A 72089-nucleotide genomic window follows, 5' to 3' on the forward strand; every position below is an offset into this window, starting at 1 on the left:
CTTCTTTTATCAATGCATAAATCCCTCCAAACAACATAAACCATGAACCCATATCAAAGGCTTAAGATAACTTAGAAAGAAAACGGAACAACAATAACACATTGTCAAACAAAATTGCATGGTGGATCTGCAAATACATGGGAAATCTTGAAGCTCAATCCCAAGCTAAAGGTACCTAGAACGTTACCCTAGAGCAAAGTTACCTGAGCGCCATCTAGAACACTACCACCACTCTATTCAATGATACCTCTTTAAGTTCCGATATGTAATCTCTTTCCTGTTGCTTCCAAAAAATCAACACGTACACTATATTTTTCATAGTCAGATTCATCGCTCTATTAGGAAAAAGAATAGTGCAAGTTTTCTTAGCAATGACTTTATAAGCATAGTGTACGTGTTTCGTTTTTCGGAAGTAAGTTTTCTTAGCGAGGACTTTATTTCTAGTCAGATCCACCACTCTATTAGAATAGAGTGTCCTCACCACAAAGGACGACTCCCAAATTCCAACATATTACGTTAAGCTATTGATCATCTCTGCATTGTTCAGCATGGCCATCACAGAGGTTGCGGCAGCGTGGATTCAAAATGATCAAGCTGTCGAGCATGGAAACCAAGAGAATTGTGAATGCTACGCAATCAAGTGTCGCATTCAAGTTTTTGTAGAAGGTTTCGCCAAAAAAGCAAGCAGCCAACTATGATGAGGGTGGCCAGATATCGTCGTAACAAGTGAATATGACTCCCAAGTGATACAACAATGGCAAAAGGCTAATGTCATGTTTAGCCAGGAACTCTACAAGCATTGTCACAAAAGCACCATTACTTTCATTAATATTTGTTGAACCAAGCATGTGCTTTCAGGATCCCCACATCTGATCCGCGCACTAGAGGCATCTGTAGAACTACGGGGAAGTTGTCAGGTAATCCCAGCACCAACTCGAAGGGACGCAACTGAGCACAAGCATACATGAATTTAGCATTGTGCAAGATACACATGCACACACACATGCGCACGCGCACACTAGCAATCTTGGGATAAACATAACATTTTTATATTATAGCCCAATAGTCTCGTTTTCACAGATGTATTGCAAGCAATAATGCTGACATAAATCCAGTGAGCATCTCTTTGCAAGTAACAAAACTATGAGCAACAGAACGTATGGAGGTCACAGATTTTTGAAAAACGTGCCCCCAACACAATAGCTTGCTAAATTTACTTGGTTTTCTTTGTGAGGTATGCTTCAAATATCTCCACCACTAGTTTTGGGTCACGGTTCACAAGTTCTTGATACTGATCCTTGGTGGTAAGTTCATGAATATTCTCCAAAATGATGCTAAGAGTCGCCTCTTTTAAAGCCTTGGCTCCATGTTGACAAGCATACTCATAGCTGAGCAATGCATTCTCACTGTGTACCTTTGATATCATGAAACGTTCGCATAGACTTTTCAGATGCTTGACATTATATTTTTCAGCCAAAGCCAATAGATCATATGCACATTCCTCCAAAGACTCAGGGTACAGCTCAGCTGTATATAGATAATGTACAAAAAGCCTCAAAACCTCGTAGGAAAAATCTGTAATTTTGATAATCCTGCTCTGATTTTCTTCCATTTCACTGTCTAACATGGCCTTGAACACACAAGATCTGCTTACCTGCTTACAAACAACTTGCTATTAGAGGGCCATAGCTCAAGAAGCTGGTACACTCTACACACATTTTTTTAAAATAATCCAGAAAAATATGACTACAAGTGCAAACAAAGACAAACTCAATGGTTTTTTTTTTTTAATTTACACCATTCACCTCTCTATGGCTCCCCCATCCCCTTTTTTATTTTAAAATCCAGAAAAACATGACAAAGACAGTACATAAGTTCCAAACACTCAATGGCAAAAAAAAATTTACACCATCCACCTCTCTATGGCTCCCCCACCCCTTATTGAGGGGAAAAGCAATCTTTGAATATAGTGAGCAGCACGGTGACTAGTATGAATTTTAGCCAGCACTCTTTAAGGTGGATACACATGTAGCAAGCCAGCCAGATAATGAAAAGTCAGTTGGCTACCAGTAGTACTGGTGACAGTAATTGGTTACAAACCAAAAACAAATTGTAGACTTCAGATTAAACTGATCATTGCCTGAAAGATACCTAGGCCTCAAGTTGAAAGATCAATGAAGTGTTGGACCTCAACAAAGGCGATGATGGCAATTCTCTTAGTGGAACCCCCATCAAGCATGACATGTAAAAAGATTGGATAGCCATCGTAGAAGAGAACTCGGATCTCTAAAGAACACACAATCTTGCATAAGAGAACAATGCCGTCTACTGTTAAAGTTAGACTGACAATTGGAGTAAATATGATGCACAAGGGTAAAAACTGTCCCATATGAAGAGAATCACACAACTCATGGAACAGCATAGCTTCTGGTCCTTAGACATCCAGATCTAAGCCCATATTGAAAATGGCTTTGTGGCAGATTGGCTTTCTGGAGCAACTAAGGTGGCAGCAGAATGGCATGACAGACTAGTGTTAATGTGGCATGTGTACCCTGGTAGGTCCAAGTGCTGCTCAGCCCACCATACAGCCTAGAAGCACCTGCTAGGTCAGCTCAATTGGTAGAAACAAGGATGACCCTCAGTTCCACTTTCCCCACTCATAGAGTGTTGCCTGTGCACTCTCTCTCTAGGCTGTAAGATAAACCCCTTGCAATTGATGGGGATTGCTCAGGAATCAGGCCTTACATGTCCTTGGCAGAGGCATGCCTGGACTCTCCAGTGTATCTTAACAAGAGCAACCGAAACGCTATAACTTGAACAGAACCTGCCCCCTTTTTTGAAGGCAACTAGGACTCATGCTCAAGCGTAATTGAAGTGCCCAGGCTCAAGTTTAGCTGATCTAGTACTACTAACTGAAAGATACAGCTACCCTTGTGTTGAGCTAAAATCTTATGCTCTGAAAGATCACTATATATGCTTATATATGCTTGATAGTGGGACTTTTCTATGCCTTGGCTATTGTATGTTACTAGGGGACCTTGCTACTCCACAAAATAAGGCCCATGAATATGAAGGATATGCTGCATACAAGAAAACAAGTTTTAGATGATACTGGTTGTATCAGTTGTGAAATAATTTATAAATATAAAGAATTCTATCATACTAAATAAAAAGTGATGTCCATGTCTCCCCGTCTGCACGAAAAAGATTTCTAATTGAGTGTTTGTTCTCTTTTGCATGAGCATGTGATGCTTTCTATTGCCTAAGAAAATTTAGGAAGATGTCAAGGTACCTCCAAACATCCCGTCTAAGAGTCACAACTCATGGTATGTGGCTATCTATAAATAGACAAGCCTTGTTTCGTCAAGTGAATGTAGGATAACAATAGGTGACAAAGCATGCAAAGCACTAAACATTTAAGACTTGAGAACAAGAGCATCAGCAATAGAAGCTTTCCTTGAAAATCCTATGCTACCGAAATATCAAGAATTTCAAGGCAACAACATCAAGAACATCAACAATAGAAGCTTTCCTTGAAAATCCTATGCTACCGAAACATCAAGACTATCCAGGAAATAAGATCATCTTAGAGCCTCAAATGCTTGACAAAGATATCGGCAATTCATCAACAACAAGGTCCCGATTTCTTCAACCAAGATATACCTCAGCTGCAACATACAATGGTTGATTTCCATGCCCCATACGGAGGATATCTCAATTCAAGTTGTTGTACACTATTATTTGCTGTTGGCGCCTGTTTCCCAGCCCTCCACATCAGCTGGTGACCTGGTTCAACTTGTGTTTACTGCCTGATCTTCATCTACTGCTGTTGTTCGGACCCTACTAGCTGTTATCAGCCTACCATGTTGTCATGTAGTTACAGGTTTACTAATGGAAAACCATAGGAAAGACCATATACCCGGCTATTTCATCTATGCATATGGGATATTACTTGTCCTAATTTTATGAGGTTACAGGTCCAAAGAATGAAAGTCGTAAGAATGTCCATCTACACCAAGACTTTATTAACCACATATGGGATATTATTTGTCTTATCTACATGAAGAGATGAGATAATGCAGAGATATGATATGATGGTATTGACAAATGTCCTACATGCCCAAAAGGCAAGAAGTCTCACTGAAGAGTATATGCAAGATTTAGAAGAACCCAACCTTAGGAATCTAAGAGCCACTTTACATGAGTTTATGGTATAGTTTCCATACCTTAGAACTGGCCTGTTTTGAACTGGATGTATGCAAAGAATCATTACTGAATACTCTTCAGAACAAGGCAGCATTGTTGTAATTCACTTTTACCTACAGTTGTATGATCATAGAAAGCTTGCTTGAAGAATAATCATAGACTGTTTTGATGTCTACATGTATGTATGCTATCATTAAGGTTTATGCAGAGAATTGAAGGGATTTTGTGGGCTGATTTCACTCCAGAACAGGGTAGATTGAAAGTACAGGGGCCATTCTACTTTAGGACTATTCTAAGGTTAGAATTTTTGCACATAGGAGCATTGTTTCCTATTAACATATAACCACCCTGATAAGTATGGATTCCAGGAAGTTTTATGCTGTATCCATGATGAAAAACGGTTATGTATAAGCAATCACGTCTGGATCATGAATTTTGAAAGCTCTTATTTCTTTGAGTCGAATGCCTTGAACCTCTAAAATATACCTACACACCCCATCTCCGTACCCTAAAATTCCTTCCCCATCTGCTAGACTTTCTATTTAGGGACTTTGTGCCTCCTGGCTGTACATGCTTTATCCTACATCTTTGGTGAACCGAACGTGAAAGCGCCAAAGATAAGTTCTATAATATGGGGGATGCTACAGGTTCCGATTCTACAGCATCATTTGAGGAAGTTAGGCAATGATTGCAAATCTTTAACACATATTTGTGACAGATGCAGTAGTCTTTTGCAAAGCATGAGTCCATTGTGACTAAGGCATTACAAGCTATTGAGAGCCAGGTTAAATTGTTTGATGGCCCAAATGTTTCCAATTACCTAAAGATATATACACAAACGCTGGATTTCTTTGGTATCCCTACTTACAAGATGATTTCCTATTTTATGTGACTTGCAATCCATGAGTTAAAGCCACGTATAAACCAAATTTATGTAAAAGGGGCTGCATGGGACGGACTTAAGAAAGCTTTGAAGGAGGCATATGCACCCCCCATGGATACTGTTCAAGTTGACTTTTGTAATGAGTGTCAGTTTGAAAAGTAAATAAAAATTTCCTTTTACTCTGGTGCCTCTCGTAAGTCCAATGTCTTGGACTTAGAGCATTCTGATGTATGTAGTATGCCCGTGAAATCGTTGGACGGTGTTGCATATTTTATCTCCTTTATTGATGATTGTTCCAAAAAGATTTGGGTGTACATGTTGAAAAAGAAAAGTGAAGTGTTTGCTGTTTTTAAAAATTTTCATGCATTTGTGACTACTCAGACAGGTAGAAAGCTGAAATGCTTGAGAATTGATAATGGGGGTGAGTTCACATCAACTGAATACAAGTCCTTTTGTGACTTGCATGGAATTAAGAGGGAGCTTACAGCTCCTTACAGCCCTTCTTCAAATGGGGTGGCTGAAAGATATAATAGGACTTTATGTGAAAGAGTGCGATGCATGCTGTCCACTGCTAATCTCCCTCATGAATTTTGGGGAGAGGCAATCGAAACCGCAATTCACATTTGCAACTGCTCTCCAAACAAGTCCTTAAATAATGGCATCCCTGAGGAGGTTTGGTCTGGCAAATTGGCCTCATATGACCATTCACGCATATTTGGTTGTGATGCTTTTGTGCATGTTAGAGATGAGCTGAGGAATAAACTTGACCCAAAATCTACCAAAGGCATTTTCATGGGCTATGGTGATGAGGGTGAATTTGGCTACAGAGTGTGGTTACCTCAGTCCAAGAAAATTATTCGCAACCGTAATGTTGTGTTTAATGAGGCAAAATTGTTGAAAGGTACTTTAGCCTCTAATGAAGATATGAAAAAGGTCAAAATTCAGAATTCGCAGCCACTTATTACTTCAGATAATGAGCCTCATGGTACTGTACCACAGGCTAAAACTAATGATCAACCGGTTATTTATGAGCCAAATGATGATGGACAGCAAATAGAAGCACAAGGAGGTCATGGACAGCAAAATAGACTTGCTGGTAATGAAAATGAAGGTTCTGTACAGCATGAACAGCATGCTGAAAATGGCTTACAGCAGCCAATAAATGCTGAAGATGCCATACCTCGAGATATAGACCCAGTTCTTGAAAATATTGATCATTGGGTATACAGGCCTACACGCATAAGAAGGCAACCACACAAGTTTGACCCCTCCTTGCATTATGTGATGCTTACAGATGAGGGTGAGCCTCTTACATACAAAGAGGCCAAGTCATGCCAATTCAGCAGTAAGTGTGAGCTAGCTATGCAAGAAGAGATTAAATCTCTTTATGCTAATGATACTCGGGATCTTGTGTCGTTGCCCAAAGGAAGGAAGCCTCTTCCAAACAAATGGGTTTACAAAGTAAAGACAGTTGATGGGAAACCCAAGTACAAGGCAAGACTAGTTGCTAAAGGGTATGCACAGAAGGAAGGGATTGACTTCCAAGAGATCTTCTCGCTGGTTGTGAAGATGACCACACTACGTGTGCTTTTTGCTCTCACTGCTGTATTGGACTTAGAGTTTGTACCAAATGGATGTAAAAACAACTTTCCTACGTGGTGACATTGATGAGGAAATTTACATAAAACAGCCTGAGGGTTTTGTAGTTCCTGGAAAAGAGCAGATGGTATGTAAACTAAAACGCAGTCTGTATGGGCTGAAGCAAGCACCACAGCAATGGTACAAAAAGCTTGACACTTTTATGCTATCTTATGGGTTTACACACAGCCATGCAAATCATTGTTTGTACATGAAAAAGGATACAAATGGCAGCCCCATCATAGTTGTTTTGTATGTGGATGATATATTGCTAGCTGAGAAAAGAAAGACTAGCTTGGATGCTCTCAAAAATCAACCTTATGTATGCTATGATTGCTACTCGTCCAAACATTGCTCATGCAGTGGGAGTTGTTAGTAGGTTTATGTTAAATCCTGGCAAAACACATTGGGAGGTTAAGTGTATTCTTCGATACCTAAAGGATACACAAAGAAAGTGTATTTGCTATGGGCAGGGTGCACTTAGTTTATAGGGTTATTGTGATGCAGACATGGCAAGTAACTTGGACACTCGTAGGTCCACGGTCCACCAGCGGATATGTCTTTACAGTTGGTGGTGGGGCCGTTTCTTCGTGTTCCAAGTTGCAAGAACATCGTCGCACTAAGTACTACTGAAGCTAAACACATATCAGCTATTGAAGCTTCTAAGGAAGTTATATGGTTGAGTAGACTTGCAGAGAATCTCAGCATGTCTATGGGTACTGCACTTTTGGGATGTGATAGCTAGAGTGCTATGTATATGGCTAAAAATGTCATGTATCATTCACGCACAAAGCATATAGATGTGCGATATTACTTTATCAGACAGATTCTAAAAGATGGTCTAATCACATTGACTAAGATCAAAACACAGGACAACCCTGCAGATGTTCTCACTAAAAATCTAAGCAAAGCTCAGCATGAGCATTGCATACGACAAGTGGGAGTTGGTTAGAGGTTCACTTCGGACCTTTAAGTGGGAGATTGTTGGGATAAAGGCCCATTTGACCTCCGTGTATAGTACACACACACACTATTCAGTTGTACATGTGAATGCATCCTTATATGCCCTAAGTATAAATACATTTTATTCTTTGTGTACCAACACATTTTATTGGTACACTCAAATCTAATTGTACTTCACTCTTCCTCTCTAACTAGTCGTCACTCTCACTCTTGAACTCCTACACATTCCCGCCTGAGCTCCAACAAGGATACTGTCCAAGAGGCATGCCGCACATGTCGCATGAGCATTTCACAACATATAGCATCCTCATTGTGTAGAGCATGACTAGACAAATCCTAAGTTGTTTCCACTAGCGGTTTCTACACCAGTGACCACACCATGTCTGTTTTGTGATGGATCCTAAGTATCCCTTCTCATTCTCCCATATGATACAATTAATCGATCAACTGCAAACCATCTCTCAAAATACCTTTTAAGAGGGAAAAACAAAGTTCATTGTGGTTGCATCTGTAAGCGCAGGAAAGAACGTGAGAATGACAATACTTTGAACTTAACCAACTCAATCAATTATCACCATGAAAATTAGAAAAAAGATAGAGAGAAAAAGAGAGAGAGAGAGATGGAGAGAGAGAGAGAAAGGAGTTGACACCACCTTGTCATGCCACTACGCGGGCACAGTGTGAAAAACTCTGGAGTGCATCATCATCCGACTTTCTTATTAATCAAGAGAGTCAATATGATTTGAGTCATTAGAGCTAGTACAAGTGGCATGAATGGTCCAAAAATACTAGATTTTTGAATAATTTTAACCTATTTTTAATCATATTTATTGTAAAAATCCGAAAAAGTTAGAAAAGCTTCTAGATTAGGATGGCATGCAAAAAGCAAGTTGCTTTTTCAGTCAATTATGGGATTTTTCATAAAAGAAAAAAGAAATATTGGCGAAATTACGCGCATCGCGATCACTGTTGACAAGCTGAAAACTGCACTTGGAACGGAAAGAAGAAGAAGGAGTGAACTAGGAGATTCCGGACCAAGTGTCCTTGAGTTTTACTCCCCTTCCAAAGCCAACAGAGCCATCAGATTTGGGTTCCGAGCAGCAGAGAATGAGCTATTATTTTGATGTACGTTTTTGGTCTACGAAGCAGCTTCAGGAGATCTAATGCCTGGAGATTGCTTCTGAGTAGTGTCAAACAAAGGATTTCATGTTCTGTCAATACATATTGATTCAATTCATTGTGCTTTGTCTTTATTGCGTTTACCTCCTGTCTATTCTTTTTCTTCTCTTCCATCTCCTATCTCTACTTCCTTCTATCTCTGATCCCCGATGGATTCGACCTTTCAACAAAAACCCCTCCAACATTGGTGAACTCGACGTGAAAGGTCGTCAAAAGAAGGAAAGACAAGATGGAAGAACCTTCGAACACAATCTCCAGTGATGTTTTGCAACAATTGGTGCAAAATATGAATATGCTTATACAGGGACAACAAAAACAGGTGATGCAGGCTTCTGCTCAGATGCATACTCAGTGTGCATATTTAGCAAAGGTACAAAACACAGATATACTTGTGGAAGAGAAATGAAAACGAGATGAAGATAATGCAGGGACATTTAAAAGAATGGCAAGAAGAGGTGTGGATCAGCCTAAAGCTACAAATCAACCACCTCCCGAGCATATTATGAAAGAGGTCAATCAGGAGTAAAACAAGATAGCAAACAAGAGGACAAAAAGAAGGGCAAGCAGCCAGGATATAAGTTGCAGTCTGACATTGAGATAGCCACAAATCTTAAGAAGGTTCTTGAAGAACAGATCTTAAACAGCCGGGTGGAATTCACCTTGGAAGAGATGCTTAGCATTGCCAAGCGAAAATTTCATGATGAGATCGTTGACATAATTAAGAGGAAGCATCAGTTTCTTAGTGATACCACTAGTGCATTGCTGCAATTTGAAGAGGAAACAAGTTTATTGGGTATTTGGGCTGAATATGAGCATGAAGTAAGTTCTAGATTATCTATGCAAGATGCAACTAATCAATGGACAACATGTGAAAAAGATAAAAAAGTGGCTGAAAATGCATTGTCTTATAGCAATATGCATGATGGAGTAAGGCAGATGCAACAATATGGGAAAGAGACTCTAGGATTTATTCCTTGAAGTCATTACACAAGAAATAATTGAGCCAGGGATTACTGAAACGATAGTGAAAATAGGGGAGCATGAAACTCCTTGTGTTGCTTTACTTGACCATGGGTCTGAGATAAATATCATTGAGCGTGGATTGTATGAAAATGGTGCATGGCCTGTAGACACCGATCATGGTTAGCATATGAGGGCTGCAAATAATTCTTCGAGAGAGCTCTATGTTGCATATCCTAATGTAAAAGTGACGATTGGTGATGTACAAGAAAAGCAACACTTCTTTGTGCAAGATAATTCCTCATGAGTCATATGCAGTGATTTTGGGACAGCCCTATATTACAGGAGTGCGTATGGAAACAAAGTGTTGGGAATAAAGGGCCATCGTGCCTTTTATATGTGTACGGGTGTGAACACACCCTTAGTACATTGTACTTTCATACATATATCTATCTAAAAACCTAAAGTGATATACTCGTCATTGTACCGAAAAATGTGTTCACTCTCTACTCTGCTCTCTCGCACTCTCTATCTCTCTCATTGCGCGTAATGACTGTCTGCCTCGATCTCCGTGCCTAACCTTTCCCTACAAACTGGTATCAGAGCTGGCAAGAGACAGCCAAGGTGCTGCAGGAGTTCGATGAGTAGCAATTGAGAGGCAGTCAACAAGAGCAACCGGCAGGTTGCAGGCAGGCTCGTGTGTTACAGGAGTCCGACGAGTAGCAGTCGAGAGGCAATCGACAGGAGCAATAGGCAGTGACAGTCGACTGCAGCAAGCGTGGACCAAGCGTGCAACAGGTGACAGCTGCACGCGACGGGACGACTGCAAGGCGACCAGCTGACGAGGCGTGAGGAACCTGCGATAGGCGCCGTATCCAGCAGGGAGACCAGTGCGTAACGGCAAATAGGTGGGTGTCATAGCGCACGACTGACGGGTCAACGGACCCATCAGAAATTTTTTTCAAAAATTCAATCTTTTTTTAAATTTCTTTCACCCACTGACGGGGTTTCGCGCGCGTAAGCACAAAATCTCAGATCTGTGCAAAATCAGCTCAAAATTTTGGGCCTTTTCTCAAATTTGGGGATCTCAACACAGAATTGGACAATCTGACTCAAAAATTGCAAAGTCGGTGCACATTTGCCCAGCAATTTTGGGGCTTTTCACATTTTAGTGAAATTCTTTCAATTTCACTAAAATTAATGCATGCAGGACTTGGAAATTTTGGGGATTTGTCCAAATTTGGTGTGAGCAAGATGCAACAGTGATATCTATCTCAAAAATTGCAAGAATTTATGACATTTTGTCCTTGACATTTAGGGCTTTTCATGTACATGCACAAATTGGGCTGAGATTGACCCAATTTCTTGACATTGAGGCACATTGGACCCCGTGCAATTTGGGGCTTTTGCAGTTTGGGCAAAATTTGTGCAGCATTTGGTCATTTTACGTACATGATGGTTGAATTCCACGCAATTTGGACATCAGCACTTCGTAAAATTTGGGGGTTTTGCTGAAATTGCTTTATTTTGGCAAAATTGGATAGTCCTATGCATGACAGAGGAAACGCAGATATGTGTTTGACGCTTTGAGCACAAAAATTTGGGGCTTTTGACCGTTCGTGTAAAATTTTATGCCCGTGGGTACATGTACAACAGAAATTGCAGCTGAAATTTTGGGATTTCTCATGTAATGTGATGCACATGCCCTTTGGAACAGCTGTAATCAGTTGGATAATGCTGTAGAACTTGGTTTGGTGCTTCTGAAAACTTAATTACAGATCTGAAATCTGTACTTCTGCGTGGTCATTTATTGCTGATTGGTACTTGTTTGTACCTTGGTTACTTGGGTGACCGTTTGGGCCTGCATTTGCTGGTTTTTTGGTCACATTTGGGCTGAAAACCATGGCTGGCAACAATGATAGCAGAAATTTGATGCATATAAAGAAGCTTGAAGGCACACATAATTTTGCCGTGTGGCAAAAACAGTGCTACAATATCCTGTTACAAAAGAAGCAGGCAAAGCTAAACAAAACTAAAGGGGCAAAGCCTGCGGACATGGATCAGGACGATTGGGATGAGTTGAATGAGCTTGCATGCTCAACTATAGAGCTATCGATTTCTGATGCCCTCCTCTTCAACATTGAAGGTTTGGATTCTGCATATGCTATATGGACTAGACTGGAAGAACTGTATGCACAGAAGAGTGCTGCAAGCAAAGTGTATTGGCTGAAAAATCTTATGGATTTGCATATGAAAGAAGGTACAGCAATGTCTACTCACTTGAGTGAGTTTAACTCCATTTTCAGCCAACTGGTTGCCTTGAAGTTCATGATTGATGAGGAATTTAAGGCTACTTTCTTGCTTTGCACTCTACCAGAGAGTTGGGATACATTCAAGACTGCTATGAGCAATTCTAATGTGATCCTTTTGTATGCTAATGTAGAGAGTGCTCTACTTATGGAAGAGATGAATCGGCAGAACAATGCATCCAGTAAGTCTTCCAATGCTTTGCATACTAGGGGCAGATCACGGCAAAAGGGCAAATATGATGGCAAGGGACGCAGTAAATCACATAGCAAAGATGTTGAATGCCATCATTGTGGCAAGAAGGGTCACTTTAAACGCGACTGCTACAAATGGAAGAAAGAGAAAGGAAAAGGCAAGAAGACAGATGATTGCAAGAAAGAGAAGAAGGACAGTCAGCCTAAGAAGAGCAGTGTAAAAATTGAAGAGGTGAATGTGGTCACTCATGACAGTGACAGTGGGAGTGATGTACTCTTTGTCTCTTCACATTTTGGTGCACAGATGATGACATGCATACCTGGATTCTTGATTCAGGTACTTCCTTTCATGTCACCCCTCATCGTGAGTGGTTTTCCACCTATACAAGGGGTCAACATGGTGTTGCCCATCTTGGGGACAATTATGCATGTGAGATTGCAGGTATTGGCAGTGTGCAGTTACAGTTTCAGCATGGCTCTGTCTTTACACTTCAGTGTGTACGGCATGTACCTCAGCTCAAGAAGAGCTTGATTAGCACAGGGCAGCTAGATGATGATGGTTTTCATACCACCTTTGATGATGGAAAATGGAAGATCTGTAAGGGATCTAGGGTTATTGCCAGAGGTTGCAAGAGTGATACGTTGTATCCACTTCATGTATCTAATGTGCGTCACCATGTTGTTCCCGTGACTGAGCAGCCAAGTGTTTCTTTGTGGCATGGCCGGTTGGGACACATGAGTCAAACAAGAATGAAAGTGATTTCTCGTTTGGGTTACTTACCTTGTCTTCGTTATGCTGATTTTGAGCATTGTGATCATTGCATTCATGGCAAACATGCACAAACGTCTCACAAAAAGTCCCTTTCTTTGAAATCTTCTCCTCTAGAGTTAGTGCATTCGGATGTATGTCAAATGCCAGGATTATCTTTAGGGGGGAAAGAAATATTTTGTCACCTTTGTCGATGATGCTACACGGAAAGTATGGGTTTACCCTATTCGTAGCAAGGATGAAGTGCTTGACAAGTTTAAAAAATTCTTGGCATTGGCTGAAAATCAAACAAATAAGACACTTAAGTGTCTTCGCTCTGACAATGGTGGGGAATATGTGTCCAAAGCCTTTCAGGCATTTTGTGACAGCAAAGGGATAAAGAGGGAGCTCACTACCCCTCATAATCCAACCCAAAATGGAGTTGCAGAGCGTATGAATCGGACCATACAGGATAAGGTCCGTACGATGCTATCTCATGCTGTATTACCCCATGGTTTTTGGGCAGAGGCTGTTATAACAGCCGTTCACTTGATTAATCGGTCACCAAACAGGTCTTTTGGGGGGGGGGGGTGGTTTATTCCCCAAGAAGCGTGGTCGGGCAAGCCACCTTCATATACTCATCTAAAAGTATTTGGCTGCGAGGCTTTTGTGCACATTCATAAAGAAAAACACAGCAAACTTGAGCCAAAGTCCTGTAAATGCATTTTCCTAGGATATGGTGACGAGTAAAATGGGGTATAAATTGTGGGATTCCGAGAAAAAGAAAGTAGTACGCAACAATGACATTATCTTCCGAGAAGATCGCATGCACAAACAGCCCGAAAAGACTGAGGAGGTCCATAGGGTTGTATTCTAGGAAGAAATACCTTTTGGACAGCAAAATGTGTCCGTTGTACAACAACAAATACCTGCTGTAAATGAACCTGTAAATGCAGGAAATTATCAGCCAGCTATTGCCCATGAAAATGAGCCATTACATGTGCAGGAACAGCCAGGACACCAAGCTGTTAATGCTGATTTGCAGGCTGAAATGCCAGGACAGCATGCTGAAAATGGAAATTTGCAGGAACAGCCAACAAACAATGACCATTGGGTTAGGAGATCATCTAGGGCTACTAGACAACCTGACAGGTTTGTTCCTGGTGCAATTAATGTGGCTGATTATGTCAAGCTAATAGACTGTGGTGAACCATCTTGCTTCAAGGAAGCAATGGACAGACAGGACAGCAAGAAATGGTAAAAAGCAATGCTGTCAGAGATGGAATCTCTTGAAAAAAAATGGCACTTGGGACTTGGTACAGTTGCCTAAAGGGCAAAAAATCCTTCCAAGTAAATGGGCTTACAAGATGGTCACTTCTCGTTCCTCACCCAAGTACAAAGCAAGATTGGTTGCAAAGGGGTACAAGCAGGAGCATGGAATTGATTTTGATGAGATTTTCTCTCCTGTAGTCAAGATGACTACATTGAGAACCATTTTGGGCTTGGTTGCATTTGAAGATATGGAAATGGATGTAAAGACTGCATTTTTACATGGTGATTTGCATGAAGACATATACATGCAGCAACCTGAAGGGTTTGTTGAACAAGGGAAAGAAAAAATGGTATGTAAACTCAAAAGGAGTTTGTATGGGCTGAAACAAGCACCAAGAGAATGGTATCATAAGTTTGATACATTCATGCAATCCCAAGGCTTTCATAGAAGTCAAGTGGATCACTGCTTGTACACCAAGAAGGCAGCAGATGGTAGCCTGATTATCTTGGTTTTATATGTTGATGACATGCTGATTGCTGGCAGGGATACTCATGACTTGGATTCATTGAAGCAAAGTCTTCATGGCAGCTTTGACATGAAGGATCTGGGTGATGCAAATCACATTCTTGGCATGCGATGTCACAACGCTATAAAAACAGAATTTGTATCCTTTTTCATTAATTTGTCTATATAATGATTTATTAAATTTATTTCCTTTGCACTAATTAGATATAAAGAAAAGTGCATTGGAGCTAGCCACTGATGAGTGGTCACAGGTTATGGTGGACCCACGCGGTGGGTTAGAGAAAAGATAGTTCACACTTCCACCTATATGGCCCGATTGGGCGCCTGTGACTAGAACTCACGCATATCAGGGTTAGACTCGCACACAGAAAGGATTGATGCCTTGAAGTATGGGCTAGATCCACCAGAACAGACAATTACAATCAACAAGATGGCATGATCATGAAATGCTTGTATAATGTGCATGTGTGGGCTGAAAGCTTGAAATGCACATTTCTTTGCATAGGAAAGTCACATGAAGATTCTGATACCGTTGTTGCAATGTACACAGAAAAAGCTTTCATATGACACCCATATTGGGGGGGTCCCTAAATTTTAGGAGATCCCTAAATTTTAGGAGGTCCCTAAATTTTAGGAGCCTCGAATTAGCCTAAAAATGCTAGTCCTAAAAAATAGGGATGTCATTCTAAAAATAGTAAGTTTTATACTCTGACTGTGCTTATTAAATTTGGTTGTTTCTATTCTTGACAGTATTCAACCCAAAAAGGAAGGCCATAGAGAAGAGACAAGTGTCAAGACACTTGTCACACAAGTTTCTAAGTGTCCCACCACTTGTCACATCTCATGACATGTGGCTCGACACTTCGTCTTGTGCTACTCCACTTTCCCCTTTTGTACTAGCTCTCCCCTCTCCTATAAATAAGAGCTCGTTTTTCTTCATTCAACATCATTTTTCTTTGTTGTAAACTCATGTACAACACCCACAGATAGCCAGAAACTGGCCCCATCCATCCCCATCATCATCCCCTACTTCTCCATTATCAAACTCCTCCATATTCTCTCTTCTATCACTGCTGTTTTACAGGACAGTAAGCTTGTACATTTATTACAGCACCTCCTTTTCAAGCTCTTTCTTCCATTTTAGCAACAAGAAGCAAGCCCTATCCATGTACTACTGTTCAACGATGGAGAAGGCTGATTTCCCCTTTTTCTTCTCTCATACTGTAAAGAAATCAGTCCTTATCATTGCATAATAGATAATGCATGTGTGTCTGTACATCTTTGCATGATCTTGTGAGAGTGAGAATTACTTCTTCTTACTCTCAGGTTGATTATAACTGAGCTCTTCCCTAAGGGACTTGGGTTGAGCAGAAATACATTCCTTTGGGGGGGGGGGAGGGGTTGCCCATCTTCAACCCTCAATCTTATCTCCATTACTTTTACATTTTCATGGCTGTAATTTTGTGAGTAATTTTCATTTTCAGCTTTAAGTGTTCATTCTCTTTTATATTAAATCTTGAAAACAAGCGAATATCATAATTGTTAAGCATACTACATTGTTCGGGGCGTTTACAGTGGTATCAGAGCTTTGGCTCGGTCCTCACCCCAACACTGGTAGTGCTTACAATTATAAGTTTGTTTGTTTTTAGCCCTTGCATTGAGTGCTTGAGCATATTTTTTTAAAAAATATTTAAGAGTCTCAATGGATCAATCGAGTGCTATCCTTCAAGCCATTCAAAGTCTTAGAGAGGAGAATCAGCAAATTCGTGAGCAACTTCTCAAACTAGAAAAAGTTGAGAATCCCAAAGAATTCAAGGAAAGAAGCCCATCTACTTCAAGGAGACAAAGCCATACCAATGAAAGGAGCCGATCAAGAAGTCCAACTACTTCTAAGAGGCAGTCCCATTCTACTTCAAGACAAAGAAAGAGATCGCGTCGAAGCTCATCCTCTTCTTCAAAGTCATCTGGCGCCTATTCTGATGGATCCTCTTCTAGTAACGAAGAGTCACACCCTTCTCGTGGAAGACCTCATCATCGTCAAAGGCATCGACATTCTTCACCCTCGTCTCCATCTTCATCCCCATCAAGCACTTCATCATCTTCAACCTCAAGATTCAAGCATGGACGAAGGCATAAGAAGAAGAAGAAGACTAAGTCACTATCTCAACTTAAAAAGAAGATCAAGTTCAGTATGTATGATGGTTCCCGAAATCCTGATCTTCTTCTGAAGTTTATTCGTCAATTTCAAATTTTGTATGGTCGTGACAAGTATAAAGAAAAAGAAAAGATTAAGTTTGCAGCTTTACATTTAACCGACTTAGTCCATACTTGGTGGACGGGGTTGGAATATGATCATGCTGCCCCAAAATCATGGCGGTCCTTTGTTCGCATGATACAAAGCCAATTTCTTCCTGTTCATTTCAAAAGAGATGTAAAAATGGAATGGGATCGGCTTTGGCAAAGGAAAAATGAGTCACTTGGTGACTATACCAAGAGATTTTGGGAGCTACTTTTATTGGCCAACATTACGAAGAGATACACATAACTTCATTGAGGCTTGTCTGGTATGCCAAAAATCCAAATATGATAGATAGAAGATTCCAAGATTGTTGCAACCTATTCCAGTGCCCAAAGATCCATGGGAATCTATCACAATGGATTTCATCTCAAGTATTCCAAGAACACCTCAAGGTCATGATATGATTTGGGTCATAATTGATAGATTCAGCAAACAATCACATTTTATTCCATGTCATAAAACATTGAAATCCGCACAAGCTGCAAGACTTTTCATTCAGCATATCTTCAGATTACATGGTATGCCTTCTGAGATCATTTCAGATAGAGACTCCAAATTCACAAGTAACTTTTGGCGTGCTTTATGTGAGAATTTGGGAACCACTTTAAAGTTCTCCTCAGCTTTTCATCCTCAAACTGACGGCCAAACAGAGGTGATGAATCTCACTCTTTTGGATATGTTGAAAGCTTATGTTAGTGAACATAAGTCACAATGGGAGAAATATCTTCCATTATTGGAGTTTGCTTACAACAATACAGTGCACTCATCCACAGGGAAAGCTCCAAATGAAATAGTACAGGGTAAAGTGATTCCTCCTCCAATTATTCGCACTAAAGATAAGATTTTTGATGCTGATGAGTTTGCTTCAGATTTAAAAACAACAATGGATCAAGTTCGAGCCACTATCAAAGTTGCCCAAGAGCGACAAAAGAAGCAAGTAGATAAACGAAGAAGACCTTTGGCTTTTGAAAAAGGTCAATATATCTTGCTAAAGTTTGATAAAAGCAGGCTCAAACAAGGTTCTGGTCAAAATTCATCTTTTCCAAAGCTCTCCAGTAGATACTTTGGACTCTTCAAAGTGATTGAGAAAATAAATGAAGTTTCTTATCGACTTGAGCTTCCTGCTCATTGGAAAATACACAACGCTTTTCATGTAAGTTTGCTAAAACCTTACATAGGACTAGAACCAAAGGAACCCATTACTGAAGATCCCCCAGAAGTTGAAAAAACAGAGCAACTCTTGGAACCTGAAAAGATTTTGTTTCTCAAGGATCGAGCCACGAGAAGTGGCCTTGTGACACGAAAATTCTTACTAAAATTCAAGAATCTACCCACAATAGATGCACAGTGGGTAGATGGAAAATTCATGAAGGATTACCCAAATATTCTTCGGTCATATCAAGAAGCTTTTCAACTGAGGACAGCTGAATAAAAACCAGAGGGCTGTCACAACGCTATAGAAACAAAATTTGTATCCTTTTTTATTAATTTGTCTATATAATGATTTATTAAATTTATTTCCTTTGTACTAATTAGATATAAAGAAAAGTGCATTGGAGCTAGCCACTGATGAGTGGTCACAGGTTATGGTGGACCCACGCGGTGGGTTAGAGAAAAGATAGTTCACACTTCCACCTATATGGCCCGATTGGGCGCCTGTGACTAGAACTCACGCATATCAGGGTTAGACTCGCACACAGAAAGGATTGATGCCTTGAAGTATGGGCTAGATCCACCAGAACAGACAATTACAATCAACAAGATGGCATGATCATGAAATGCTTGTATAATGTGCATGTGTGGGCTGAAAGCTTGAAATGCACATTTCTTTGCATAGGAAAGTCACATGAAGATTCTGATACCGTTGTTGCGATGTACACGGAAAAAGCTTTCATATGACACCCATATTGAGGAGATCCCTAAATTTTAGGAGATCCCTAAATTTTAGGAGGTCCCTAAATTTTAGGAGCCTCGAATTAGCCTAAAAATGCTAGTCCTAAAAAATAGGGATGTCATTCTAAAAATAGTAAGTTCTGTACTCTGACTGTGCTTACTAAATTTGGTTGTTTCTATTCTTGACAGTATTCAACCCAAAAAGGAAGGCCATAGAGAAGAGACAAGTGTCAAGACACTTGTCACACAAGTTTCCAAGTGTCCCACCACTTGTCACATCTCATGACATGTGGCTCGACACTTCGTCTTGTGCTACTCCACTTTCCCCTTTTGTACTAGCTCTCCCCTCTCCTATAAATAAGAGCTCGTTTTTCTTCATTCAACATCATTTTTCTTTGCTGTAAACTCATGTACAACACCCACAGATAGCCAGAAACTGGCCCCATCCATCCCCATCATCATCCCCTACTTCTCCATTATCAAATTCCTCCATATTCTCTCTTCTATCACTGCTGTTTTACAGGACAGCAAGCTTGTACATTTATTACAGCACCTCCTTTTCAAGCTCTTTCTTCCATTTTAGCAACAAGAAGCAAGCCCTATCCATGTACTACTGTTCAACGATGGAGAAGGCTGATTTTCCCTTTTTCTTCTCTCATACTGTAAAGAAATCAGTCCTTATCATTGCATAATAGATAATGCATGTGTGTTTGTACATCTTTGCATGATCTTGTGAGAGTGAGAATTACTTCTTCTCACTCTCAGGTTGATTATAACTGAGCTCTTCCCTAAGGGACTTGGGTTGAGCAGAAATACATTCCTTCGGGGGGGGGAGGGGTTGCCCATCTTCAACCCTCAATCTTGTCTCCATTACTTTTACATTTTCATGGCTGTAATTTTGTGAGTAATGTTCATTTTCAGCTTTAAGTGTTCATTCTCTTTTATATTAAATCTCGAAAACAAGCGAATATCATAATTGTTAAGCATACTACGTTGTTCGGGGCGTTTACATGCGAATACTCAGAGATAGATCTAAAGGCTTACTCTATCTATCTTAGTAGGAGTATATCTCCAAAGTTTTGCAGCGTTTCAATATGGAGGGGGGGAAAACAATTGGGGTTCCATTGCCTCCATATGTGAAACTCGGTGCAAAGGACAGCCCTACATCTAATGATGAGAAGGCTGAAATGGCCAAGATACCATATGCTTCAGCTGTTGGCAGTTTAATGTATGCTATGGTTGCTACACGTCCTGACATTGCTTTTGCGGTGGGAGTGGCTAGCAGATACATGGCAACCCCTGGCAATAAGCATTGGGATGCAGTGAAAGGTATTATGAAATACCTCAAAGGCACAAAGAAGTTCTGCATGTGCTTTGGAAAGCAAGTGTGAGATGGAAGGATCGAGGTGTAGCTGAGATTCAGTAGACAGTGTGAGAGTGAGAGACAGAGTGAAGCACGACACCCAAGAGAATAGACTGAAAGAGTGTAACCAAAAAGTACAAAGTACAACCCTTAAACCTTAGGGTTGTAGGGGGTGTTCACACCCGACACACACTAAGTGCCCATAAGTGTGTAACATAAGCACATAAGCACATACAACAATAAGACTATAAGTCTGGGGGAAAAAACCTCTCCTACCGAGAGTAAAAAGTGCCCCAGTGTCCTACTGATCACCGACGCTCCCATATGAGCGTAGGCGTAAGTGAGGCGTGAGTCAAATACCCAACAAACCCCCCTGGAGTGAAGAGTGATCAAGAGTACAAGGATCATCCGCCATCAAAGGATATCAAATTTAAAGCATCGCGAAATGCTTCAAATTTGTCACGAGGAAGAGCTTTGGTGAAGATGTCTGCCACATTACTGGTAGTAGGATAATAGACAAGGCTGATATCACCTGCATGTAGCCTCTCTCTGACAAAGTGATAATGGATCTCAATGTGTTTCGTGCGAGCATGAAACACTGGGTTCCGTGCCACTACAATGGCACTCTGACTGTCAGTGAACAAAGGAGTAGGCTCCGTAACAGATACATCCAAATCAGCTAGCAAGCGTCTAAGCCATACGCATTCAACTGTGGTAGTGAAAGCTGCCTTGTATTCAGCTTCACATGACGATGTGGCAATAGTGGATTGTTTCTTGCTAAAGCCAAGAAATGCAAGAAGAGCCAAGAAAGAAACAATTGCCACTAGTGAAGTGACGTGTATCATAATCACCAGCCCAATCAGAATCACTGTAAGCATGTAACTGCAGTGGTCCCCCCTTGGCATAAAGCAACCCAAGAGATCGAGTACCCTGCAAGTAACGAAAAACATGCTTGACAGCTTGCCAATGTGACATACGTGGTTGATGCATATACCTGCTCAAAGCTGAAACTGCAAACTGTATGTCCGGCCTAGTGTTGCATAGATAGATAAGACATCCAGCTGTAGAAGCATATGTATGTATATCAAACAAATCACTGTCATCATGTAATGACAGTTTCAGTCCAGGTTCCATGGGAGTACAAACTGGCTTGCAATCCTGTAAGCCAAACTTTTCAAGAAGCTGCCCAATATACCTTGACTGTGATAGCCCAATACCTCGAGCATCATGTATGAACTGGATGCCCAAGTAGTAATGCAAAACTCCCAAGTCAGACATGTCAAAAGTTTGCTGCAAATTTTGTTTGAATGCTGAAATCAGATCAGCATGTGTTCCAATGAGCAAAAGGTCATTAACATAAAGACATATAATCAGCATAGATCCCCCTTCTTTACATACGTAAAGGGTAGACTCAGATGAGCTGTTTAGAAACCCCTGACCAAGCAAGAAAGCATCTATTTTTGCATACCAAGCTCTAGGAGCTTGTTTCAAACCATATAGTGCCTTTTTGAGCTTGCATACCAAATGTTCTGAGCCTTCAACTGCAAAACCAATGGGCTGCTGTACATAAACTTCCTCCTGAAGTTCCCCATGTAAAAATGCAGTCTTGATATCTAGCTGATGCACCGTCCAACCATAATGTGCAGCCAAAGCAATCATAGACCTGATGGTCGTCATACGGGAAGTAGGAGCAAATGTCTCCTCATAATCAATGCCCTTTTTCTGTGCCTAGCCTTTAGCTACAAGCCGTGCCTTGTATTTATCAATGGATCCATCTGCTTTCCTTTTCAGTTTGTAGACCCATTTCGTTCCAATGGCTTTCTTCCCAAATGGCAAGGACACCAAATCCCAAGTTTGATTCTTAGTAATAGAATCTAATTCAGATTGCATTGCTGCCATCCAATGCACACTGTGTTGTGCATCCTCATAACATTCAGGCTCTTCATTATCAAAAGTACTTGCTGCCATAATAAACTCCATGGTATGTGTTGAATCATGCAAACGAGTTTGCCTTCTAGTACGACCAGCCATGGGTGCATCCAAAGGACTATCTTGCATAGTCTGCAAATACCATCTAGGTAACTGTCTAGCTTCCTGACTGTGTGCAAGCTCTTGCTGAATTTCAGTTTCAGCATGATGCTGAATATTCCGATCAGCCAATGGCTGAATTTCTGCACTTTCCATAGGAGCAGCTGGCTGAACATTGGGTTCATTTTCTGAAGCACATCACGGGCAGCCTGATATGTGTCCAAACCAGCCAAGGATAATTCTGATTTTTCATCAAAAACAACATCCCTGCTGACAAAAACCTTCTTTGTAACGGGATCATAGAGTCTATAGCCTTTGCTCTCATTGCTATATCCCATAAAAATGCACTTAACAGCCTTGTTGTCCAACTTTTTTCTCAGTACCTATGAAATATGGGCATAGGCAAGACACCCAAAGGTACGAAAGTGACCAACAGAAGGTTTATGGCTGTTCCAAGCCTCAAAAGGTGTGATGGTCTTCAAGGCTTTGGTAGGGCATCTATTCAAAATATGGCAAGCACACATGACTGCTTCCATCCAAAAACTATGAGGCAAGCTTTTTGCCTTCAGCATACATCTGGCCATCTCCATGAGTGACCGATTCTTCCTCTCTGCTACCCCATTCTGCTATGGAGTATAGGCAATAGTATATTGATGGACTATGCCCTTCTGCTGCAAAAAGGAATTCAGCATAGAGGACATGTATTCCCCCCCTCGGTCCGAACCGAGAGTTTTAATTTTGCATCCAGATTGATTTTCAATAAGTGCACTGAAAGCCAAAAATGCATCATACACTTCTGACTTCTTTTTCAAACAGTAGACCCAGCAAAAACATGTAAAGTCATCAATGAATGTCACAAAATAATAACAACCGCCCAATGACATGGTTTGCATAGGCCCACAAACATCTGAATGCACCAACTGCAATCTGGTTGTTGCTCTGAAAGCAACATCACGAGGAAATGAGAAACGATGCATTTTTCCTAAAATGCATCTCTCGCATAAGTGCTCAGGAGGTCTCTCCAAGAGAGGTAAGCCATCCAGCATCTGAGTACGCTGCAAAAGCATCAAGCTGCCAAAGTTTACATGCCCCAAACGAGCATGCCATAACTCCACCTGTATCATAGCAGGAGTAAGAGTGGATGTCAAGTATGCTGTCTGATCTACTGAAAGAGCATCCAACTCATATAAACCATGACACAAAGATCCTGTCAAGACCAAAGTCATGCGTTCTTTATCTCTGACCATGCAACGCTCATCATCAAATGTGACCTGCAAACCACAACGTGCCAAAGAAGAAATAGAAAGCAAATTCTTTTTGATTCCAAGCACAAATAAAGCATCCTGCAGGCGGAGAATAGAGCCATCAATGGCTGTGAGCTGAATCTCCCCAATACCACGAACAGGGTATGATGCATTATTGGCACACTGTACCGATTTCCCAACGGGAGGTGCACTAACTAAAGCAAACAAATCTCTGCGAGATGTAATGTGTCTAGAAGCACCACTCTCAAAGAACCAAATGTCAGCATCCTCTATAGAGCTAAGTGCTCTATCGGCCCAAGAGATGTCATAACTGCAAGTGTAAAAACAATAGTCCCTGTCCACAACAAAGACGCGGACTCACTAGCAGTGGAAGGAGTAGTAGAAACAGACATTCCTGACTCCTTCTTCCTGCACTCAGTGATATAGTGGCCGGGCTTCTTACAATAATGAGATTTTCCTTTTTTAGCTTGCGTCCCCCCTTGTGTCTGATTCTGCGATGTGCCCGAAGTGCCAGAACTCTGTGGAGCATTTTTCACCTTGCTGTTTTTGCCTTTCTGTCTTGCCACAAAAGCTTGCTCAGAGACTACAGCATCCACACCACTATTTTTCTTTGTTTGCTCCTCCTCTAGAAGCAAACTAACCAGCTGAATAAAAGTGAGTGGGTGCTCAGCAATCCTCATGGTGAGGTTCAATGCAGTATGAAAAGACAAGTACAAAGGAGGTAAGGAATTCAAGGTGGTGGATATCAACTGTGCATCCAAAAAATACTCATCTACATTCATGAGCTACTCCCTCAAGTCCTGAATCTTATTTAAGTGATCCTGCATAGAATCACCCTCATTCATCTTCAAAGTTTCCAACTCTTTCTTCAAGAAAGAGATCCGAGTCTCATTCTTTCCTGCAAACATATGCTCCAAAGTCAACCATGCATCTCGTGAAGAAGATGCTGAACGAATGTGAGAGATGATGGACCGCTGAACTGCCGAGCAATCAGTGACAAGGCCTGTGCATCACGTGTATCCCAAGCTTTTAGAGCTGCAGTTCTTGGAGGAAGTGGCTGAGGTGGAGCGGGCTGAGGTTCCCGTTGTCCACGTGGGCCATGGGGAGGAGGAGTAACGGGAGCTACAACTCCCGGTCGAGTTTCCTCTCCACTGACATAATCCCATAAATTCTTGGCCACTAATACATTCTTCATCATGAATGACCATAGCGAATAATGGTTTCCGTCCAATCTGTCTTCCTTGGATACATACGTAAAGACATCACCTCCCTGATTTTCCATGATGACAAATTTCCAAAGACAAATGAGCAATGTCAAAGCAGTATGGACTGGAAATCTGCAAATTTTCAGAAATTGCAGCAAACACACTTCTGCAATTAATGTGCAAGGGCATACTCTGTCAAAAACTGTCTTTTAATGCACGCTTCCCAAGGTGCAAACAGTGCTTAGCAACACTGTTATATCAAAATTCCCAAAATTTTTGCCAAAATGTCTGTCAAAGCAGTCTTTCTGTGACTGTAACAGCAATTCATATGCAACTGTCCTCAAAATACACAAAAGCCCCAAAATTTCTGATGAACCAGTCCAAAAATTTGCATCAAATTTATTGCACACCTATATCCTGTGTTGTGCCTGCCGCGCATGAACCTCCTCTTCCAGAACTTTGTTCTGGACTAAAAATAAAAAATTTTGTTTAAAAAAAATACCTGACGTGGACTGCAGGCTGACGTGCTGGACAGGCGTAATGGCGTTGGCGTCGCTTCAGACAGACGAATGGGCTTCAAGTAGGTGGCGCAGGAAACGGGTGGCCTTGGAGACAGGTTGCGCTCGTGACAGGAGGCGTAAAAGTGACGTGTCGTGGCGTCTGAAGGCTGACGGCTGACGTGGCGTCTGACGGCGAGCAGGAGGCTAGCGTCTGACGGCGAGCAAGAGGCTGGCGATTGACGAGCGGAAGGCTGGCATAGTGCTAGCGTCTAACGAGCGGGAGGCTGAAGACGAGCAGGCACGCTAGCTGCACGCTGGCGACTGGAGGCTGAAGACGAGAAGGCTTGCTGGCTACACGCTGGCGACTGGAGGCTGAAGACGAGCAAGCTTGCTGGCGACTGACGAGTGCCCTGTGCACGCTGAGCAGAGGCAGGGCTGAGAACACGCTTGGCTAAGATGGCGGCTCCTGCAAGTGCAATGGAAGCACGCATGTACAGGGCGAAACTGACAGGGGCTGCAGACAGTGGAAGCTTCAGTCTACAGACTGCAGACTGCTCTGATACCAAATGTGAGATGGAAGGATCGAGGTGCAGCTGAGATTCAGTAGACAATGTGAGAGTGAGAGACAGAGTGAAGCACGACACCCAAGAGAATAGATTGAAAGAGTGTAACCAGAAAGTACAAAGTACAACCCTTAAACCTTAGGGTTGTAGGGGTTGTTCACACCCGACACACACTAAGTGCCCATAAGTGTGTAACATAAGCACATAAGCACATACAACAATAAGACTATAAGTCTGGGGCAAAAAACCTCTCCTACCAAGAGTAAAAAGTGCCCCAGTGTCCTACTGATCACCGACACTCCCATGTGAGCGTAGGCATAAGTGAGGCGTGAGTCAAATACCCAACAGAAGGCATCTGTTGTTGGCTTTACGATGCAGACTATGCTGGTCATGCGGACTGCAGGAAGTCCACTTCTGGGTATGTGTTTACTTTCACAGGAGGAGCAGTCTCTTGGATCTCCAGGCTACAAAAGTGTGTTACATTGTCTACTACAGAGGCAAAGTATGTAGCTGCCACTGAGGCATGCAAGGAGGCTTTATGGCTTTCACATCTAGTGGGAGAGCTTGGCATCAAGAGTTACCTGTTCTCCATTGTGATAGTCAGAGTGCTATCATGCTAGCACGGAATCCTATTTTTCATGCAAAGACAAAGCACATACAGGTGAAGTACCACTTCATTAGAGATATACTTGACAGCAAGAGCATTGAGCTTGTCAAAGTGCATACAGATGATAATCCTGCAGACCTTCTCACGAAGGGTCTTCCAGCAGAGCGGTTTGCTCATTGCCAACAGATAATGGGAGTTGGATAGATATATTTATTTCAGCTTTGTACATACCTAGACTTAGCTGATTCTTTTCTCCTCTTAAGGCACATTGCCTTTAGGTGGAAGGTTGTTGGGAATAAAGGGCCATCGTGCCTTTTATATGTGCACAGGTGTGAACACACCCTTAGCACATTGTACTTTCATACATATATCTATCTAAAAACCTGAAGTGGTACACTCGTCATTGTACCGAAAAACGTGTTCACTCTCTACTCTGCTCTCTCGCACTCTCTCTGTCTCTCTCACTGCGTGTAATGACTGTCTGTCTCGATCTCCGTGCCTAACCTTTCCCTACACAAAGGTACTTGATGATGGTTCTGCTTATCCAAGAGTCAGAAACAAGGATTAGAGGAAAGCAATCCAATTTCTTTCTGTCTATGTTAATCATCCTAGAAATCGAGATACGCTTCGAGAGTCTCCTTTGCCTCCAAATGAAGGAAATTCAAAGACTTGGATTTTCATTAAGCATTGTTGTAATGCGAGGCTATAGTAGTGCTATTCAGAAAATGTACTCGCCTCTTGATAGATTGAAGCATGTATTTATTATTGGTTATTCTCAGTTTACAGCAAATAGTTCATATTGGTTTAAGCCTATGAAAGCTTTGTGCAAGGCTGAACGCATATCTATGAAATGGGCTACTAAGAAACTGAGAGCATTGGGATTGTTAGCTGAAAATGAAGACATTTCAGGCATCTTTTATGGGTTGAATATTAATGACACTATGATTGAAATTTCAGCAACTATACATGCAGAAAATGAGGCTGAAAACAAAGTGTTGTCAATATGTTCTTTGGACATATATGATGTTACAGCATTGTTTGCTTAGCAGGAAGGATTACAATGGACTGAAGCACTTGTGGAGACAAAGTATAAGACAATTGGCAAAAAGGTGAAACCAATTGCTTTGCCGCTTCCACCAAAAAGTGAGGGTCTATACGAAAAAGTGTTAAGGCAGCCAAGCTTACGGGATCCTAAAGATATAGGTCATCAGTTTACATTTGAAACATTACAAGAATTAAAAGTTAGTGCAGAAGGGTTTTGCCTGCTGAAAGAGACTATTTTATGCACATGTTAGCTAGGCGAGAAAAGGCATTTGCATTTCAGCCAATTGAAATAAGTTGTGTGGACCCAAATATTGTCTCTCCTATGGTAATATTTATTGCCTATTCCAGTGCCTAAAACTTACTTGCCAAAGCTGATGGATTTGTTAAATCAAAAGATTTGCATGAAGATCTTGGAGCCCTCTTCAGCCCCGTACTCAAATCGTTGGTTTACTGTGCCCAAAAAGAAATGGTGCTTTGAGATTTATTCAAGACATGCAACCGGTCAATAAAGTGACCATAAGAAATGTGGGTGCAAGTCCTGTGGTTGATGAATTTGCAGAAGCTTTTGCAGGCAGAGCGATCTATTCTTTGGGTGATCTTTACTCGGCGGGGTATGATCAGTTTCAACTTACAATTGAGAGCAAGGATATCACAACCATGAAGACTCCCTTGGGGTTAGTACGGATGTGTACTCCTGCACCAATTTGTTATAGACCATATTGTGGATTGTGAGAGGATTTTGACGTGTCTAGAAGAGGTGCATTTAACTCTTTCTGGACAAAAGTCTGTCTTTGGAGTTGAAGAGGTTTTGATTGTTGGGCATATGTGTGGGCCCTATGGGTAAAGAACATCACCAACAAAAATAGATGGGATTGATAGAATGCAAGATGTATGCACGAATGTATCAGAGGTGCGTAGATTCTTGGGAGCATGTGTGTTTTATTTGATATGGATTCCTCACTTTGCACATGTAGCCAATGCTCTATATCAACTTCTGAGGAAAGGCCTGAGATTTCATTGAGAAAGGAAGCATCAGAAAGCAATGAAAAAATTGAAGCAACTCTTAAAATCTGCTCCTACATTGAGAAAGGTTGACTACTCACATGGAAAGCCTATCATTATTACTATTGATACAAGCCCAATCAGAATTGGATGGGCAATTGGGCAAGATGATGAGAAAGGGTAAAGAAATGCAATACACTTTGGTGCTAAAGTATTGACTGAACGGCAGAGAAGGTATCCACAAGTTAAAAGAGAATTATAGGGAATTATGACAGTCCTTAAATGTGATAAGGAATATTTTGTGGGTGCTCATGTAGTCATTGAGACCGATTGTTTGTCGGTATTGGGTATGATTACTAGTTGTACTACCCCGGACATTGCTATGCTCCGGTGGATTGCATACATCGAATCTTTGAACCCTGAATTTCAGCATATTGCAGGAAGAGATAACCCAGTGGCAAACATGTTATCTCGGGCAGAATGAAGATGGGATGATGGATGAGGAGGAAGAATATACTTTCTTGCAGCTGAAAAAAACGTTGTAAGAGTGAATTTAGCAATGTAAGGTGTTGCTACAACATTAACAAGAGCTTGGACAACAAAGAGAAGACACTTTAGATGTTTTGTATCTTGTGTAGAAGTGTTTCTGGAAGACAAATATGCAGGAGAGTGGCTGAGATTTGGTCAATACCTCAATACATTAACAAAGAGAGATGAATGGTTAGATGAGGAGTTTAAGAAGATCAAGAGGAAAGCCTATGGGTTTTTCTTAAAAGATTGATACTTATGGAAACATGCTAAAAAGAAACAAGGTATGCCATTGCAAGTTTTGGGTGATAGAGCTTCACAAGTAAATGTTATGCAAGAATTTCATGAAAGCTTGTGGGCTGGCCATAGAGGTGTTTGGGATACTTTTGCAAAGATCAAAGAAAGATATTGGTGGCAGGGTATGTATGAGGATGTTGCTCACTTTGTGGAAACATGTACGACATGTCAAATGTATTCATCTGTGAGACATCGGGATGGATTGCAACCCACATATCCATTGTCTCTTCATTTTAAGTGGGTAGTGGATTTAGTCACAATGCCTACAGGTCTTTGGCAAATGAGATATCTTGTGCTTGCCCGTGAAGACTTGACTAATCAAGTGGAAGAAGAGCTCTATGTACTAAGACAACAAATGCAGTGTGTACTTTTCTCTTAGAAGAGATCTTTTGTCGATATGGCTGTGGGGGAAAAATTGCAGCAAATAGGGGTGAGCTAGATGCAGGTGAAGCTCATGATTTCTTTGCACGGTTGGGGATAAAGCTTGCTTTAACTTCATTCTATAACCCTGAAGAAAATTGCAAAAGTAAAAGAGGTCATCCACCTATTGTGAAGGCATTGGCAAAAGCATATGGAGAGAAGGTAAAAGAGTGGCCACGATTGCTCCCTTATGCCTTGTAGGCTGACAGAACAACTCATAGTGCTATTACAGGATATATGCCTACAGAATTTATGTATGGTCAAAAACCTATCATGCCGATAGAAGAGATGACAACCACATGGAGTGTGCTACCTTGGGAGGAGGAGTTGAATCAAGAGGAGTTGTTGGCCTTACGCATTAGACAGTTGGAAAGAAAGTCAGAAGACATAGAGGCAGCAATTGCAAAGTTAAGGGCAGCAAGGATACAGAACAAGAAATGGTTTGACAAAAGACATAGATTGAGATTAAGAACCATACAAGATGGGGATTGGGTATTGGTTTATGATAGCAGTTTAGACAACCAGCATAGTGCCATACGTAAAGTTTCCAAAAGATGGTTTGGACCATATGTGGTAAGACAGGTGTTTGATAATGCTACTTATGCATTAAATAAACTGGATAGGACAGCCAAAAACTTCCGGTAGCAGGAAAAAGAATCAAATTATTCAAGAGGAGGGAATCTAATGCCTATAAGTTGCCAAAATTGGAAGAAAATAGTGGCCATGATACAAGGGGAAGCCAGGAAGATATGGAAAATGAGGAAGACTTTCTTATTAATCAAGAGAGTCAATGTGATTTGAGTCATTAGAACTAGTATGAGTGGCATGAATGGTCCGAAAATACTAGATTTTTGAATAATTTTAACCTATTTTTAATAATATTTATTGTTAAAATCCGAAAGAGTTAGAAAAGCTTCTAGATTAAGATAGCATGCAAAAAGCAAGTTGTTTTTTCAGTCAATTATGGGATTTTTCATAAAAGAAAAAAGAAAGATTGGCGAAATCGCGCGCATTGCGATCGCTGTTGATAGGCTGAAAACTGCACTTGGAACGGGAAGAAGAAGAAGGAGTGAACTAGGAGATTCCTGACCAGGTGTCCTTGAGTTTTACCCCCCTTCCGAAGCCAACAAAGCCATCAGATTTGGGTTCCAAGCAGCAGAGAAGGAGCTGTTATTTTGATGCACGTTTTTGGTCTACGAAGCAGCTTCAAGAGATCTAATGCCTGGAGATTGCTTCTGAGTAGTGTCAAACAAAGGATTTCATGTTCTGTCAATACATATTGATTCAATTCATTGTGCTTTGTCTTTATTGCGTTTACCTCCCATCTATTCTTTTTCTTCTCTTCCATCTCCTATCTCTATTTTCTTCTATCTCTGATCCCCGGTGAATTTGACCTTTCGATAAAAACCCCTCCAACAACGTTGACAGGGGAACCAGTCCCTCCCCCTTTACAAGAGTTTATTAAAACAAAACCACGGGCACCAAGTATCTGAACCATATACAAAAGGGCAAATTTGTTGCAATTCTAAAAATTAGGGCTTTGAAACCCTAATTTTTGCAAACTCGTGCAGCGAGCTGATTTTCTTCTTTAGTGCTTGGATTAGATCAAGCTAAGTGGAAAGTGCTTCTTTAGTGCTTCAATTCATTGTGCTTTGTCTTTATTGCGTTTACCTCCTGTCTATTCTTTTTCTTCTCTTCCATCTCCTATCTCTACTTTCTTCTATCTCTGATCCCCGGTGAATTCGACCTTTCGACACAAACCCCTCCAACAACGTTGACAGGGGAACCAGTCTCTCCCCCTTTACAAGAGTTTATTGAAACAAAACCACGGGCACCAAGTATCTGAACCATATACAAAAGGGCAAATTTGCTGCAATTCTAAAAATTAGGGCTTTGAAACCCTAATTTTTGCAAACTCGTGCAGCAAGCTGATTTTCTTTAGTGCTTGGATTAGATCAAGCTAAGTGGAAAGTGCTTCTTGGATAAGAGATAGATAGCAGAATGCAAAGCATGTGGCTGAAATTTCAGCATGAGAGCTTATTTCAAATGAAGAGAGAGATCTCCAATATATAGGTGTGAGGCTTGGATGCTCAAAAGTGAAAAGTGGAAGCTATAAATGACAAGTGTTTGCTGGAAATGACAAGTGTTTGGATACTTGTCTCTTCAAAATGAAACATGTTCTCTGCTAGTTGCCACATGTCACTTTTCTAGAAAAATAAGATTCCAAACCTTCTACTCTGAAAAGCTCTCAAATGGTTAAGAATTTGAGATACTAAAGTCAAAATTGTTCCTTGCGAAATTCTCGAGCCTTTGACGTGAAAAGAATTCCATTCGAGCAACTTCCAAAAATAGTAACCTCCTAGAATTTAGGAGTCGCTAAATTTAGATTCTGAAGAGCTTCATTATATAGGTTCACCAGTACATGGTTTCTTTCTTCGATCATGAGCATCTAGTTTCACTTTCTAAAACCACTCATTATATGGGCTTCTAGTCAATGTGACTATCTGAGTCTAAAACTCTTAGTCATCTAAGCTTTCTGCTCAATCTAACCACCCGAATAAACTTTTAATTTTTCTTAAACATCTCGTCAATGACAACCCAAGTATAATTATAGAGTGCTCTCACCATTGGCCACCCTTAAATAGAAAGATGATCATTTAATCATATTTTGAAACACTTAAATAATACAAATCGCCTTTCACGATACATGAGCATCAAATTAATTTGGAATCATTGAGCCAATATATCTTGGTAACAATTGATGTACAAAAGGTTTGTTACACCATTCACCTTTACAAGACTTGGTAGGCCACTGGGCAAACAAGCACCCTTTGTCCAATGCCCTATCCTCTCTAGGGTGCCTACTTCGACTCCCTTGGTAAGATAACCATCACCTTGTTAGAGATTGGTCATCCCCTAGACTAGCATTCCTCAAGTTACCATTGGTGCAGCCAGTTCTTGCAAAGGTACTCTTGGAGGGCATTATTCATTATTCCTATCAATCAGTGGGCATTTTCAACAGAGACAGTATACGAACAATTCGTTAGGCAAGCGATGCCACATAGCAGCTGGAGGATCAATCGTTGATTATTTTATTCATTATGCTGTAGTCAGCAGATTTTTTATCAAATCGGTCAATTTTGCTGGGTGCCTACATTATTTTCTTCTACTTAGACCCAAGTGGCAGCATGCCCTCCTCACTTGCTTTTCAGGTCTTTGTGGAAAAGAGATGGCTCGAGGAGATATGTCTACAATCCCTATATATCTGCGCTCTTCATTTTAGCATTCATTGACTGCAGATTCCTGCGTTTTTCAGTCTCTTTTCTCTCTCCCTTTCTCTCATATTCGTTTTTCTTTCAGTCTTGTCCATGCGCTTCCGCATTCGCTGCACTCTAACATGGTATCAGAGCAGTATAGAATATACTTCAGAGGTACTTTATGTGCCATGCTTGGGTTACCATTTGCTTTTAGTACACAAGATTTGTACCCTCGGCCTCTTGGTTGAGTTTGACGAGGATTCCTTTTTAATTCTTGATCGTGGATCAAGACAGGTGCTTACCTTTGATTACACAAAGAATGGAGTATATAGGCCAAGGTCTCCTTTTGCCTTGAGCTCTCTTCTTCTTACCTCTCAGACACAATCCGAGCTTTGGCATACTCGGTTTGGCCATCTAAATTCTGATTACCTTCAAAAGGCTTCTAGGGGATAGGTTATTCGAGGCATGTTGGACATTGTGGTAAGCCAACAGCTGTGTATATCTTACATTCGTAGGAAACAGCATCATTATGCTATTCCCATCAAGGCTTCAAGGCAGTCTTCTGCACCCTTGGAGCTTATTTCTACAGATCTGTGTGAGCCTATGAGGACGAAGTCCCTAAAGGGGAGCTTGTATTTCATGTTGATTATGGACAATTTTAGCAAGATGACATGAGCTTACTTTTTGCAACTGAAGTTGCAGACTTTCTCCCAATTCAAGGATTGGTTACTCTTTCGAAAACCGATCTGACCGAAAACTAAAGACATTACGATGAGGATAATGTGAGAGCACGCAACGGAAGAAGGAACACAAACACACACACACACACACACACACACACACACACAGAGCAAAAAATAAAGGAAGAAATACTGCACCGACTAAAATGAATGATGAATACAAGCACGTGGGCTGATCAGTCTCTGCACACATCCGAAAGCGTCAGTAAGGGCACCAGATCAAGCTGAGATGAACGGCAACACCGATGTCAAAGAGGGACAGGAGATAGAGTGCTGAAATCTGTAGAAGAAGAATGCAGTGAGTGATTGGGAGACTGCTATATATAGCCCTCGCCCCCCAAATTTGGCCAACCTGCAGGCGGCCAGTCAAAACTAGCAAACTAGCCTTATAATCTGGCCGGCCTGCAATAAATGCCCTAAAATGGGCCGACTTGCCACCTAGAAAAGAAATGCCTACACACACAAGTGCTGAATGAACTAACGGAGCTCCTCTATCTCCTGCCAAACTCTGACACGAGCTCACAAGTAGGAGATGACATATTGACATGCGAAAATAGGCACGCTAACATCCCCTCTCAAATCCTGGGAGAGTCTGAGACCCAACAACCACATATGATGAAGCAAAGAAACCTTGGGTAAAGGCTTCATGAAGAGATCAATCGCATTGTCCATCATGGGACAATAGGCCACCCCCAGTTCCGAATCCACAATCCGCTCTCGAACATAGTGGTACTCAACCTCAATGTGCTCCATGTGAGCATGAAACATGGGGTTCTTGGCCAGAGCTAGGGCACTCTGGTTGTCCACCCGTAGCTCCATAGGTCGTGCTCTGGAAAGCCATCTCCGCCAACATACGACGGAGCCAAACTACCTCCATAGCAATCGAACATAAGGCCTGATACTCAACTTCTGTAGAAGAAAGGGCCACAGTAGGCTACTTCTTACTGCTCTAAGAGATAGCACCCGATCCAAGGGAGAAGGCATATCTTGCAATGGATTGCCTCGAATCCACATCACTTGCCCAATCCAAGTGACTCCATCCAAAAAGAGTGACCCCCTCTCCATACATGATCCCATAGGATCAAGTCCCCTATAAATACCAAAGAACACACAAGGCGGCCCTCCAGTGATCCTGTGTAGTTGTCATGAAATAAGACAACAAAGCCACCACAAAATAAATATCCGGCCGTGTATGGATAAGCCAGATAAGAGAGCCAACAAGACACTTGTAACGGGTAGCATCTGTACGGGGAACTCCATCTACCACAAGCTTGGACTTAGGGTCCTTGGGGCAAGAAATAGGCCAACACTCGGCCATACGAAACTCCAAAAGGAGCTGGGAGAGGTACTTGTGTTGGGAAATGAAAATGCCCTCTGCTATCTAATAGATCTCCCATCCAAGAAAGAAGTGTAGGATCCCAAGATCCGTCATGTCAAACTCTTGTTGCAAAATGGCCCAAGTATGATCCATCTCTTGAGTTTTACTCCTTGTAATGATAATATCATCAACATACAAAATAACCAAAACACATCGGCCACCCTCAACCTTGTAGTATAGATTGGGGTCATGAACAGAGAGATGGAAACCACTCTACACAAAGAAGCGGTCAATCCTCTAGTACCAAGCTCTAGGAGTTTGCTTCAGGCCATAAAGGGCCTTCCGTAGTCTATAGACATGGTCCTCTTCCCCTACACAAGAAAACCTGGAGGTTGGGAGACAGAGATCTCCTCCTCAAGGACACCATTCAAGAAGGCCGACTTGACGTCCATCTGATAAACAAGCTAGCGGTGGTGGGTTGCAAGTGCCAAAATAGCCCGAATAGTAGACATTTGAGCCGTAGGTGCAAAAGTCTCAAAGTAGTCAAAACCTGCCCTCTGAGCAAAACCCTTGGCAACAAGCCTAGCTTGGGGCTTGTCCAAGGAACCATCAGTAAGGTACTTGGTTTTATAGACCCACTTCACACCAATCACCTTCCGCTTCTTGGAACGTAAAACAAGCTCCCAAGTCTAATTTCGCTCGATGGAATCGAGCTCATCCTGCATAGACTGTCTCCAAACATCCTGTGTAAGATCCTCTTCAACCGTAGAAGGCTCGGAATCCTTAAGAATCTATGACATAGGAGCATAGTTCACACAAAGTGAACTATCCCACTGGGCCTGTAATCAGGCCGATCAGCGTGGACCTGAAGGAGTAGCAAGAAAGTGAGTGACATCGGAATCCTGTATAGGCTGCACTGCCTGTACCATCGAGGAATCTAAAAAGACTCCTACTACGAGGGAGATTGAGAAGCCCTTGGAACCTGCAAAGCACCTATCTGTGTAAGGGACTCCTCCTCGCCATGGAAAGGTAGATCCTCCTCATCTGAAAAAGGCTCCCCCTATAACAGCAGAGTGTCCCTAGAAGACTCTTGAGGGGAGGCTGAAGGGGTGGAAGAACTCGACGACAAAGAAGTCATGTCCACCACAAGTGGAAAGGAAGTCGGGATAAAGGGTAAAGAAGGAGGAGAAAGAGAAGGGGGAGGAGCCAGAGACGAAGAAGGGGTGCTAAGAGGCAGCCTGGAAGGAAGAAGAGGTACTGAAGGTGGGGAAGGGTCAGGTGAAGATGAAGTAGCACCTGGAAGAGAACTAAAACCAATCTTCCTCCAGTGGATGGGTGGTAAATCCTTGATTACAACTTAATTACAACAGCAAACAATAAATTCAAATCTGAAAATGCAAATTTACCTACTGATCTAGGACAATGCACACCCGATTGGCCCCAAAATTGACACCCCTTTCGGTATTTCTTTAGCTTTATTGAAGAAGAAGTTGATTTACAATGGGATTCTCCCGATCCCCTTCGCAATCCAAACTACCCTTGCTGCCCAAAGTGACCAACAAGTCTTCAATCTTATTTGCCCCTTTATTCGGGCTCTTAATTGGCCTTCACCCACTTCATAGACGATGGAAATGCCCCAAATTCAATGGCTGGCTAGTCCTCCACCTGAATTTAGCTGAAATTCACCTTCACCTCTGAAAAATCCAAGTCTTGGAGCTTCCAATTTCTTGCACGCTTCTCGAGACTGCTGCTAAACCCTAATTTCTGCTGTAAATTAGGGTTTACAACAAAGAAATTTGCAATTTCTCAACCTCCAAGGGCCCAAATGCTAAGATCTTCAGAGCAAGGTTGTGAAATGGCCGAGAGATGAGAGAGAAAATTCAGAATTTTGTCAAGAAGAATGACTGAGAATCAGTCAATGCAACTACTGCCCTGCCACAACAGCATTAAATGCTGTCACCTACAGCTGAGACATTCAAAACACTTGTCACCTTGTACTTGGATGCAATTGCCCACCTGTGGAGGGTCTGAATCTGCAATCGCCTCCTCAAAACTCACTCATGGCTGGCTACAATGGCTAAAAATAGGCTGGCCATGGCTGCTCACAGCTCTCCCACGTTTGCTATAGCAAGAATCGTCTCATTTTTCCTCTTCTTCAGCCTTTTACCAGCTTGTATGAGTTTGCCAAGTCGCAAATCTGTGTCTATATCGTTGTGTTTCTATTGTGGTTTAGGGAGCAAGCATATCCAAGGCAGTCTAGGGCAGATTATGCAGTCGTATCATGTTCATAACCAGGTCAAGAAGCAGTTTTGCAACCGCCAACAGTTTGGGCAGGATCCCAAGCAAGTCAAGCAGGCTAGACAAGGCGGACAGTTTTGCCACATGGCAGGCAGCATTCTCGTGGCAGTTTTATTATTATTTTGTTCTTTTCCTGCAGTCGGCCTGTTTTAAGCAGCAGTCAGCCAGGTTTCACTGGCCAACCTGATCATATTAGTTTATCATTCTCTGCCTATTTTGGCAGACCTGCCCTCCAGTCACAGTCACTCTACTTTCCTACAGGTTGAGAGAGATCTCTGGCTGGTCATACTCACAATGCAAAGAGTGGTCCCATGCAAAGTCTATCCTTAACCAGTTGAAGCTCTAACAGCCTGATATTCATGTTGATTATGTTCCTACATCCTTAGTAAACTCTCCTAAATTGACTTGCCCATTACCACTGTCACTTTAACATAACACAATCACATAACATCTTCAGTTGAGGTTTCAAGGCTCCTTGATTAAGGTTCTTTTGTTTGACATGAACCAAACAATGAACACGCAATAAGCCTAAGGCCTTATAGCCAAACAAAAAAGAAATGTCGAAATGAGAACTTCTAGTAGCTAGCAAGGCAAACAAAAGCATGAGGATACTAACGATACCAGGACTCCTCGATGAGCTCTGACTTTGAAGCCGTCTGCGGTTTCCAGCACGATATCTGTAAACTTCTCACTCATGGCCTCCAAAGACCATGACTTGAGGAAGGCAACACGAGCATTAAGCTCTTCAATCTCCCTCCTGAGGATTTTCTCTGTCTCGGAAGCCTCCTCAAAGCACTCAGGGCAGGTACCAGCACTAACGGCATGATAGGTCGACTTGCAAGACAGACAAACAATGTCGCCCCTCGACTGCTGCTCTCGTCCTCCAAGGGCATAATGCTGAGGACCTACGATTGTTACTCGTATTTCTCCTCTTTCCTCTCCTTCTTCAGCCTCTTCTTCGTAGTCGATTTCTCCTTCTTCTGCGTCTAAAGGTGCTTGGGAGTAGGCATCGTCCTCGTCATCCTCGTCATCGACGCCATTGTTATCAATCTCATGGTCATGGTTCTCTTGTTGCCTGTGACCGAGGTGCAAGTCTTGGTCGTCATCGTATTCTTCTTCTTCTTCTTGACTTCGGCCAAGGTGAACGCCTGCTTCCTCGTCGTCGGCGTAGTGCGCAACGGTCTCGTAGCGGTCGTCTCCTTGCGACTGTTCTTGACTATATGGTAGCTCGCTGGCGTTAGCTATGGCGTGCTGCAGGCAGTCGGGAACCCAATCCCCCCAGCGAGAAGAGAACGAAGGAGGATGCATTCGAATGGAACGGGAAGGAACGACAGGTCAGGTGTGGCTCGGCGATGCATTTGCTCTAGCGTAAGGCCGGTTACACACCGGGCGTGACGAACAGCTTGTAAATCATAGGCTCTTAACTAGCGGGCTGGCTACTCCTACAGATTTCACCGCACCTCAAAACTTGCCCCTTGTATGGAATATATTTGGTTTGTTTGTCCTTTCCACTTGGGCACGCATTTGACCCATGGGCAGGGGCACCCCTTCCCCACGTCTATTTGCGCATGAATTTTGCAGGTCCAATCACACATGGACATGACTGTCGCACGCTCCTGTTTTGTGACGTGAATTGGCTTGTGTGTAACTAGCCTAACATTGGTGCTAATGTTAATGTCCCATGCATAGTAATAGCAACAACATAATTATTGCCTCCACCTAGTCTGTAGTGATAGGACAAGTGAGTCCCCAAATTTTCAGGGTTGCCATCATTAGAAAAGAGGACCAAAGGAATCGATGGAAAGTGGCTGGTATTCAACATATTGTAAGAATGAACTCGCTAATGGCATGGTTTGCACGTTTACACATCTTAGAGGTTACATCTCACTCATTTCGTGTTTTTTAAAGCAAGGAAAGCCAAACAGCATGCTCCACGTGTAATGTTCTATAAGACCACACTAATTTCAAGAGCAATAAGTTATAGTTTTACCATTACAAACTGTTTAAACTGAGTAAATAGACAAATAAACATTACTATCAATTATGTTCTCAAAGGATTGACATAATGAGGTATACTAATGCATTCAATCTAGACTCAACACCTCCGAGAATATCATTGGTGTTGATCCTAATATAACCACACTTATGCATTGGTATAAGGCTCCATAGGTAATACATGGGTAAAGGGAAACATAGTTGGAACCAATGAAGCCCTCCAATACAAAAGGGTTCTGGAATAAACCCACATATTGCCTCAATAGTTGTGCCATTGGAGAGAGAGACACACACACATAGAGAGAGAGAGAGAGAGAGAGAGTCAATTATTTTGATCTAATAAACCCATATATTACCTCAATAGTTGTGCCATTGGAGAGAGAGACACACACATAAAGAGAGAGAGAGAGAGAGAAAGAGAGAGTCAATTATTTTGATCTAATAAACCCATATATTACCTCAATAGTGGTGCCATTGGAGAGAGAGAGAGTACTATATTATAATGCATGAATTCCACAAGCCTTTGTCGATCCTATGTAGCAAATACAGGACAGCTCCCAAACTTCACTAAACCAGACTCACTATGAATACATTTTTTCAAAAAGAAAAATATAGAAGATTCTAAGACAGTCATTCAATGAAACCAAATTTTTCGTAGAAAAGCCTATGAATTCATGTTCTTCAATAATGAATGACCAAAAAACAAAAGACCCGAACATTAAGTTCCTTCTACATTTTCCTTTTTAACGAGAATATAGGTGCTTGTAATGTGTGTGTGTAATGCATGCGTGCGTGCGTCCGTGTGTGTGTGTGCGCGTGCGCGTGCATGTGTGTGTATGTGTATGTGTTGTCAAGATTGTGGGAGAGAAGGAAGGAGTCTCACTTGTAGCTTTCTTGCTTGCACAATGGGGGAATACACACAAGGGTGGAGGCTGAAAACAGTTTTCCTCTTCTTAGTTGTGTAAGCCAAAAAGAACTCTCGTACATAGAAATAGAAGAACCCTATATATGGGTCTCAAACCAAACTCAACTAACTAAGGTGGCATACTAACTGAGCCATGAACTAGAGTAGATAAGGATAGTTGTCATCTAGCTATTATTCATGGGCAGTGTACCAACCGCATCTGCAACTGACAAGTCGGTGACATAAATGCACAACGGTCACCCTGGCATATCACGAGTGGAGCTCGATATCTCAACACTCCCCCTCGAGCTCAATTCCAATTCCTGCACACCAAGTAGGTCTCTGAACTTGCGCAGCTCCTCTACGCCCAATGCCTTCGTAAATATGCCAGCTACCTGATCCTCTGTGCTGACATAAACTAGATCAATAAGACCTAGTAAAACCCTCTCCCGCACATAGTGATAATGCACCTCAATGTGCTTTGTTCTAGCATGATAGACTGGGTTATTTGCCAAGTGTATACTACTCATGTTGTCACAATAAATGACAACTGGCCCATCTGTAGGCTGATGCATATCGTAAAGTAGCTTATGCAACCAAGCTACCTCACATGCAGCCATTGCTGCACCCCTGTACTCAGCCTCTGTGCTCGACAAGGCAACTGTAGGTTGTTTCTTGCTGCTCCAAATGACTGCATCACTCCCAAAGGAGAATACATATCCACTGGTAGATCGTCTATCAGAAATACTACCAGCCCAATCAGCATCAGTGTATCCATGCAACTGTATCTGAACCCCAGTCTCATAAAGTGGTCCATACTGCAATGTGAACTTCACATACCTAAGTATGCGTCTAGCCGCATCCAAATGCGGTTTCCTTGGAGCCTGCATAAACTGACTTACCAATCCAACAGCATAGCTCAAATCTGGCCTGGTAATGGTCATATAAATCAAACTTCCTACTATGCGTTTGTACATAGTAGGGTCTTCTAGAAGCTCACCTGCATCTGCGCTCAGCTTCACATTCTACTCCAAAGGAACTGAAATAGGCTTACAGCCTATCATCCCATATTTGGACAGCATGTCCAATCCATACTGCCTCTGCAAGAGCCGTATCCCACTTGGTGATCTAATCACCTCAATGCCCAAGAAATAACGCAGCTCTCCCAAATCCTTCATCTCAAACTTCTGCTTCAATAGCATTTTCACATGAAGGATATCTTCATCACTGTCACATGTCATAATCAAATCATCAACATAAATGACAAGTAGCATAATACCTTTCTCTGTTTTTCTCACATAAAGTGAAAAATCTGCCTTGGAAATCTGAAAGCAAATAGTGACAAGATACTGTCCTATCTTGTCAGACCATGCTCTAGGTGCTTGCTTTAAGCCATACAAGGCTTTCTTCAACCTGCAAACAAACTCAGGATGACCAGCATGCACATAACCTGGTGGCTGCTCCATATAGACCTCTTCTTGCAAATCACCATGCAAGAAGGCATTCTTTACATCCATCTGATGTAAAGACCATCCCTTTGATGCAACCATAGCAATGACTGCTCTTACGGTTGCCATCCTTGCAACCGGACTGAATGTTTCTTCAAAATCAATGCCATATGTTTGTGCATACCCCTTGACTACTAATCTTGCCTTGTATCTATTCACAGAACCATCTGCATTGTGTTTCACCTTATAAACCCACTTACAACCAATTGCATGCTTATCTTTAGGCAAAGGTACCAATTCCCATGTAGCATTTGCTTCCAAGGCATCCATTTCTTCATCCATGGCTTTCTCCCATTTTTCTTTTCCCATGGCTTGCTCAAAGGAAGTGGGTTCTGGTTCCTGTATCACTTTGACCATATATGCATAGTGAATGGCTGTAAATCCATCATATTTCAGCCTATCCATAGGATACCTAGCTCAGGTAGACCTGCGCAAAGTAGGCTCACTCCCAGGTGCTCTCAAAACATCCATGGTCTTCCTTACTCTAGGTGTAACAATAGAAGGAATACCCAACTCATCATCAATGCTCTGTTCTGAGCCACTGGATTCACCATCCACATAAGAGTGACCTGCATTCACATCAAACATGAGCTGATCTACCTTCTCTTTTCCTTTTCGTGATACCTGCATACCACTATCTGCATTGCTTTGAGAAGATTCTCCTGATCTCAATCTGCCTGTCCATGGCGAAGAATATGAACCACTGCTAGAAGACGCTCCAGGTCCACTAATATCTTGTGACTGCTGCTGTGAATTCTGTGCAGCATTACCATTTTGTGCATCTACATTATCAATCACATTTATTGGTTTATACCAGCTACTCATCTCATCAAAAACAGCATCTCTGCTCACTGTAAACTTACGAGTAGAAGGGTTATAGCATCTATATCTTTTTTACTACAGAGAGTAACCAATAAAGATGCACTTCTTAGCTTTTGGATCCAACTTGGATCTCAACTCATCTGGCACATGAACATAGGCAATGCAACCAAAAATCTTCAAATGAGAAATATCTGGTTTCCTACCAGTATACCTCTCCTCTGGAGTCATCCCATGTATCGTTGCAGTGGGAGTCCTGTTCATTATGTAGACTGCTGTAGCAACTACTTTAGCCCAGTAAAAATCTGGCAAGTCTTTTTCATTGAGCATGGCACGAGATACCTCTCCAATATGCCTGTTTTTTCTTTCTGCAATTCCATTTTGTTGTGGGGTATGACTGCATGAATATTGATGCTTTATGCCATGCTCCTGCAGGAACCTTGCAAACTCATTTGAGAGGTACACTCCCCCTCCATCTGACCTTAGGCATTTTATTTACAGGCCTGTTTCTTTTTCAACCTTAGCTTTAAGAGTTTTGAAATGCCCAAAAACTTCACTTTTCTTTTTCATAAAATACACCCAAACTTTTCTGCTATAGTCATCAATAAAAGTGACAAAATAATGACAGCCTCCAAGAGATGCAGCTTTAGTAGTCCACACATCACAGCGGATTAATTTCAATGGCTTCTTACTCTCTTAAACATGTCTAGGAAATGGTTTCCTTGCCTGTTTTCCAAAACTGACAAGCTTTACATACCTTATGCATTTCTGCAACCTTGAATTTAGGCAATCCTGCAACAATATTTTGGGCCTGCATTGATTTAAGTCACTGTACATTAACATGACCAATGAGTTTATGCCAGATATCAATATCTGCAACTACACTGGTCCCATGTGCAAACATTGCTGCACTCAATTCAGGCATGTCTGCATCCAATGTAAACATTCTGCCCTTCTTCTTTCCTTTTGCTAACTAGCGACCTTTATTTTTCATATCCTCAACAAAGCATCCATGAGGATTAAATCTGACCTGCAAGCCCTGCTCAACCATTTGACCAACAGAAACCAGATTCTTGGTGATATTCGGGATATGAAATACATCGGACATGTATTTCTTTTTCCCATCCTGCATAGACAAATGAATTTTTCCAATCTGCACAATAGGATGTGCAGTATCATCACCGGTTTCCACAAATCCCGGTTTTTCCATTTTCCTTGCATCCTCCATCCATTCTGCATGACCTGTCATGTGGTTTGATGCACCTGAGTCAACATACCATACATCGTTGCTTTCTTCTGCACTTGTCACAGAATTGGTCATGTGCTGCACCATAAACAAATGCTCATTTCTGTCATCACCCTGTCTACTAGAAGATGCATAATTTCCTTGTTGCAATTTTCCATTCATGATGTCATTCTGCTTTTTATAGCAGTCTTTAGCCATATGACCCATTTTACCACAGTAGTAGCATTCAACATTGTTGTTTGCATTTTGGCCTCTTTGCCATCCACCACGACCTATTTGGCTCCCCTTGCCTCTACAGTTACCACGTCCTCCTCCATAGGACTGGTTTTCTTGAGTTTGCTGCATATTCTGATTTCTACCACGGCCTCCTCTACCTCTGCCTCTACCTCTTCCAGCATTTGAGTAGAAGACAGCTTCTTTTGAAGTTCCTCCTGAAGAAGATGCACCACCATTTCTCTGCTCCTCAGAAATTAGAAGAGCAATCAACTCCTCAAAATCAGGGAATCTTTCACGGACAGAAATGGATGTTCGGAACTGTGCATAATCCTTTCCTAGACCATTCAAGGTCACAGAAACTAAATCATCATCTTCCACTGGCGACCCAATGGAAGCAAGTGCATCTGCAATCTTCTTCACCTTCATGTGGTAGTCATTGATGCTCATATTTTCTCTTTGCACATTATGCAACTCTTACTTGAGTTGCATTTTCCTGGCTTGCGTATTTGTGCTATATATTTTTGACAAAGTATCCCATGCCTCCTTTGGCGTACTTGCATCTTGAATATGCACAATCATAGAGTCTGAAATGCTGATAGACAGCCAGTACATAACTTTCCTAGCTCTCTCATGCCATGCTTTAAATGCCTACATTTGCTGTTGATTGGGAACATCAGGAAGAACTGGTTCTTCTTCATTTCCTGCAACAAATTCCCAATATCCTTTTCCCATAAGGAAATTCTAAACTTCCATGCTTGGAAGTTGTTCTTGTCAAGCTTTTCAGTTACAATCTGTGAGAGGGAATCAGATGCCATTACAGAACACTGCAAAAAATATTGTCACTGCAAAGAACGCAGCTTCAGCCTCACAAGGGCTAATCTGCAAAACTGACGAAAGTGGTATTTGACCACACAGTCACTTCCTAGTGACGATTTTGCATCAACAGGCAACAAGGATGATTCTGTAACTCCCAATGTCTCTGCACACAAGCATACGATGCAATTTCTACAGTAACTTTTCACCGACCTGTAGAACAGTGGTCGCACAACATAAAATTGGGCCTTTTCCTGAGTGCGTGCTTAAAACTTCCGCCTCCAAAACAGGCCCCAAAATGGCCTCAAATCAAAAAAACAGGGTCACCAAGGGCTAAAGCCTCGTCCCGCAGCATATACTGCCCTCTTACTTCACCCGAAGGGCGTCTCAACCTGAGACAATGCACTCTTGCACTTTCTGGCTGTGCTATCTGCAGAGACTTGCTCCCAAACAGAAAAATGAAAGCAACACTGGTCCTCTTACCAGAACACCGCGAACTTGGCTTGCTTTCTTGAGCTCCTTACCACGAACAAGGCTCTGATACCATGTCAAGATTGTGGGAGAGAAGGAAGGAGTCTCACTTGTAGCTTTCTTGCTTGCACAATGGGGGAATACACACAAGGGTGGAGGCTGAAAACAGTTTTCCTCTTCTTAGTTGTGTAAGCCAAAAAAAACTCTCGTACATAAACTATTGTTGCAACTTCAAATAGTGACATGCCAAAGGTTGTTCTATCTACTCAACAAAGGTAGATCAATGTATTTGAGAAGGGCCAATCAAATGGCAAAGAGGGAAAGCCATCAAGAGGGTCTTCATTGCAATCACTGTGATCAATGCTAACTTGGCACAAGAACTTCAAGCCTTGTGGTAGCAAGTTGACTTGTGTTCTTCTAACCAAGATAAAGTGGAATTCTCATCTTCAGTATGTGGCTAAGAGGGACAACTCTTGGCGAGCTAGGGTAGATGCTGCCTTGCAAGGTTTGCTTGACATCATTTCTGACATACACAAAGACACCAATGAGATGTGGGGAATGCTTTAGGCTGGCCCACCCAGTCGATTGTAGACTACAACCTCAGTCTTTGAAGCATCAAATGGATAGGGTTGAGGCTAAAGTTACAAACTTAAGGGTGCAACTAGGGCATTTAAACATTGTTACTATCACGATTGGTAATTATGTGGTAGGTAGGGCATGCATTGGTGCACCCATGATCGATAGTAATGTTCATTGGCAGCAATAACCAAGGGTTTTGAGATTCACAACTTAAGCACTAGATGTTGAGCTTTTGCTTTCCTTTATCTATGTTTTTTGTATTGAATTAGCCACGGCTACGTTTTTCATATGTTTTTTGTATTGGATTAGCCACTTTTATTGAGAACTCTTCTTCGATTAGTGATGTAGTTTTTTCCTTCATGTTTGTGCTATTTTTTTGCTACCATTGGGTGTATTCATTGTTTATGTGATTCAATGCACGCACACACACACACACACACACACACACACTCTCTCTCTCTCTCTCTCTCTATATATATATATATATATATATATATATTTATTTATATATATATATATATTTATATATATATACACTCGTCTATGAATAGCACACACACACACACACACTCTCTCTCTCTCTCCTTTGAGTATGTGTGATATATATTTAATTAATATGTTCTTATATTAGTATGTTTTTGTAAACATATATGGTCCTCTTATATATGTGTTCCTTCTTCGTGTAAATTATGGTTTTGTATTTTCTATGAATAGCATGCATACTAGATTCACGGTTTAGCATATTGTTATGCAAATATAGATGTATTATGCACCTATTAATTGTTCATGTAATGTGTTTGTGTGTGTGTGTGTGTGTGTGTGTGTGTGTGTGTGTGTGTGTGTGTGTGTGTGTGTGTGTGTGCACGCGCGCGCGCGTGTGTGTGAATATACATTGTATATGTTAAATTATTTCCTAGATATTTTATTGTGTTTTGAGAACATATATAGAGTTCATAATTGTATATTCCTTCATGATGTAATAACTTTTTTCTTAGTATGTGACTGTTTCTTTCACGGGCATTTCTCCCTTTCATACTGTAAGTTGTTTTGGTCAAAATGTTTCTCAAAATAATTGAGCTTCCTCTCTTTCTCTATCACACATATACAAACTTTGCTTCAGTATAGTTTGTGTATGTTTAACTAATATAATGATAACGATAATCATATATGTTAATATGTTGATTTAAAAACATATAAATATCTTGTGGATGTTGAACGTATTCATTTTTTATGTGATTGAATACAAGTGTGCATGCACACACACACGCGCACACACACACACACACTCTCTCTCTCTCTCTCTTTCTCTCTCTCTCTCTCTCTCTCTCTCTCATTGCATCATGGAAATTTTTTATGTGATTCAAGGCTTAGCCAAAGACACAACTTTATACCTAGATGGGGAATTTTCATTTAGGTCTTACTTCATTGCAGCATGGAAATGGGAATGATAGGCTTCTATCTTTTGCCTCTTCACATCATTCTTTGCATGTCTTATCTCATGGCCATGTTCGGTCCACAATCCTTAGCAATGAATTTTCTCATTAAGGCAATGATCTTCCAATGTTCGATGCATTCATGCATGCAAGTTTCCTATTGCATGTCCAAGGTGTAGGCATGCAAGATTTTGATAGACCAATTGATGCCCAATAACTTCCACAATCAAGGTTTCATCCTAACAATGGAGAGTTCCTTTCACTTCTCCATGAGCTCCCTCATATGGAAATTCATAATGCTATGTCAATGCTACTTTATCATTACCTTAGCCATCACAATCTTGCAGTGATGAGCAAGATATGTACCAAATGCCATGCAAAGATTTGGAGTGCTGAGTCTAAGGTTGTTGAGGGGCAAACTATGGGAAAGCATTGGTACAGAAATGGAAAGATTTCATTGCCATCCCTTCGAGAGCCACCAAAGCCTTTGCCGAGTTTATTGTTTGAAGAGTCATGTGGCAGTAAAGAGTTTAGGAAAAATATATGCGCGTACAATGTGGCCATTGTTTTTATATCACTAGGTGGTGTGATTGATGAATCGTTGCTTGTTGGTTAGAATAATTACACCTTTAGAGTTCATGGTTCAGTATATCATCATATTAGGACCATGTTCCCAGATGTTTAGGGTCGTGTGTGACCAAGGTTCACACAATTATGTGCCTATGACACTGAGCATGAACTTGAAAACATGATGTTTGTCGTGCCAAATCTTGGTCCACATATATCAGCCTCCTTGCAAATGATGATGCATAAACACAATGTCTATGCTCATGTTTTTCAAACAATTGCTAAGAAAATGATTGAAAATCTTACAACTAAGATATGAATGACTATACAAAGGGACGTGGAATGTTTAGACAACACTATGTGCCTACTAGTAATGAGGTTGTTGCCATTATGCCTAGCCAAGGAAATGATGATTCCTTGCACCATCACGACATAAATGTATATACAAGGACCGATGTTTTCATCTCATTGTCCAACTTTCATTGAAGCTATATGACTTTGCTGTATGTATTTTTGTTTCCTAATGGAGAAGATGGTTGTCATCAAAAGATCCCTTGCACTATTATGAATGAAGATATACCTGCAGAGCATGCGCCCAACAAAGATTGCATCACACAAATTGAGTACTATGAATTTTGTCTTTAAGTTTGAGATGACACTTTTGCATGCTTACTACAAGGCAGAAGGCTCCTTCAACAGTTTATGGTAGATGCATACTAGAGCATAGAGCAATGAAGATTGACATGGTGCCACTTGAGCCAATCTGCTTTGTACTATGAGCTTCATTCAGGGATTGTAAATATGATTAAAGCTAATGATGGTCAAATTTTTTTAAAAAGAAGATTGGTTGGTAAGCGCATTGTTCTATCATCCTTATTTACTGGAGGGCATCAACATATGTACCAGTTGTACCAGGATGCTATGGCAATTGTTCAAAGTAGGGATAAGTTAGATCTTTTCATTACATTCACATGTAATCCAAGGTGGGTGGAGATTAAGGATGCATTGCTACTTGGTCCAACTATGCATGATAGGCCTAACTTGACCACTAGGGTTTTCTTCTAGAAACATAAGGATTTGATGGGTACCCTTGTGAACAAAAGTTTATTTGGTAGAGTTGCAACCTATATCATTATTGTAGAGTTCCAAAAATATGGCTTGCCACATTCCCATATGTTGTTGATCTTGCAAGATGCATTCAAACCCAAGGAAGTAGATCACTATGATAGGTTCGTTTGTGCCAAGCTTCTAAACCAGGATAAATTTCCAACGTTGTTTGAGACAATTGTTGCTTGCAATTTGCATGGACCATGTGGTCATATTGGGGCAAACAGTCCATGTATGGTAGATGGTAAATGTTCAAGACATTACCCACAAAGCTTCACCAACACAACCGTGGAAGATGATCATGGTTACTGATGTTTATACGAGGAGAAACGATGGTAGGCGTGTTTTAGTTAGAGGTGCATACCTTGATAATTGTTGGGTTGTGCCATATAACCCTTTTCTCTTTCAAAAATATAAAGCACACATCAATGTAGAGGTTTGCTCAACCATCTCTTGTATGAAATAACTTTATAAATGTGTATATAAAGGGCATGATCATGCAATTGTTCAGTCTCAAACTGTTGTGAATGATTCAACAAATAAGCAAAGTGATTCTAACATAGATGGGAATGTTGATGAGATACATATTTACCTTGATGCTCAATATACCTATGCTTTGGAAACATGTTGGAGGATCTTTGATTATCAGATTCACAAAGAAAAATCCGATGTCATTCATTTGCATGTGCACTTGCTTCGGGAGAATGTGGTGACATTCCATTATAATGATGATATTATATGTGTGATTGTAGATGGCAATGTTTGATAGAGAACATTGAAAGAATGGTTTATGTGCAATCAAAAACATCCTAAGGCAAATGTGCTATTTTATCAGGAGTTTCCTTTGCAAAAGGTTTGGGATTCCACAAGTAAATTTTAGACCAAGAAAAAAAAAGGGGGATGTTTGTGGCCATCTATTTTTTGTGTTGCCATCTGTGGACAAGCTCTATTACTTAAGAAAGCTTCTCATAGTGTGCAAGGGTTGCAAATCCTTTGAGGATCTTCGGAGAGTTGGCACAATGTTGTATCCATCCTTTAGAGTATCTTGCATTGCAAAGGGCTTGATGGAGAGTGATCATGAGTGATACATCTACATGGAGGAAGCTCCATTGGTGTAGACAAGCAAACAATTGTGTGCAAATTTTGCAACTTTATTGGTCATTTGTGATCCGGTGAGACTAGGCCATTTATCATATCATTTTAAAGTTTCTTTGACTGATGATATTCTACATCGATTGGTCACCTCGAGTGCTTTTGAATATTTCGCCTAGGAGGTGGCCTTTCCATTTAGGAGTATTGCATTTGAAAGATATCTTGTGGCAACATGGTCGATGTTTGGACTAGTTTGAGGGGATGACTGAAATAGATAGATCTTTGATTTCAACTTTTGGTAATCCTTTGATTTGTAAGGAGTTGCATGTTGACTTCTAGTACCAACAACATATTGCATGCTCAATGGAGGCCAATTTGAATGAATATCAAAGGGGGACATTCTTGGATGTGCTTGTTGCTGTGAACTCTCCACGTAGCGTTGTGTTCTTTTTGGATGGTCTAGGGGGGTCAAGGAAAACATATTTGTATGATTGCATATCGGCAAGATTACAAGGGGAGGAAAAAATTATGCTTGCAATAGCATCATGAGGTATTGCATCATTGTTGTTGTCAAAGGAAAGGATGGCACACTCAAGATTCAAGATTCCACTAGAACTAAAGATTACCACTTTGTGCAATATTCTTGTATAGGGCCATCTAGCAGAGTTGTTAAGAGTTGCATGTCTTATAATTTAGGATGGGGCATCGATGATACATGGCTATGCTTTTGGGCATTGGATAGGACTTTGCAAGACATCATGGGCTGCAATATTCCATTTGAAGGAAATGTGATTCTTTTTTGAGGAGTTTTTTGTCAAATTTTACCTATTGTCCTAAAGGGGAGCCGTGAAGATACAGTTGATGTTGCACTTTGTTATTCTCCCTTGTGGAAACATACGCATGTTCTACAATTATCTTGAAATATGCATGTGTCCATGCAAGGGGATGATTCTGTGTTTTGTAAATTGTCTTCTATCTCTTGGCAATAGTCAAAATTGCTTGGCTAATAGTAACTGTGTTGTGATTCCTACAAACATGATTTTACATGGTGCTACCATGGACAATCACATATCTCATGTTTATATGCATTCTATGCTTGACTATGCATTGTTTTTCAATGGTTGTGCAATTTTGGCCTTGAGAGCAACGATGTTGATTCCTTGAAAAGAAGGGCATAAAATGAAATTTTGGCTTAAATGTTGGTGAAGGGAGCAAGACTAAGGTGAGTGCAAGCTTCGACAGGGTGATAAGGGGCTAGGAGAAAACTTCGTCACATGAATCCGCTTAGATCTGGCCATCCAGGAGTTATTTGCCCAGCCCAAGTAATTCCACACCTTCCCCTACATGAGTAGGTTGGATCTAGAGGTGCTCGACTAGTAGAAAGGCCTCCATTGATCAGTGCGATGAATTTTTTGAAGTCCGATGAAAAAATGCGTTGTGCTCGGCCCGTCCGAGTGACTGTGATTCTGGGTCGAGTCCCAGAATCGGCCCTCGAACCACTTGGCCATCGACCCTCGGACCATTCGTCCATTCGGCCCACCACACTTCGACGCCTTTCACTCGGCCCGTCTGAGTGAAGCATTCAGACCAACTTGTTATTTGGCCCTCGGCCCTGCCGACTCGGCCCAACCTCACTCGGACGAGTTGACATTCAGCCCGACCGAACTCACCACTCAGCCCACCTGACTCAGCCCTTGGCCCACTCGGCCACTCGGCCCTCGGACAACCACACTCGGACTGGTTGAATTTGACACTCGGCCTAGTTACATTCGGCCCTCGGCCCTCGGCCCTCGGATGGCCGAATTGAGCATTCGGCCCCTGCAATTCGGACCTTGGGCCGAATTTGGATTTTTTCAAATTTTAACATGCAGACCTTGAAACTGACCAAGAGACCATATAGAGCCGAAACCATATCATAGATCGATCATTGGGCTGAAATTTAGAGCGAGTAGTTCCAAATTTGGCTATGAACCGTCCTTCAAATTGCGCATGGTATTTACCATAATGGCCTTGCGGGCCGGGGGGGATTGCCCTCCCCGGACCCTCGCAGAGGGGGCTTTGCCCTCTTTGCACCTCCCCCGAGTAGGTTGGAGAGAAAACGCACACCGTGACAGGTCCTCCAAATTAGACCCTAGTGTAGTAATGGCTTTATATGAGCATGGATTCTCACTTGCAAAAGAGCAACTAAAAGCCCATACCCAAACAGAGACAAACAGAGACCCTAGAGCCTCAATGGGCCAATCTAGCCAATAAGGGCAAAAAGGCCACACTGCAAAAACATGTATGTGTTGCATTCGGACTACATCTAGTCAAAGTGGAAAGTAACAACATCAAGCTACAATGGCGAGGATGACTAGATATGACAGTCCTAACGATAGATGCACCTTGAATAGCACTACACCGGCGATCCAAGACGTCAGTGGAGAATCCACATCTGGTCGTGCAGTTGGGAACCCAAGGGCATTTATCAGAAGGCTTAAATTTATGAGCCAAGACCTTGACAATGAAGACATAGTACTGCTTGCTTATCTCAGGGTCAAACTCACCGCAAAAAGAGAGCACACTATCGATGCTCTGATTGATGAAGGAGCAGATTTTAATATCTTGACCTATGAAGCATGGACCCTACTAGGCCAACCAGAGCTCACACCGACTAATGCAACTCTTAGCCCTTATAGGGGACACCCACAAGCACTCATAGGGAAGTGCAAAATCCTTGCGACAATTGAAGCTGAAAGCTTGCCTATCCTATTTCATGTTCCTCCAAGTAGTGCTAATTGCGGGAAGGAAAACCTCCTAAGAAGACCCTTCAAAAGGGCGACCAAGTGTGAGGCCAACTATGTAGCACAGAGGATACACCTGACACTACTGAGTGTGAGGATAGTCACAACCTTTAGCAAGGGCGACCTCATCGAACCTTGAGGGAAAGGCAAGGAAGGTGCTGATATAACAGTCAAGCCTGCTAACGAGAGCAAGGACCTATTGGAAGAGTTGATACAAGCACAGGTTGAACAACGAGAACCAGTGAGTGAAGCCATGCTTGAAACAAGAAGGTCAGGAGACAATGCCAAGGACTGGCTTTGGACTTACAAATATCATAGAAGACCCCAAAAGAAGCCCAAGCCTTATAGATAAAGGCATCGATGGAGGGTCAACACAATGCCACGATGGATATCCAAAGCGTTGCTACGTGCTCAAGGGTATTACGTAGGTAACTGATGGATTATTGGTGCCAAAACACCCTGCTAAACCCCCTCTGTCGACTAAAGGCCAGATCGTATCAAGAGCAAAGAAGTGTAGGAGGAGATGTAAACGAAAAACCAAGTCTCGAGTCAAAAACATTGGAGTGACCGAGCCCCTTACGGCCGAAACCAAGAAACCAAAGGGACTAATCGGAGGGTAGATCCTCAGCCTAGCGTGCTTGACAAGCAGATATCAGATGTAATTGTCGAGGATACGCAAAAGCCAATAGTGCCTAAGGAATCTCTGATTCCCCAAGAGGATAACAGACATCATAGGCACAATGTTGCTTATGGCAAGGTTAAATGCTCAACAAAGCAAGTGGTAAAATCAACTAACAGCCACGAGCAAATCTTCCAGCCAGTGTCGGAGCCACTTGGGAGTCCCAAGTCTCCTGCACCCTCTTTTCCTAAACGGACACAGGAAGCACAACAACAGTCATCAAGTGCAGCTGCTCAATCCCAATCTCTATCTCCATCTAAGCTTCCAAATATCCAAGAGGTAGGACATGACACCATCCGTAGCTCTCGGCCCAAGGATATGCTTGTGCAACCTAATGTGACTAGATCAACTCATGCTCGATCTACACAAGTAAATGCTCAAAGGGCAACAAAAGACATGACCACTTCCGATCGCCCTAGGGACTTGACACTGCAATCTACTAACAGTAGCCAGTCCACTGAAATAACTGCTATTACTTCCAATTAGGGATCACAACAGTCAGAACCCCTGGCCGTTAACAACACCCCTTACAGAACGTGTCCATAGCAGTTCACCTGTGGAGGAGGTGCCACAACCAGCATCCTTGACAACTCTAGCACTTCCAAAGTGCCCAAAGCCTACACTGGAGGAGTTAAACAGAAGGGAATTGGCTGAAGAGCTAGACTCTCCAAAAAGAGAGGCAGTTGTATCCTCACAACCTAGCGAGGCTATTCAGCAGGCCATGGCTATGTCCCATAAGGACACACTAGAGAAAGAGAATGTTGAGGCCTAGCCAAGCACATCGATGGACTGACCTAGTTCAAGGTCCCGAGTCTTCAAGGGATACACCTCGATTGCCTAAGAAAAACAAGAGAAAAGAACGAAAACAACAACGGCAGTTGCAAGTGGCTGTAGACCCCAAGAAGATTGAAACCTAGAGTGTCGAAGAGCTGAGGAATAAAGCATCGAGACCATCCACCAATGAACCCATTGATGTCTCTTCTAATAGTGGTGAAACCTTAGACACATCCATGTGTTCTGAAAAATCAAAGCAGTCGTTACCATCAATGGTTGCTTGCAATACTCAATCCACTGACAATAGAACTCGCATTGACCAATCAAGAGTGGATACAACACTGTCACAACACGGTGGCAAATTTATACCAGTCACATCTAAGGAGAACCATGATGCAACAACAAAGCCTCAAGGGAAACATGGAAACCCGGAGAGCATAAGCAACCCTAGCGTTGACCAATCTTGCTCATCTAGGCTTGAGCCCCTAGCTATGCTAAAGCCTAGGGAAACTCCTAGAACCTTGCATGAGATAGCAATCGAGCAAGCCCTCGTTGAACATAGAAGTGTTGTAGAATGCTTAATTGAGTTGGATGTTAAGCCCAAAATGTTCGCATGTGTCTATGTCCTGGCAGACATGGGTACATTCCCTAAGAAGCAGCTTGAAGAATACTTGCCATTTCCCCTATCCTGGGAAGAGCAAGAACATCTTAACGAGCACTATGACAGGCTCTTGCATGAACGTATGTGACTCACCTCTGACAAGGAAGTCGACGAACTACGCTTAACTGTAACATTCAATGATGTGCTCTGCCAACCAAATCTCTTAGGGATAGAGCAACTAAAGCGACAATCGGAGGGTAGTCAATTTGAAAAACGTTGGTTTGAAAACCGTGCTGCAATGGCCGAACTAGGCGCCTAAATTATGACAGTCTCAAAGGAGCGATTGGCCAAATGGTGGTCTCAAAGAGACCCAACCTATGTGGCACCAACTTCCTTTTGAGTGCTAACTGCCATTCGGGGTGTGGACTTAGCTGGAACTAGCCAAGAAAACTCTTTGGCTGATAAGGTTCTCATCGAGGAGGAGTTACATATTGCCAGTAGACTCGGACAAGGTGCCATGCTACTCGATGTTGCAAAATATCTATCGTTATTGAGTATGCTATCATGAGTACTGGATGCATGTGCCACACTCCAGTACAATTCGGAGTTCTACAATTGGTTTTTATCCTCGTGAAGTGTCATGGATTCGTAAATATGTACATAAATAAACAATGAATTTTGTGACCCTGTATAGACAATATCCACACACATAAGCAATGATAGTCAAGCGCAGGGAGAAGAGTTGGATTTGACAGGCTAAGCTCCTCAGGTCCTCCTCTCACTACACATTTAGAAGTCGTGTGACCATTTTCGCCTCTAATTGGAGGGCATGCAACCCTCATTATCGTCATAGGAAGCCCTAACCAACATCTCTAATGGTGTAGATGAGACACCGTCCCTTTTTATACTGGTTTCTTATAACAACATGTGGATGAAGAAAAGTTGTCCATGTTGAGAAGAAATACACGCAAAGGTGTATGAGACATCCTTGCGTTGTGACTGCACGTTGTGACACGCGAAGGAACACCGCACTTTCGGTAAATAGCTGGTAGCTATTGGACTTGTGTGATGAGGATGGTGTACTTTTCGTGACCATTCGTGCGGTGCTTACCACGATTGATTGCAATGGTATTAAGGCAGAGTGCAAGAGGGAATCGTGCAAATGGGTCAAGGTGACAGGACTAACCATAGGCGAGACAAGCTCCCTAGGTATGTCCTACCCTTGATCAGAAGAAGATTCTTCCGATGATGAATATGAAGATTGCCACTCCTTCAGTGACAAGAGTGAGGGTGAGATAGATACCATAGAATACAATACTGAAGGACAAGAGATAGAACAGATACAAGCAGACTCCAAGCCACAAAGAAAGAATACCTTCAAGATAGAGCAAGGGGTCATGCACATGGATTGTGATCGTGCTTGGTTGGAACATAGAGGAGCCATGGACTTTGAACAAGCAAGCCTAACCCAAGCAGGTACCACTCCAGTGCTTAGAACAGAGTCACCATGTGAGCTGCAACCCCTCTGGGGGAGGCTACCTCTTCTAGTGAAGACGGGGAGTTTGATTCTGAGTCGAAAGTGAGTTCAGAGAGCGATCCAAAAATACCTAGGCTTTCCAATACTAGATGTACCAAGGGGGACCTACCCCTCCACCTAAAGCGCAGACGGTTAAAGGAAGAAAGGGCAAAACAACCTAAGGACGCATGAGCAGACGAACAACGAAAACCACAAGACCTCCCTAAGAGATTTACTAAGTTCAAGAATGGTGATAGGGTAGTGATCTTGCTGGGTGCCAAACATCAAGGACAAGCAAGTGAACCCATCGAGGGACCTGCCAAAGTCAAGGAAGTGAACCTAGCCCAAGAAGAGAGACATCCCAACCTGTCTTTTTGCCAATGACTTGATGGAGAAAGAGGAGACAAGTCTCATTGCTCTCTTTCAAGAGTGTATATACGTATTCGCTTAATCCTTAAAAGAGCTTAAGGGGGTAGATCCAAGTGTAGTGACTCATAACATACCCATGACGCCAGACGCAACGCCGGTCAAGGAGCGACCGTGCCTTATGAATCCAAAACACGCTCATGCGGTCAAGGAAGAGATTGACAAGCTTATGAGAGTGGGATTCATCTACAAAATTGAGCACACAGACTGGGTGTCACCCATAGTCATTGTAATGAAGAAAAACGGAAAGATTAGAGTGTGCATCAATTACAAGAAGGTGAACGCTACCACTAAGAGGGACAACTACCTATTGTCGTATACCAAGTACATGCTCAAGAGAGTGGCGGGAAAAGAGACCTACAGTTTTCTTGATAGCTTCTCTGGATACAATCAGGTATAGGTGCATCCTAACGATGGGCATAAGACTGCATTCGCCACTGAATAGGGTGTTTTTGCCTACATACCCATGCCCTTCAGATTGACTAATGCTCCAGCCACCTTTCAACGCCTTATGTGGACTATATTTAAAGACATGCTCAAGAAAGAGTTAGAAGTCTTCGTAGACGACTTGTCTGTTCACTCAACCTAGAGAGAACACTTAGACAAACTTTGAGCAGTCTTTGAACGGTGTCGTCTATATTGTCTGTCTCTGAATCCCTTAAAGTGCAAGTTCTGGGTAAAGCATGGGTGCATTCTAGGGCATGTAGTGTCAAAAAACGGCATTGCCACGGACTTTTCAAAGGTCAAGTTCATTGCTGATCTTCCACCCCCAACCAACTATAAGGGAGTTCAATGCTTCTTAGGTCATACGAGGTATTATCGGTGGTTTGTGCTAAATTATGCATCGATTGCTAGACCTCTGTACAAACTGTTGATTATATTCGAATGGACTAAAGAATGCCAATGCACATATGAGAAATTGAAAAAGGCTCTGATCATAGCACCGATTCTACAAGCCCTAGATTGGACCATTACCTTCCACGTACATATTGATGCTTCGAAGTTCGCTATGAAGGTAGTGTTGTGCCAACCTGGCAAACACAATCTCAACTATCCAGTGCGCTTTTCTAGCAGCAAACAACTCACTGACACACCAAGATGAACTACTTGATGATAGAAAGAGAAGGTCTGGCCATGGTATTTGCCGTGAAGAAATTTTGGCATTATTTATTAGCCGCGCCTTTCACTTTCGGCCATGGTATTTGCCGTGAAGAAATTTCGGCATTATTTATTCGCCATGCCTTTCACTTTCTTCGTGGATTTTCAAGCCTTGCTATATTTAGTAAACAAACCTTGTGCTACAAGATGCATAACTTGATGGCTCTTCTACTTTTAGAATTCGACTTCTCCGTGATTAGACAAAAAGGAAAGTAGCACTACATGGCCAACCACATGTCAAGCATCCCCACGGGAGAGGCCGCTCGATAAGGCATCACTGATGAGTTGCCAGATGCGCACTTGTTTAGCCTATCTAGAGAAAGAGATTTATTTCGAGCTTACTTGACACCATATTGGGCAGATGACATAGTCCAAGTGCTTGAGCATGGACTACCTAAATAATCGATAGAGAAATCCTGACTTAGGCAACTTATCATCAAGATCCAACCCTATCAACTGATAGCAGGCTAGCTATATAGGCTAGGGCAATACATATTGTTACATAGATGCATATGCAAGCATGAGATGCATGATGTGCTCTTAGAGGTGCACAACGAAATTGCTAGAGGACACTTTAGCGGAGATACGACAGTCCGAAAGGTGCTGCAGTCTCAACTATGGTGGCCGCACTTTTTTGTGATACAGCACGATTCGTTAAGCACTGTGACGAGTGTCAATGAACAAAGGTCCAGATTCGCAAGGATCAGATGGAGCTAACCCCAATAATGGCACGACAACCATTCGAAAAATGGGAAATTGACTTCATGGGACCCATTAGTCCTATGGCACAATACTTGCAAGCTAAGTACATCATTGTAGCCATTGACTATCTAACGAAATGGGTACAAGCAAGAGCTACGAGAAAGAATGACTATCAAGTTCCTATGGGAGCAAGTAATCTCACAATTCGGCTGCCCCATCGAACTAGTTAGCAAACAGGGCACACACTTCATTAATGAAGTGATTGCGCATCTTCTATCCACCTTTCTAATTATCCATTGGAAATCCTCGCCCTACTACCCTCAGACAAATGGCCAGGCAGAGTCTACAAATAAAATTCTAGTAAATGTCCTGACCAAGGTGGTCTCTGCTTTGCACAGTGACTGGGATAACAAGTTGATGGCAACCTTGTGGGCTTACCACACAGCCTAAAAAATGGCTGTAGGCTAGATACCTTTTAGGTTGACTTATGGAACTAAAGCAATTATGTGTGTAAAGTTCTTCGTTCCTAGCCTAAGGATCGCACTTCATGAACGATAGGAAGGGAAGGAGGCATGGACGAAACGTCTAGTTGAACTCGAACGCCTCTCGAAAACACGACTTCTAGCTATCCATGTGCTCATATGTGAGAAAGTGAAAGGTGAGAAGGATCGAAGCTTGCACGCGAGAGCTATGGCGGGAGAGTAAGAGCAAGAAAGAGAGAGACAAGAAATAGGAACTCCAACAGTCACAATGTGTGACCGGGCCTTCCTTTATTCAAACTGTCACTAAAAGAATAAAGAATAAAGTGACAGTGATGGGCGCCCGCCACCTGCAGTGTGCAGTGGCGGTGACTGTCAGTGTAGTAATACACGGGCGGCTAGGCGAAGGCGCCTTTACACCCAATAACCTCCCACTTAAAGGCAAACCTGCCCTAGTGAGGAGTGAAAAGAAAAAGAAAAAAGACAGTACAACATGTACACATGTACAACAGGATGAGGAAAGACGTCATCTCATCCCACACCCATCAACCTCCTGAGGAAGGCAAAGCGCTTTGTAGAGAGGCTTTTCGTGAGCAGATCTGTAGGATTCTGGTCAGTCGAGATCTTGACAAGATCAATAGACTTGTCCTCAACGACCCCACATATGAAGTGATACCTCACCTCAATGTGTTTCGTCTTCGCATGGAAGACCGGATTCTTGGCTAATTGAATAGCACTCATAGAATCCAAATGCAGTGTAGGAATAGCATCAATAGCAAGGCCAGCAACCAAACGACCCAACCAAATGGCCTCCTTGCAAGCCTCAGTGGTTGCAACATACTCGGCCTCTGTAGTAGAAAGGGCCGTGCATTTATGCACCCTGGATATCCAAGAAACTGCACCTCCAGCATATGTGAATACATAGTTGGAAGTGGACTTCCTACTATCTGCATGTCCTGCATAATCAGAGTCAATGTACCCCACGACTCCTGTATCCTAGCTGCCATAGCATATGCACATATTTGCAGTGCCCTTCAGGTACCTCATGATACCCTTCACGGCATCCCAATGCTTCTTGCCAGGTGTAGCCATATAGCGTGCCACAACACCAACTGCAAAGGCAATATCTGGACGAGTGGCTATCATGGCATACATAAGACTGCCCCTGCGAATGCATAGGGAATCTTGGCCATCTCGGCCCTTTGCTCATCTATCTGCGGACAATCAGCCTCCTGTGATACCTTCACATAAAAAGGCAATGGAGAGCCAATAGGCTTTACATCCTGCATGCGGAAGCGCTCAAGGACTTTATGAATGTACTCCCTCTGTGACAAGTAGAGGAGTCCCTAATGCCTATCACGTCTAATGCCATACCAAGTATGTGAGTGGCATGTCCTAGATCTTTCATCTTAAAGCTCTTCTTGAGCTGAGCCTTAAGAGTATCTAGCTCATCATGAGCTTTCCATGCTATCAGCATATCATCCACATAGAGTACCAAAATCAATAAAGAACCATCACGGGCTTTCTTTGTGTAAAGACACGGATCCATAGCACTCCTACTATAGCCCTGTGACTACATAAAGGCATCAAACTTATGATACCACTCCCTAGGTGCTTGTTTCAATCCATAAAGACTTTTCTTCAATTTGCACACTAGGTGGTCCCTACCAGGTTCTGCAAAGCCCTTAGGCTGCTCCATATAAATCTCATCATGCAAGTCCCCATGTAAGAAAGCCGTCTTGACATCCATCTGGTATAAATCCAAGTCAAGCTGAGCAACCAAAGCCAAGACTAAGCGAAGGGTGGTTATCTTAACCACAGGAGAAAAGACCTCATCAAAGTCCACACCATGCTCCTACTTAAAATCCTTTGCTACCAATCTAGCCTTGTATGCTGGCTTGGGGTGTCCAGGGGTACTTTTCAGCTTGTACACCCACTTGCATGGCAAAGCCCTCTTGCCCTTAGGCAAGAAAACCAAATCCCAAGTCTCATTATTATGCAAGGAGTCTATCTCAGACTGCATAGCCCTCTCCCAGGAGTGATTGTCACCCCTGTGCATAGCCTCATCATAAGTGAAAGGCTTTCTTCCATCTGTAACCAAGACATAATGCATCGAGGGCTAAAACCTATCAGGTGGATGTTTGCCTCTAGTAGACTATCTCATGGCAGGCTCTGCTGCCTGCCCAGCTGCCTATCTAACACACTGACCATGAGCATCTGCTGCAACTGTAGGCTGTCCAACTGGCTATGCGGGAGCTCTCGACTCCTCCTAAAATATGAGCCTGCGGATCGCAACAACTCTCTCAGGCTACCTATGCATCTTGTCTTTATGGAAGACTACTTCATGACTACGGATGACTTTCCGCGCCTGCGGATCCTAGAGACGGTAATCCATCTCGCCTATATCCCCATAACCAAGGAAAATGCATTTCACACTCTTAGGATCCATCTTACTTCTCTTGTCCTTGGGCACATGGCAAAATGCCTCACATCCAAAGACACGAAGATGCGCATAAGAGGGAGGTTTTCCAGTCCATACCTCCTCAGCAACCTGGAAATCCAAACCACTAGAAGGTGATATGTTTATGATATGCATAGCTGTACTAACTGCCTCAGCCCAATAGCTATGTGGTAGGCCTGCGTGGCTAAGCATACTACATACACGCTCCTGGATGGTTCTATTCATCCGCTCCGGCAACCATTTTGGGGGGGGTATAGGGGGCGGTCAACTGACACTTAATACCCCTCCCATCACATAACTTCTCAAAAGCACATGAGACATACTCATCCCCATTATCTAGCATTTTAGCCTATACCCAGACCGGTTCTCAACCAATGCAAGCCATCTTTGAAACACAGCCAAGACATCGGATTTCAGCTTAATGGGATAAGCCCAAACTTTTCGTGAAAAATCATCTATGAAAGTAACAAAATACTTGGCACCACCCATAGACTGACAAGGCATGGGCCCACAAACATCCGAATGTACCAATGCCAAGGGCTCACTCATGCATAGCCTACTAGACTTTTTATGCGTAGACCTAGTCTGCTTGCCATAAAGACAATGCTCGCATGAATCAAAACATGCATAATCAAGGGGCGGTAAGTATTGCAAACTAGAAAGCATTTTCATTCCCTTCAAAGACATATGGCCCAAACGGGCATGCTAAAGAGATACATGGGGGATAGAACCCACAGACAAAATATGATCAAGGGAAGAAGCTGTACAATCAAGGGATAGAGGCTACTAGCCTTGTCACCTCTCTCAATCACAAGTCTGCCACAAGCGATCTTCCATTAGTGATCTTCCATGCAGAGTCTCCAAAACATACATGATATCCTGCGTCATCAAGCTATCCAGCTGACATGAGACTGCATGTCAAAGCAAGTACATCACGTACATCCTGCATAACAAAACTGCAGCCTAACATCACCAATGCCCACAATATCAAGAGAGCTATCATCATCCAAGCGCACAGAACCTGAAACAGTACGGTATGAATGAAACCACTCTCGGCAAGGTGTCACATGAAAGGACGCACTTGAGTCCAAGAGCCAACACTGTGCATATATAGAGTGTATCTCTATCATTTGTGAAGCACTAGAAGAAGCTGCAAGGATATAATCATCATCATCAACATCCTCAAGCTGCATAACATTGATCTCTTTAATTTTAACACTGGACTTTGTAGGCACTATGCTGCGATCATAAGACTTATCCTGCACTTTGTCTTTTCCCTTATCTTTGCACCTTTTATTACGCAGTTCGTGGCATTGTGGCCTAATATGGCCCTTTTTCCCACAATGGTGACAAGTAACATCTGCATTCCTGCCACGGGATTTGCTATGTGACTTCCCACGAGACTTGGACCGAGATTTTTGAGAATCCCATCCATGGCCACTGCCACTGCCACTCATCATTCCTGCCTCTAACTGTCATAGCATGCGACACATGAGAGGCATCCAAATTCTTACGGTTAACCTCTTCCTGCAGAAGAGCACTCTCAACATCAGATAATTTCAAGGTAGTAGTAGAGGCACATAATGCAGCGCGGAATACATCCCATGACTCATTAAGAGTACCAAGCAAGAAAAGAGGAGTGACATCCTCTGCAAAAGTGATGTCCTACGAAGTCAAGTTCTTAAGTATAGCATGGAATTGGCTCAAGTGAGCACACATAGTCACATTCTCCTTCATGCACAGATTCATAAGCTGCTTCAGCCAATACATCTGACTCGCTGGACTTTTCTTGTCATAGAGATTCTTGATTTTATCCCACAATTGCCATGCACTCTGTTCTTCCTCAAAGACATTGTAATGAACATGTTCTGTGAGAGATAATACAATAGTGGACTTGCATAACTCATCAAGCTCAAGCCATTTCTCATCTGGCATAGTTGCAGGCGGATGCCCGCTCAACCTCAAAGGTTTGATCTACAATTTTTGCACCAACACCTACCAAATCTAGCACTTCCAATAAGACTAATTCGTACCATCAAGCTTAGTGATGTTGAAAATAGCATGTTCAGTGGACGAACTTGCCATAATGCAAGCTGGAAGACTGTAGATAGTTCAAAATTGCTTGCTGTTTACTGCAGAAAATGACTAAAAAATCACCAAAATCGAGAGAAAATGGTGAGAAAAGTGTAACCAAAGCTGCTACCCACCAAGTACTAGTGAAAGTACATCATTTCAGAATATTTCAGCATGAGAAATCCATGTCAGTCCATACATATATGCTTGCTGTAATAAATTACAAATTTCAGTAAATGAGAGCTAACAGTGCCAAAATCGGATCCCAAGTCAATCAGATATTGCCAAGACCAAAGCCGGCATCATGCGGGCATAACATAGGCATATGACAGTCGATAAGCATGAATCCAACACCCAAACATGTCATACAAACATCTGCCACCACTGAGTAGGCACACCCCCCAGTCAACAGGGCAAAGTGTTCTTGCCACTACCAAAACTTGACACAAGTAGGTGTCAGCTCATAAAGAGAGGGACCCAAAGCAAAGAGTCGGCTCATAAGCATCAGAGGAACCAAGACATATGAACCATGCATCGTCCTGAAGGGTAAAACATCCCAAATAGTCTCAAAAGCTCAAAGAGCATAGACCGCCTGCTCAATGGCTGCCAAGCATCCAAAGACGCTTCCACTGGCACAAAAGCTGTAAATATCAAGCAACAAAGCTCGAACAAATCATGTACAAGCACCAGTGACAAGTGTCCAATATCAAGCATCAATGATATATCTTGGACATGTAGGCGGTAGAGCATCTGTATGTAGCATCCATAAGCATGTAGGACGTCAAGTACATCCCAAGATACAACTCTGGCAAGCCAATAAATAGCTCAAGTAAGCTCCGAGAATCCAAGGTCAAGCCAAGATCGAGCTCCAGTAGCAATAGGCTCCAAACAATGTAACTAGCATGTAGTAATGGCATAGGCTAAGCATGTCAAGACCTGTTAGACATAAGCAACATACATGCCATAAGTACATCCAAGACGGAGCATCCAAATGTTTTGCAAAGAGAGCTCAAGCTCAACCAACGATCCTGAATCAAAACCAAGCTCTATGTCAAGCCCCAAGTGTCAATACATCACCATATATGCCCGAAACATAGCCCGAAAAGCATAGGCATAAGCATACATGAGTAAAATGACTTCAGCCCAACTGTGTATAGTAGTGATTTGCTGTTCAAAACTGAGAATTTCGGCACCAAAATCAGCTCCAAATGGTTGCCAAACAATAGGCATACATTCCCCTAACATCCGGGCATCAAACGAGACCAATCGGGCCTCAAATGACAATGCCAAACAAGCTGTAGCATCAAATGTCAGTGTAACACTGTCTAAACTGCCTATGGACTATTATGACAGTCTCAAAACAGTGTTAAATTAGTCCAAATGCTATGCCAACACATCAACCATCAAAACCAAGCATCAAAGTATGTTCATATGCCCGAAATGGAGCCTTTCCAAGTGCCAATGGAGGGGGAGAGCTGCTGTTGTGACTGTCAATGCTGAAGACACATATGGGAGGGCTACGTGATTGCACCAACTGTAAATGCTGGTCCTGGGGCTGCAAAAAATGGTGGCCAAGCTTCGGAGGGGTCCGGTTAAAGCCAAGGAAGGGCTCAAATAAGCTCCAGCAAGGGGAGAGCATCCCGCATATGAAATGAGAGATGGAAGTGTAATGGCTGCCCTGAAACTGAGGTAAACCCTGTAAAGAGTGAAGCAATACCTCTGTGTGAATGCCTTAGGGTGCCCAAAGGGACCGAGAAGGTGCTCGGGAAGCTGGGGAGTGACGGGAGCTCGAAGGAGTCGGATATGGCTGTCGGGAAGGAGACCCAATGTGAGTGGGGAGTCGATGGGAAGCTGAGAATGCCATGAGCCAAGCTCAAGAGTCGGGAAGCTGAGCTCTGATACTAGTTGAAGGGTGAGAATGATCGCAGCTTGCACGCGAGAGCTATGGTGGGAGAGCAAGAGCAAGAAAGAGAGAGACAAGAAATAGGAACTCCAACAGTCACAATGTGTGATTGGGCCTTCCTTTATTCAAACTGTCACTAAAAGAATAAAGAATAAAGTGATGATGACGGGTGCCCATCACCTGCAGTGTGCAGTGGCGGTGACTGTCAGTGTAGTAATACATGGGCGGCTAGGTGGAGGCGCCTTTACCCCCAACAGAAAGCACGACGCAAAAGTTGGTTGGACAAGCATGTTAAACAGCACGACTTTGAACACGGAGACTTAATGCTCTTGTACTCCATTAAGGGGCATAAACAGAAAATAAAGTTTAAAGGTCTAGGGCTTTCAAGGTTCATACCATCAACTAAACCAATAACGTCAAACTCGAGAGTCTAGAAAGTGAGGGCATAGGCTTCTTCAATGGCAGCTACATCAAGAAGTACTACCCTCCCACGCGTCCTCTACATGAACCACCAATGTTAGAACCCCCTGTCAAGGTACGAGTAGCCACAATCACGGAGATTGATGATGAAAATAAGGAAGCCGTAGAACTTGCTTACCTCTACATCAGCCAATCAGACATGCACTTTCAACGCCTTGATCGATTGAGGGAGCAGACTTCAATGTCTTAGCCCACGATCATTGGACCCACATTGGAAAACCACAATTACAGCACACTTCCACCAAACTAAGCCCATATGGGGGCCGATCATACGCACTCCTAGGGAAGTGTAGGACTGCAGTTTCTATCGAGTCTGAGAGCATACCAATGATCTTTTATGTATTGCCAAACGCTAAAGATGCAGGCATTGAGTCGCTGCTAGGTCAAACCTTTAAAAAGCAAGCTCACTGCAATGTAGATTATGAGCTGTAGTGTATCCATCTAGCCATTGGTTATGTCTGCATAGTAGCAGCTTTCAACAATGGTTACATGACTCCTACAAGATCCGCAAAGCCATCGATAGAAACACCTGCAGCCAAGCCTAAGGAGGGGGGGTCGTGACTTGTTACAACCCACCAAGCCTCTATGCTAGCAACCTGCTAAGGCCACAGCCAATGCCCATGAACCTCAGTTCAGATGGGTACCTAAACATCAGAGCCTGTCACCAAGGAGAAATCGGCCACACCTTCATAAGGCTAAGAACGCAACCTCAAAACCTAGAAGGCCAAGACAAAGCTACAGACAGCGACGTACGGTCAAGCGCCTGGATATGGATCCCTAAGACTAAAACAGCCAAAGGCACTAATCAAATAGACACCAAGCCCATAGACTCACAACTAATTATACCCATGAAGGTCAACCAAGTCTATCGGCCCAAATCTCAACCTGCTACTCCCAAACCAGTACCATGTAACTCTACCAATACTCAGGAAGCCGCATCCGCTAGTAGCAGTGCCCCATTAGCAATCTAGTCCCAGCCTATACAAAGGACCCAACCGCAAACTTAAGAACAACCGAAATCGCAACCATCTGCTACCAAACTCTCTAGTTCTGTCAATCCCCAACCACCTGCAAGCCTTAGACCCTCTTATGAACGGAAATCATTCTTGACACTGGCCACAAATCTAGCCGAAGACACAGGGGATGACGTGATTGCTTGCCTTAGATACTTAGATGCCACATTCATGTCACTAGCTTTGAGCTATGACCACTTGGACTTGGACCTGTTGCAAGAGCCCTTAGTAACCAAAGTTCGTACGAGGCCTTGTTCATGGGACACATTCAAATTCGCATTAATCAAAGCATCCCACTCAGCTGCAAAGTTGCTCAACACTGAGATATCTAGAGAGCAAGCCATCAAACAGTGTCTCATTACATCATACGATAAGCGAGCTACTTCTGCTATTCACTGACCAAGAAATCGAGGAGTTGAAACAACTTGCTGAGATAGAATCCCTGTTCTTACGAAACTGGTACGCTCTTTGATTGCAATGGGAACTCAAAGGATACCAAATAATGACCAATGCTGAGCAACAACACGCAATCAAGACATCAGAGTACGACCCAACTTATGCCACCCCAACCTCGTATAAGGTGTTAACAACTATTTGTGGTCGACCCATGGAAGAGCACATCAAAGGACACCCTTACCTTGATCGCCTCTCCTGATAGAGGAAGAGTTACATATTGCTAGCCATGTCGATTCTGGTGGCTTCCTAATGGATGTCCTTACTTACATCACACATGTAGGCAGCTGACCCTTTGATCTAGACCGTAAAGCTCAGTTGGAGTACAATCCAGACTTCTATGCTTGGCTCATGAGAAGGTAAACACTCGGCCTATATGTTGAATGCACTTGGCTAGCTAACCTTCAATCCTAGTAAGGATTCTTCTCAAATCCGAAAGGGGACGGGGTAAGGTGAGTTGTGGGAGCTTTCGCTCAACTGGCAAGTCCCATGGACCGCTTATTGCTTCAGTTCCAAGCCGAGCACTAGTGGCTACCTCTCACATAGCTAACGCACCATTCATATCTACGGGTGTAGTGAACTGACCTCCATGCTGATCGAGTTACCTCCTCTCCCATGCACTTCGGTAGCTCCATGATCCAAGTACAGGCTTTAAGCAAGCTCCATCCTCAAGCTCCATGCTCCAAGCTCCATCGCTGCAAGCAAGACAAGAGAAGAGAAGAGAAGAGAAAAAGAGAGGAGAAGATGGAGAGCTTCTCCTCCCCGGTCCCTCACCCTCACACACTCACTCCCTTACACTCTCACACTCCCTCTTTCAAGTACAAGCTTAAGCAAACAAGCAAGAAGAAAAAGAAGAAGAAGAAGAAAAGAGCCACTTTTGGCCACACACAAGAATGAGCTTCTCATTCACTTTTCAACTTTATATACAAAACCCTAAATCTCTTTTGGGTGGTTATCCCCTTATCCCCTTTTTTACATGGCCGACCGTGGTCTAGGTCCTTTTTCCCATTGTCCTCCTATCTTCCTAGCTTCCTTCCTATCATCCATCTACCTTTACCAATTGCACGGGTGAGAGACCAGTGCTCTTTAAATTAAATCATGATGTGCTTGTGCTCTTTTACAAAAGTATTGACTTGCGCTTTTTCTTGTGCGCCTTTTTCCTTTATTTAGGACTTTTCTGCACTTCTTGTACTTCCCTATTTTTTTGGTGCGCCTTCATCTTCCGTTTCACTTTTGCCTTGGCTTTTGTCTTCTACTTTAGATTTTCCATCTTTTCCACTTTATTCGTTTGAGGTTTAACATTAAATCCTCCTAGACGAGTGCCAGTCCCATGGCACTTACAGTCGTAGGTAGCAGGCTTTGGCATGCACTGAAGATGTGGGTGGAAGTGACATCTGTGGTTGCCATGGAGAAGTGTTGGTGGTGGTGTGGAGAAAGGTCGTTAAGGGCACGTTGGTGGTCTACATGGCTAGTGGTAGGGTTGTTGGAGTTGGTGGTAGGGCTGTTCTTTGTTGGGGAGTGCACTGATTGGCGAGCACAAATGTTGATTTGTTGGGGATTCTGCACATGACGATTCTTGGCAGGCTTGTAGGATGATAAAGGATAAGAATTCAGAGTTGGGTGTCGATGAAGAGCGAACGACAATTTTGTTGGAGTCTTCAATATCTGCAATTGAAAACCTCTCATATGTGGTCTCTCCCTAGGGGTAGTACTAGTCTTCTTTATCGTGCACAAGACATAGTTGGGAGATAGGTCGAACTCTAAGCAAGCTGAGAGTATTACCTTGCACTTGAGGACCCAAACTATGTATATATTTTGGTGTAGATATTATGTGAGTGCTTGTGCATACTTAGATATTACCTAGTTACTAGGTCTTGGTATATCTTGTGTCTTTGATCGGGGACTAGGGCCCAATTGTACATGAGGTTTAGGTCATGCACCCTGGTCCATTGCCACCTTGGTTCATCTAAGAGATCTTGGAGTGGCTTGAAATTTAATGTTGGTGGATTGCTAGTTAGCTTACCGATCAAATACTCTAAAATCTCTTGGAGTTCCCTCTTGTTGTTTGGCACTTGTGACACGGTTGGATCTTCTGCGAAGATTTCCTGACATCATGCAGACTGGTATTGAGGGTATACCCTTGAGCTTGCTGATAATTTTAATGGCTTGTTCGTACTCCTCATTGTCTGAGAATGGTAGGTCAATGGTAGCAAGGACATGCATCCAATCTCGCTCATCTTCAAGGCATGGGATATACTTAGTCAGTGGCCCATAGGATTTCTTGATCTGAGCATCATCCTTAAGCATTGTGGAAATGGCATCGAGGTTGACTGGTGTAGTCTTCCAGGAGTCCATTTCTACCTTTATAGCTTCTGTTGTATTGCCTAGGAATATGAGACCACTCCCCCAATCTTCAATCACTCTGGCATTGCGCATCTAGGGTCGGCCCAATAAGATATTGTAGTCCACTCCCTTCATGACTATAAAGTCAACAGAGAATTGGACTCCTGCGATTTTCATTGGCCAGTTTTTTAGCACCCTGAATGGCTTCACTTTCATTCCATTAGCTAATGTGACATTGAACCTAGCAGTCTTGATAGGTGGGTTTCCCCAAGTCTAAAGCATTACGGGTTCAGTACACTAACTCCTGCCCTTGTGTCTACAATCCCTTTCCTTGTTGTGTTGCCTAGGGCTAAGACCGGTAAGACCACATGCATCTCGGTGCCTTCCCAAAAAGCATTAACGTGCAAGGACTTAGGCACGGAGTGCAACGTCAAACTAGGTATCTGTGTCTCTACATCATGTCCTTGTAGGTCTACAATAGCTTGCTCTCATGATCCTTCAACCCATTGCTTCAAGTCTTACCATAGGTGTGGGAGCTTTCGCTCAACCACCAAGACCCACAGACTGCTTATTGCTCCAAGCGTTCCAAGCAAGCTCTAACGGCTATCTCTCACTTAGCCGACGCGCGTCGATCCTACGAGTGTTGTGAGCTTACCTTGGTGCCCAATCGAGTACCCTCCTCTCTCTTGCACTCTGGTAGCTCCACGATCCTTGATGATAGCTTAAGCATCCTCAAGCCTCCTCCATCTCCAAGCTCCATCCTCCATAGCCATGCATGCAAGAGAAGAAAAGAGAAGAGAAGAGAAGAAGAGGAGAGGAGATGGTGAAGAGCTTCACCCTCTTGATCCCTCACTCACACACACACTCATTCCCTCACACTCTCACACTCCCTCTCTCAAGAGCACACACAAGCAAGGAGGAGAGAAGAAGAGAGGAAGAAGAAGACTCTTTTTGCCACACACCCAAGAATGAGCTTCTCATTCACCTTTCAACTATATATACAAAACCCTAAATCCCTTTCGAGTGGTCATCCCCTTTTTTCTCTTTTACATGGCCGGCCGTAGCCTAGGCCCCTTTTCCCATTTCCCACCATTCTAATTTATCCTATTCCCACTAATGCATACACTTTGCATAGGAGTGAGCTTGGCACTCTTTTACACAGACTCGGGGGCGCTTCCACATTCTAATGGTGTGCCTTTTCCTCTTTTGTTACCGTGGCCCAACACTGAAGCCTCTTGAGGGTCGTGTCCGAACATTTGAATTTTTCAGGGATTGGTTGCCAGTCAAGGCGCCTTTTTCTGCTTTTGCGCCTTTTTCACTATTTTTCCTTCTTCCCAGTTCCCGCTCCTTTGTGCTGCGGTGACGTAGTCGAAAACACGGTAACATTACCCCCTCCTAGCCAAGTGCTAGTCCCATGGCATTGCGGTGGGGACAAGTGGGCAAGTTAGGTCAGCTGGTAGGCGGAACAGGTAGGTGGGTGGTTAGGGATGATGACCCAGAGCGAGTCCGGCGTGCGTTAAGCTCCATGAAGACACTCTGCATCTGTCACACGGTTGTAGTTGGTCGTTTTGTGAGTATGAGAAGCGCTTGAAGCAATGCGATGATGGTATTGGAGGGATTTATTCTGGTAAAACCCCTGGAACTCTGTTTGGCTTGAAAACCCGTGGCTTCGATTGAAGATCCGTATCTTGGGTTTGAAGGTCCTCGGGTCGGTGGAATCAATAAGCTATCCGTGGATCTTGAGGCATTGGGCATGGATCATTAGACGATGCAGTTTCAAGATCTATGCCAATGGCAGTATTACCTCGAGCTGGTTCGATCATGGTAGCCATCAGCACCAGGCGGATGGCTGGAGGCTGGCACGCTTTGGGTCATTAAAGGGTGCCATGGGTGATGGTTTTCCGTGGGTAGCCATTTCTTGAGAGTCGACATAACCTACAAGAAAAGTTGTGCCCTCCCTAAGGGGTGTGCTGCTTGCCGTGTAGTGTGTTG

At 42.6% G+C, this 72089-nt stretch overlaps 1 protein-coding gene across 1 annotated transcript; it reads right to left on the minus strand.

Annotated features, from left to right (window-relative positions):
- Positions 1-811: 811 nt before the first annotated feature.
- Positions 812-38924, minus strand: LOC148036324 (BTB/POZ domain-containing protein At4g08455-like). Its single transcript, XM_087678321.1, has 2 exons — positions 38125-38924; positions 812-1654 (listed from the first exon to the last, which is right to left on the minus strand). Exons 1-2 carry the CDS (start codon positions 38809-38811, stop codon positions 1214-1216), a joined length of 1128 nt encoding a protein of 375 aa, XP_087534447.1. The 5' UTR covers positions 38812-38924; the 3' UTR covers positions 812-1213.
- Between the last annotated feature and the right edge of the window lie 33165 nt (positions 38925-72089).

This window comes from Lygodium microphyllum, chromosome 5, assembly GCF_053477565.2.
Source record: "Lygodium microphyllum isolate KBCC chromosome 5, Lygodium_microphyllum_v1.1.10, whole genome shotgun sequence".
NCBI lineage: Eukaryota > Viridiplantae > Streptophyta > Polypodiopsida > Schizaeales > Lygodiaceae > Lygodium > Lygodium microphyllum.

Bases quoted from the DNA above. Each gene is read 5' to 3' on its own strand.
- LOC148036324 (XM_087678321.1), bottom strand. From the start codon at position 38,811: ATGCATCCTCCTTCGTTCTCTTCTCGCTGGGGGGATTGGGTTCCCGAC. The intron at 1,655-38,124 runs GTATCGTTAGTA...GTTTGTAAGCAG, and splicing joins GAGCTCATCGAGGAGTCCTG to GTAAGCAGATCTTGTGTGTT.